This window comes from Loxodonta africana, chromosome 8 (genome assembly GCF_030014295.1).
Source record: "Loxodonta africana isolate mLoxAfr1 chromosome 8, mLoxAfr1.hap2, whole genome shotgun sequence".
NCBI classification, from domain to species: Eukaryota; Metazoa; Chordata; class Mammalia; order Proboscidea; family Elephantidae; genus Loxodonta; species Loxodonta africana.
The window spans coordinates 35,652,690-35,724,778 of record NC_087349.1 but is presented as its reverse complement, the minus strand read 5'-3'; the positions used below and the strand labels follow the sequence as shown (position 1 = coordinate 35,724,778).

At 35.6% G+C, this 72,089-nt stretch overlaps 1 protein-coding gene across 1 annotated transcript; it reads right to left on the bottom strand.

Moving 5' to 3' along the window:
- Window positions 1–15,365: 15,365 nt before the first annotated feature.
- On the bottom strand, window positions 15,366–66,100 carry PPP1R3A (protein phosphatase 1 regulatory subunit 3A). The gene is made up of 4 exons (XM_064289794.1): window positions 65,313–66,100; window positions 20,458–20,516; window positions 20,242–20,366; window positions 15,366–18,318 (listed from the first exon to the last, which is right to left on the bottom strand). The coding sequence occupies exons 1-4, from the start codon at window positions 66,098–66,100 to the stop codon at window positions 15,919–15,921; spliced, it is 3,372 nt and encodes a 1,123-aa protein (XP_064145864.1). The 3' UTR covers window positions 15,366–15,918.
- Between the last annotated feature and the right edge of the window lie 5,989 nt (window positions 66,101–72,089).

The window sequence follows — 72,089 nt, the reverse complement described above, 5'->3', positions numbered from 1 at the left end:
ATAAATGTATTTGTACTAGAACTGCAAATGTTTGACAGAAATTAGGAAGTGGCTCTTAAAGAAACTCTCAGCAGGAGACCCATAATTAGTTTTAAGATTTACTTCTTGTGGCTTCTTAGGCCAACAGGACTTTGTTTGCTGAAACATCTTAAAGTTTGTAGGGGACCTTCAGGCTTCAAACAGCAACGGTTATATGGTTTACTGTAATCCAAAGAGCAATGTGCAAATATGATGTGAAAGTCACAACAAAACTTCTCAAATAGCATTTGTATAACCTAATACGTATTCAATTTTTATTTAAGCCATTCAACTTGAAACCAGCTTTCCTTATTTGGAATATATAGTGTATTCAGACTTTTCATAATTTTTAAAATAACCTTTGTATAACTTTGTCAACTCCATAGATTTGAATATGTGTGTTTAAGAAATAACATATCCTTACTTCACTCTTTTCAGTGATATGTGATCTTGTTTTGGAGTTAAGGTAATAATAACACATATAATAAGAAGTAATTTTTTTTTTTTAGTTTATAAGAAGTAATTTTTTTTTTTTTAGTTTATTCAAACTGTGGTGGTAAAATGAACTACCATTTTAATCTTACATGTCAAATTTATATTGAAAGTTGAGTCTTCTAAAATTTTTTAACCCACTGAAGAAAGATCATAATGAAAGCATAGAACTTTATTCATATTGCCACTGACCAACTAAATAAATATTTGTTCAAGCCTATATTATATACCGATCTCTGTATAAAAGTATAAAATGTGGTCTTTTTCTTCAGAGTTTAGTTGGGAAGAAATGCCAATGGGTAAAATAATGACCTATAATATTGTATGTGCCAAATGTATGGAAATATTAAATAAAAACAGAAATTTACTTAAAGAGGGAAGATACTCATATTTGTGAGCCACCATGATGAACAAAAATTATCTGTGAAAGTATTTAAACTCAAAGCCAAGAGAAGAGAGTCCAGGACTTCCAGAGGCTGGTGATCCTTTGTTAGTCCAGCTTCCTATAAGGAAACAGAAATCACAATAAAAGTGACCTGTCCAACAACACAAAAGAAACTGAAGATAGAGTGTGCTGTTAGAATCACAAACTTGGAACTGAACTATGGCAACAGCCCCCCAATTGGTTTCCATGCTTCTAGTAATACCCCTGCCCACCCCCTCCCCACCCCCCACCCTGCCTTGTTTCCAAAACCATATTCCAAAAATGTCTTTGATCTGTTGCTGCCTTGTTTAAAGAGCTCTTCAAGGCTCTAAGAGATCTAATCTTAAGGCCACTTTCCTGCCTTTCCTCTCACTATCCCCCACCCCTGCCTCTACACAAACTAAGCACAAGCCCAGCTATTCTCCAAACACGTGCTACACGTTTTTTAAAACATCACGCCTTTGTGCACACTGTCCTTTCATCTCATAATGCCTCACCCTCTTATCTCTTCAACGGCAAGCTTATCCGTCATATGTTTCTGTTCAAAACCTACTTCTGGAGGTCTTCCTTTATGTCTTGCAGTTGGAAGTAATTTCTTCCATACTTAACTCATTATACCTGTATTGGTATGTCTACAGACCAACCGAAACATATATCTATTTCTCCTAAAAGAAAGTTGATAGAGGGCTGAATTCCCCTGTGTCTTATATGTGATCATCTGTAGTACACTGAATAACAACTTATACATAGCCACACAGAAATAGCTATGGTATTAAAGAAAAAAAAAAAAAAACCCGTTGCCATTGAGCCTGACTCATAGTGGCCCAACAGCACAAAGTATAACTGCCCCATAGGGTTTCCAAGGCTATAAATCTTTACAGAAGCAGATTGTTACATCTTTCTCCTGTGGAGCAGCTGGTGGGTTCTGAACTGCTGATCTTTTTGATTAGCAGCCAAGTGCTTTTACCACTGTGCCACCAGGGCTCCTTCTAATAATAACAAATATAATTAAAATGGTTAACATTTATTAGGCACTTATTGCGCGCCAGTCACCGATGTGAGTGATGTAGATGGAGTCAGAATTTGAAGTCAGGCAATCGTCTCCAGGGTACTTGGTTTTTAGCATTGTGGGCTCTGGAGTTGGGTGTTTTGGATTAAATTCTGTTTCTACCACTTAATAGCTGAGTGATTCTCTGTGCCTCAGTGACTTATCCGTAAAATGGGAATATAAAGAGTGTCTAACTCAAAGGATTTCTTTTACAGATATAGATAATTCATGTTAACTACTTAGAGTAGTTGCCACACTATAATAAACAAAACAGCTAACTGTATTTATTTTAGTTTGTTCTAAGTCTTTGTTGAGTTGAATTAAGTTCAACCTTCATAGGGAAAATCTTACTTTTGCACCTCCTATCAAAATCCTATTCCATCTTAAAGGACCCACCCCTACTGCAGCTCCTTTGAAATTCCCCGATGTTACCAGGATTATGCTTTCAAAGAGTTGTGCACTTCTAACTTTACACGGCAGCTAACTAACATGTGTTAGCACTCAGAAATAGTCATGGCCAGTTAAAATGAACTACAGTATGAGAAATGCTTGTTGTGGTAAGCTGTGACCTTTTACTCATGATGAAAGAAAATTGATTGTCTACCCTTTGGTGCTTTGGACATAATCTTTGCCCTGAATTACCTAAATATGTAAAAACTATTCATGTACTAGGCAGGATACTTTGAAAGACCTGAGTGGGCATAAACAAAAACTTTATACTTGGTCACACCTACAGAGAAGTCTAACTTATAAATTGGAAGAAAAAAAAAAAATCCCTAAAGGTGCCCAGGTAGCGTTAACATATCAAAGATGAAGTGTTTACTCAATATGCTAGTAAAATCCCAATTTAATTCGATCTTTTCCCATACTGGAATTGTTTTGGTATCTGAGGAGCCACACTCAATTTTCTAGGTTATATTAAAGCATGTTTTTGATGAGGTAATCCATAAAGATGTATTTTCTTATAATGCAAAGTAAATATATACTAGGCATTTTCTCTGAATAAGATGAAAGGGATTTTACAACAATTGTCTGGACTTGATAGCTTGTTGGGTCAGCCATACTCCATGATGTGGGTCAGGAGAGTGAACTACTAACCCAAAGAGATATGGCAATGAGCTATTTTGATGTAGCTGTCTTTTGGGCGTGGCTTTTGAGTCATGGTTTTTGAAACAAACATTATAGCAGTCTAAGTCAGGCATTGACTAATGTGTTTTCTTATTTTTGATGAAATAATTTTCATCTTTTTCTCTAGTCATTTAATAATTTATATAATATTAAGCATTATTTCATACTTTAATATGATCACACTTCAGTGTGATCATAGAAAGCACTCATCTGCTTGGACTCAATCCTAAAATCTTGTGAGATACTAGAATTTATTTCCATATTTTAAAGTGCCGGAGACCATCTTAAGGGAGCAGTAAGACACTCATAATGGCAAAGAGTAAGAAGAAAAGAGGGGGAGGTGGGAGACATGAAATGAATGGGTAAAAGAAAAAGGCTGGAAATTTGAAAGCTTGAGATGTCACTCAGGTTTCTGGAATTACGTGCTCTGTGCTATTCCCCTATCAGTTTCCCTGCTAGAAGTATATGAAATATGAGAAAAATAATATTTCTACTTCAAACACATGCACCCAGAATTCATGACAAAAGAGGTTTTATTCCACCCGTCATTGAGGCATGCACCTTTTTAAGCCCTGGAGAATGTTTGGATTATAATGAAACAAACACTTGGCCAAATGTCTTGAAACCTCCAATAGTGGATCATTTCGTTCTCTTCCTAATGTAAAAATTGAGTTTCATAAAAGGATGGGGGGTAATGTAATGTATATATACATCATAAATATTTGAGAAATTAATCTCATACAGCATCTCTGTTTGATCCAAATTCTCACTAATTGTAAGTTAGTCTTACTATCAGCCAAGGAGAATAATAGAGAATATATTAACCAATATCCTTTATTATTGGTAAAATAGGCAAGAATCAATAAGGCTAAAATTTAAAACAAAGCCTTTCTTTAGAGTAAACAGGACTATGAGATAACCCTAAACGTTGAAACAAAGATTGCTAGTGCAAATAATATCGCCGATCTCCCCTCCACCACCACCACCATTTTTCCCTAATATGGCAGGGCTGAATTTTTCTCCCTCTACCTACACATCTGCCAATTCCTAGGACATGACACATACAAATGCTGAGATGAGAAAAACATTTGTTAACGTAACTCAAGGCATGCTCATTATTTGAAGCCAAGTACTGGTGTAGGACTCCCCTTCTCATGAAAGGATGCTGACTAAAACCTAAGCTGCAACTTAAACAAGCTCCAGGACTGGGGAGAACACAGACATAGCTTGCCTATTAAAAACAGCACGAAAAGAACCAACTGACTTCGCAACCAACAGAATCTACAACATTTCTATTATCCCCATGGTGTGCTGTTATTAGGTGCCATTGAATCAATTTTCAACTCATAGCAACCCCATATAACAGAGCAGAATTGCCCTACAGGGCTTCCCAGGCTATAATCTTTATGGAAGGAACCCTGGTGGCACAGTAGTTAAGTGATCAGCCACCAACCAAAAGGTTGAGGGGAGAAAGATGTGGCAATCTGCTTTCTTAAAGATTACAGCCTTGGAAACCCTGTGGGGCAGTTCTGTTCTGTCCTATAGGGTTGCCATGAGTCGGAGCTGACTGGACAGCAACAGGGTTGGTTTAATCTCTATGGAAGCAGATCATCAGGTCTGTCTCCCACAGAGCCACACCGCAGGTTTGAACCGTAAAACCCTTCGGTTAGCAGCTGAGCACTTAACTGTTAACCACCAGGGTTTCTCATGGTATATTGTTGTTATTGTTTTAAGCCTTGAAGTTGATTCCAACTCATAGCAAAAAACCAAACCAAACCTGTTACCGTCAAGTCGATCCTGACTCATAGCAACCCTATAGTGACCCTGTAGAAGTCCCCAAATGCCATGATAGAATCTAATTCTGCAAGTAAGGATCAAGAAGCCAGGTGAAGAAAACCACAAAACAAGGTTGTCACAGGGAGAAATAACCCAGAGAAAGGAGAAATGAGCTTATAAATAAAACCCTAAATCACATGAAGAAATCAAATACTAAAGAAGCATAATCAAAGCAAGAATTGTAACATAAATTAACCCCAAATTAAAATGATTTTATGAAATGTTTCAAAAGACTTTAAAATAACTATATTTAATATATTCACATTGATATTGAAAAAAACTTTGTTTTTTAAATAGCAAAAAAATTGTTTTTTAAAAGAAGAAGAAATAAAAAGAATGTCTAGGTATGAAAAATGGCAGATAGATATCTTTAAATACAAATGATGGTCCTCAAAATTTGAGAGAAAAGTTCTACATTAGACAGAAGAATTAGTGAATTGAAAGAATAATTTAAGGAGTTAATTTGCAATGTAATCATCCATCTATCTATCTATCTAGTGTTTTCTTCTAGATTTATCTTTACTTAGGTATTTACAAGGTATTTTATTTATTTGGAAACCCTGGTGGCGTAGTGGTTAAGTGCTATGGCTCCCAGCCAAAGGAGCAGCAGTTTGAATCTGCCAGGAGCTCTTTGGAAACTCTGTGGGGCAGTTCTACTCTGTCCTATAGGGTCGCTATGAGTCGGAATCGACTCGACGGCACTGGGTTTGGTTTTTGGTTTTATTTATTTATTTTCTCTCTAAAAGCTTTTATAGATCATCCTTGTCTTCAGGGTTCTGAAGTTTTATGATGGTGTACCTTTGTGTATGTCTATTCCCATCCTTTTGCTAGGGTGGTCAGTGGGTCTTTCAAATCTGAAAACTCATGGTCCTCAATCTGGGGCATCTCTACTGTTTGATATTTCACTTACTTGTATCTTTGTGAACTATTTGGACGTTAGGCCTTCTGATTTGGTCATAGTAAATGTTTACCAAATCTCCAACCCCCTGCACAGCCAGGACAGCCAGGGCACAACCCACCAGTAGCCTGGAATCCAGGTCGCCCTGGGATTTGTAGGCCAGGGTACTGCCCAAAGCCACCGGAGTGAGTGAGGCATGAAGCTCCGGGTACACAGGGCCAAAATTTCTGCCTACAGGCGCCCTGGGATGCCTGCCCTGACTTAGGCAGCTGGCCATCTCTCCCATGTGGATGTTAATCTTCTTCCCAGGGACCATGGAGGCTGCAAGTGATTGAACTTGGCTCTAAAATGAGCCCAGCCACTGCTCTAAGGCAAAGAGGGATGAGGCGGGACGGCCGGGCCTTATTTTCCTTCAGTTCCCCTGCCCTCTACCCTCCCCCCCGGGGGAGGGCTGGGTAGCCTTCAGGGTCTGGGAACAGTAGAGAGCAAGCCTTGTACCCTGCGAGGTCCCACGCCACTGCCGTGAGCATTCATCACCTGGGGAAAGACTGTGTGTAGTCCCCAGCCCCGTGTCAAAGAGTCCAAAACGAAGCTTCAGCAGTCCTATCCTGACCGCCATCTTGTGCACGGGTCGGGAAACCTCTGGTTTCTCTTTTCTCTCTGATTTTCCATTTCTTTGTAATTTCATTCTACTTTCTGCAAAATGTTCTTAATTTTCCTTTTCAATCTTTCCAATTTTATGAAATAATCACAATTACATAATTGTTTTGTTCAGTGTTTATTCTTTTTAATGCCTTCTGGTTCCTTTTTGTGTCTGCAATATAGTCTTGCATCTCTTTGAGAATATCAGTTATAGTTGTTTTGAATGCTTTTCTGTGCCCTACATTGACTTTTTAGGGGGAAGCGTATCTATCTTTTATGCTAAAGACTGTCTTCAAATGTTCCGAGTGTTGGCTTTTAATATTATTTAAGAGTGGTAAGAAATATTAAGAAGTTGGTTGGAATCTACGTGTGTTTTTATGCACATATGTATGTCATGGGGAGAGGCAGGGATACTTGCTGACTGGTGACTCTCACAGTAGGGTAAGCTAACTCAGCTATTTGAATAGTGGGCATTTAAATTGCACTGTCTCTGAAGGCTTTTTTATCCCTCTTTGGGCAGGTTAATTCATTTCCTCAGAGAATAAACTTCTGGTCCTGCTGGTATTGAGAAGGCAGAGCTGACTGTCTATTTGGAGCAAGCAAGGGGATCTAGGTGTCTAAATGCATCTTATACAGCCTTTCAACTGTTCTTTCTCTTTTCAGTACTACATCGTTTTTGGAGGCACTTCGTGGGTCTAATTTTTCAAAAAATTTCTGGTGTTACATGGTGCAATTGGATTGATTCTGAGTTTTATCTGGTCTGCTAAGTATACTATCACTTATCAATATGTGTAAAAGCTTGCCAAATTTGTTACTACTGTGTCCTTCCCTGATATTTTTCTTGCTATAGCTGTATTCATTACTTTATCCTCTTAGTCTCATTTTGATGGGATTTTAGGTAGGAGAGAAATTGACAATTGTTTTGGCTGTATCATGTTTGTCTGCTAAAGAAAAATCTTCATCTATCTGAGAGGAAGCACTGATTAACTGCTAATGAACAAATAGACTTTGAATTCTCACCAACAATACAAGACGAAAGAAGATGATGGGATATCTTCAAAGTGGTAAGAAAAAATAACTGTCCACATTGAATGCCATATGCAGTAAAATATCAGTAGAAAGAACATTTTCAGATTTATGAAGACTAAGGAAATTTTCATCAAGACACCCTGTCTTAGTCATCAAGTGCTGTATAACAAACATACCACAAGTGGATGACTTTAACAAAGAGAAATGTATTCTCTCACAGTTCAGAAAGCTAGAAGTCTAATTTCAGGGTGATAGCTCCAGGGGAAGGCTTTCTCTCTCTGTTGGCTCTGGGGGAAGTTCCTTGTCATCAATCTTCCCCAGTCCAGGAGCTTCTCAGCACAAGGACCCCAGGTCCAAAAGACACATTGTTCTCCTGGCTCTTGTTTCTTAGTGGTATGAGGGCCCCATGTCACTCTGCTCACTTCTGTCTTGTGTATCTCAAAAGAGATTGGCTTAAAACACAACCTAATCTTGTAGATTGAGTCCTGCCTCATTAACGTAACTGCCTCTAATCCCGCCTCATTAACATCATAGAGGTTAGGATTTACAACACAAAGGGTGATCACATCAGGTGACAAAATGGCGGACAATCACACAACACTGAGATTCATGGACTAGCCAAATTGACGCATATTTTGAGGGGACACTATTCAATCCACGACAGACCCTCAGTAAAATGACCATTAGTAGACATACTTCAGTAAGAAAAAGAAAATCCAGACAGTTGGCATGAGGTGCAAGAAGCAAGAGTAAACACCAAACTTGGTGAAATGTCTGTAAATTTAACTATTAAGTTAAAAAAAAAAAAGCTACATTTGTGTTAAATCCATTAAAAAAAAAACTTTCAAAACCAATACCAACATGAGATCATTAAAACATGCCATGGTTCTTGTTTCTTTTGACTGATAGAAAACAAAAATGATTTTGTTAGGGAAAAATACTTTAAAAATATATACATATACACACACATATTAAAAATATATATACAATATACATATATATTTAATTAAGAATAACCACAAACAATTGAAATAGTATATATCACTTCTAAAGCAGCAGGGCAAGGAAAGAAAATTTTCAAGAGTTTCACCCTCACAAATGCTAATAAATATAATTTTCAAAGATGACAAACAGAAAGCTCAGAATAACATGGTAAAATTAAGCTAAAACCTATGAAACCCGTTTCTGTCTAGTCGATTCCAACTCATAGTAGTCAAAAAGGTGTTAAGGGCTCAGATTCACCTACTAAAATACAGATTACAGACTATGTCTTTTAAAAAATATAGCCATAAATTGCTGACAAGAGACATGATAAAGTAATGAGACAAGCTGTATTATACAAATACTAAGCATAAGAAAACCAATGCAGCAATATTAGTATGATGACATGGAATTTAAGGCAAATATTAATAAGGGTATTATTTACAATAATGAAGGTAATAATTTACTAAAAATGGTAATAATCACGAACTTACTTACAATTAAGAACATAGCCTTGAAATAGTTAAAGTAAAACTGACATAACTACAAGGAGAAATGGACATTCATAATATTAGTGGGAGATTCTATGTAATGATAGTTGAAGCACAGTAAATATTAGCTAGAATATGGTTTTAACACCAAACTAAAGAAGTTTGATCTGATAGATACATACAAAAATCCATACCCGAAAGAATATGTATACTTGGAATAATAATAAAATTGACAATGTAGGGGGCCACAAAAGAAATATATTTCAAAAAATAAGCAGCAAACCATATTGTCTACCAGTAGTCTAAATTAATTTGCAATCAGTAATAAAAGAATGTAAAGCAAAACAAAAAATTAAATGCCCTGCTAAATACCTTTTGTGTTAAAAAGGAAATACAAACAGAAGTAGAAAATAGAAATGAACAAAAATTAAAGATGTTATTTGTGTGTGTGTGTATTTCAAAACCAGTTAAAGCTCAAGTATTAGGTTTATTTATCATATTATATGAACTGTTTAAAAGAGGAACAATTAAATGAACCATACATTCATCACAAGAAACCAAAGAAAAGAAATTAGAAGAAATGGATTAAAAACAAACTAGTTGAACTAATGAGGAAGTTTGACAAACTGCATAAAAAGAACATATAAAAATCGATAGTGTTCCTATACACTTTTGGTATAATTACCAAAATATGTAACAAATAACAAGTAGAACTAAAAAGAGAGTTAGGCAGAGTAGCTGAATAAGTGAACATATAAAAATCAATAATTATGAAAATCAATAATTACCAAAAAGAAAATATAATTAGAAAAAAAGATTCTATTCACAACAGCAACACAATCCATAAGGCGTCTAGAAACAAAGTCAATAGTAGATGTGTAATGCATTCACAAAAAATTATAAATCACGATTGAAGGAATAAAAAAATCAAATTGAACAAATTAAGAAATATACTACTTTTATGGGTGTATTCAATATTTTTTAAATGTTGATTCTCAAATTAATGTACCCATTCAGTAAAATTCCAATAAATATCAAGTTTTTTATGGCACTTGTCAAGTTGATCCTTATATATATATGTATATCAACCAAAAAAAACCAAACTCGTTGCCATCAAGTTGATTCCAACTCATAGCAACCCTGTAGCTCTGATTCCAGCACTAAAGACTATTAAATAAATATGAAGGATATTTATAATCTCTAACCTTTACTTCTTATTTTTTCTTTCCAACTTTCAAAGAGTAGAAATGGATTTAAAATATTTCCACTTACTTCTGTGAAGTTAGGAAACAAATGATCTTGTTTTCTCTTTAACCTTTATTCCTTTCTTTAGTTAGGACTCAGGACTGTTGCTTAAAAGTGGGAAAAGTTTATATGCATGAAGAAAAGAGAAAATTGGATTTTCCAAAGATTTATTGATTAATTGGGAAGAGACAATGTGCTGAAACAAAGTGTCAATATCGTTTTTAGAGCACGTGTATAAAAATGATTTAACTATGATATTTTCCTAAATGTTCCTTGGCTAAAAAAATATTTTATAAACTCTAACATAAAAACCTCCTACATAAAATTACTAAAAGCAGATGATGAGTTATTTAAGTGTTTACAAAGAGAATTTTTAAGCTGTTATAATGAATTCTGAGCACCATCTTTCTGCTGTTTAATATTATGTTTTATAGACTGTGTCTTTAGGAAATTTTAAATCTGTTTCCACGCAGAACCAAGTCAACCGATACATGCTATTGATGAATTCTATGATATAGTAGGCATGTATCTCGCTGTTGTTTAAGTCTTAAGAGACTAATTGCTGATGGTTTTAAGCTGTTATATGGCGTGTTACTACATTTCCAGGACATACACTGCTTTCCTTTGAATTACGCCTCAAAAATAGGCACATCTTTGTGTTAGCATTTGAATTTCACTTCTAACCTGATAGAATGAGTCTCTTCAAGGAAAGAATCAAACTTCACTTATTACATACATCACTACACATAGTATTAGTAGATTATGTTCACTGCCATTACTGTCATTTTTGGAATGTCAAAATAATATGTATATGTGTGTATATATTATATTTATATTACATTATATATAATATACTCTACATGTATACACACACACACGTATAAACACTCTCTTCTTATGTGTTAATCAGGTAAATATTTTCTTTTCAAAAAATCCACCGACTATTTTTGCTAGTCGTATTTGCTTACCCTAAAACTGTCCATACAGCACAGGTGTGAAATTGACAGGTCAGCCATTTTTAAAGGGCATGGCAGTGGTTGGGAGGATTGAGTTTCTTACGCTTTATACCTTGTGATGTTTGTTGGTTTTAAGCTACTGAGCTGCTTTATATAAAAACATATCTTGTTCTGTTAATTTTCACATTAGCCAGTGATATCAGGTATGCATCCTTTATATTTTAATGTATAATTTGTATATTATTTCCCACAAAATAGAATAAGAAAATCTTTCATACACCAGGAAGAATTAATACAGAACACCAATTTAATTGTTAAGAAGAATGGAGAGAAATAATTGTTTCTCTTTTCCCCACATCCCAAATCCACTGCACTACTTACTCTTGTTTCTCAACGCTTTCTTTGCCTCTTTTTAGCTTCTCTTCAGGAATATCCTAGCTTTTTTTTTTTTAGTTACGTTTATTCATTTTTAAATGGGACCTCAGAGACAGAAGAGAAAGGAGACATCACTGCAGTTCAATCCTATTTCACAGGCGTTGATTGAGGATTCCTACATACCTCTCACACCAAGCTGGACCTTAAGGGGTTGATAGGAGGGAAGTGGAAACCATTGTTTCTATCCTGAATAAGCAGAAAATCCAGCTAGTATGATGAGTCAAAGGTCCAGTGCATGTAAGAAGAGTTAAATATCAGAAAAGATCTGAGTGTAGAGGGATCCCACCAGCTGACATAGTAGGAGACATCAAGAGAAGAGGACTTAAGTGGTAAATAGAAAAGCTTGCAGAATTTGGATAGAGAAGGCCAGCCAAAAGCGTCCTCTAGGCAGAGGGGAATACGTGAGCAATTATAGAGGAACAGATGAGCGTGGCGTGACTTGGTCTCTAATAGGGCATTTGAGGCAGGGAACACTGGAAAATGAGCCTGGAAGGTTCAGGCGGGGTGATAAGCTAGAAGATACACCAGTTTCATCCAAGACCAAAAAACTTAATTAGATGTTAAACTCTGCTGCCAAAATCAGATCTTGGAGACATTATAGCCAAATAAAAACAATTTGTCTGTAATCCAGTATAGATTTACCCAGGGCCCTCTTTATCATGAATATAAAGAATTAGATATATAAAGAAAAGACTTAGGGTTTTTTTTTTTCCTTAAATTTTTATATAATGTATTGTTTTACCCTTTCCAAAGTGAACGGAATATTTATGCTTTTAACAAATGCATAAATAGAAATGATGCAAAAATAGGTAGATTTTGTTATAGAGTAGTTTTTTAATAAAATTTTAACACACTACCATAATGTCTTTTCTTATACAACAGTTGAGCGTTCAAAGCTAGGTTCAAAGTCTAGTGAAAATGAAACTTGCTGTTTAAAGAGGTTTGGAGAAAGTGATAGAAACATATTGGATTAGTGACCAATATCTTTTTAACAGATAAAAAGCAAATTATGCTGCCATGATTTTATTATGAATTATTTCTGAAAATAGAAAAAATAAGCAAATGAACTTAAATAAATACAAATAACATTTTTTAGCAGTACTCTTCGTAAAGGTATACACTGATGAAGATACTGGAGAAGCATGGTGTCATATTTCTTTCATATATTGTTGCAGAATTAAAATCGATCCTGTTCTTCCACAGGAACTGGCTAAGACAGGATACAAATAATAAAAGAAATCCTTATTACATGGTTCAATTTCTATATTCACTCAGTGAAATCAGAGATCCTGATTACAGAAATCGGTAGCTGAACCAGTACTGGAAGTGCCAGCTCTGCTGTCTAGGTCTTTACTAGTTCTCATGCTACTTTTCCAATGTTTTGTTTTGTTTGATTTATTTAAATGCAAAATGTAAGCCTAAAAAAGAAGATGACACGCATGGTGATAGGAAACCATATTCATGAATGGAAACCATGAATGCTATCTGGAAAACTAAAATATGTTACTTATTGGCCAACATTGGTCTGGATATTTTTAAGTTTTCCACTTACGCAGGAGAGTATCAAAACATTATCACTCAACAGGGAAACAAACATACTGCATTTACCCAATGTCCTGTAAGATTGAGGGGTGGTGTCATCTCACAGACTTATTTCTTCTTACTTTGAGAAATCTATTGAAATAGTTCATACAAGCATGAATTTTAAAAGTAATTATTTTTCCTAGCTATAGTTGCTTGACTTGGCGATACTTATTTAGAATGCTGTTTCTAATAGAAACCCCCAAAAGATCAAAGGTAATGATTACTATATTACATTTCTTACCCAATTTAGGAACCCAATGTGCAGTGCATCTCTCTTTGCTTACGTTCTTGCTATGCCCTTTTTTGGCACTTAACCAATGCTCGGGGAGATATGGTAAGGGCAGCTGTGCTTATAAAGATTACTCTTGCCATGATGAGTCACACTCAGTTCTTCCTAAGATCGTTTTCTCTTGTGCAATATAATGATGTAGCCAAAACAGGTTGTAAAAATCTACCTTTCCACCTAGCCATAGTTTCACAAGTACTTGCGACTTTATTGCCAGCTCTTCCTAAGTAATGTTTGGAAAGTCATTAAATCACCAATCATTTCTACAAAGAAATACCTAATAGAGAATTTTGAAATCTTTTGAAATAGCTATTGTCATATTACAAATATGTGTGAGGGAATTTTGTAGATTAAAGTTACCAAAAGTCAAATAAAAGAGAAAGAAGAAATTATATGGCTTTTTTTTTTTTAAGGGGAATAATTACATGCAGGCACCTGTGTTCATAAAGCAATGTAGTATTATTCTTCTTCACATTAATAAGATATGGCATATTGACTAAAACCCTTAAAGGTAGAATGCAAAAGCCAGGCCATTAAGAACTGAAGAAATGCTAACCTTAACTCCATTGTAATTTACCTGTCAACAAAATTATCAGAATAGCAATTTTAGAGATAATATTCTAGGCACTGCCTCCAGTAATCCACTTGTATTTAATGAAAATATGCTTTCTCAAATAATCAAATATTTGCTCTAAGTTCTACTTCAGGATGTTTGTATTTGTTCAACTGAACAGTTTAAGTCAAGCACTCAATTTGAATGGGACTTGAGAGAAGCATGCAATTAGGGGATTTGGAAATAGTTGTTTACCTAAAGAAAATTACGGAAATCATTTACTACCAGGTGACAGTCAGTTTAAGTGTTTCATTCTCATTTTGTCTTCCCACAAATGCACATTTCTTAGATATGTGGGATTCTGTATATAGACAGGTTTTGCTCATTGAATTTACATTTATAGGGTTGAGGTATAAACAAACTACTTTTTCTTTCCAACTATCAATATTACATGTTCTATCAAAAAGGTTCCCATGAAAAAAGAATCATTCATGTAGGCTCTGTCTGTATGACTTCCTTCCATATTCTCTGCCAATTTAAAATTATCATACTACATACCTATGCCTAGCTTTAATCCAGAGCATTGAAGATAGTGCCTTGCCATAGAACAGAGCACAGGGTTTTATATATAGTAGTCACTCAATAAATGATTGATGAAGTCACTTGGGTATGAATCCTTGTATTATCCCTACTTGACTAAAATGATTAGTGCCATTTTTCACATACTTAGCCAAAGATAATAACAATGGCGAAAGCTTTTGCTATACTGGATATTTATTTCTCCCTCAGATTCCTGCCTACTTAAAGTTTTGAATCATCACCTACCAACCTGATAATCACATAACGAATACCACCAATGACTGTTTGTTCTCCAACTGCATCTTGAAAGAAAATTTATTGTCTTATACTGAGAAAAGTTTTGTTTGAAGACAAAAATACTTCCAGGTAGAACAAATAGTTCATTTGGAAATCTTTTTTTATTATTATCATTTAATACTTTATGCTTTATAGGCACAAATTCATTCTTAAGCAATGCTTGTGGGTCTTTTTATTTGAATTTCCAACTCTGAATAATAGTTGACATTGAAATCGTTCAGCTGTGTTACAGTCTCCCTTTACAAGAGAAAAACATTCCTTCAAGACAGGCTACCCACAAAATCATATAGAATTGAAAGATAATCTCCCAATTGCCTCAGTCTTTGTCAGATTTGACTTATGTATGCCCTGGCTTTGTAGATAAAAAGGAAGTGTAAGGTGTGTAGGTACAAAGTATTATCCATGCAAACATAATGTCCTTCTTTTATTTAAGTTTACACATTTCAGTATACATGGGTGTTGTTCTTAGAAATAAGAAATGCAAAGTGAGAGATTTGAGCTATCAAAAGGTGACAATAAATGATACAGTGGTAAATGCAAATTTCATGGTCAATACTAAAAGACCAAAAATGTCCTTCTGCCATTGTCCATTTTTTTCTAGTTTTAAAAGCTGTAGGGGGAAAAATACTCTCAGGAAAAAAAAAAAAGAAGCTTTACGGCAAAAGAAATGAATGTAAGAAATGGCACTTTAAGTAGTGAAGAGATGTGAAGCATTGCAACTTCATAACCTGCTAAGGAGCAACAGCTGTACCTAATTTCAACTTGACGTGCTTCAGATCTCATATTCATATAGGTATTTAATGATCCAAACATAATGGTCCTATATAGAATAATTACTTATATGAAGGAGCAAACTTCATACGCATTCCTTTTTAAATGATCCTTCAAGAGAAAAACTGCGCTGGCTCTTTGAACAATGAATAGCCTGTTTCACCAATCCAAATGTTTGGGACTAAATACGTTACGTTTTAAGAGAGAAAAGTAATATTGCTGAGGTTACTTCTTTTTGACAGACTCCTTTTGTCTCCCCCCTTCCCAGGATAGCCAGTACAATGAAAAAAGGTAGAATGCCAAGCCAATCATTAAATCATAGTGGTAGATGGTTACAAGAAATACCAGAAACAAAAGGAAATAAGGTATTTTTGAGTTGATGTATCTTGAAAGCAGAGATTCACTGCATTGAGCTTGACCTTCTTCGGCCGGGGGACTAGTAGAGGCAGAATTTTCACATTCCTTGTTACCTGAAGAGCATAATGATTTTTCGGAGTTTAGTAACCCTTCATTGCCATGCCTTGCTTCTTCCTTGTTCTCAAAAGGTTCACTGACTAAAATCATTGGCCCTAGAGATTTTTCCACACTGCATTCTCCTTGTTGGAAAACCTGGCCTATGCATCTTTCTCCTCTACAACTGGATGCCACTTTTCCTGAGCTTTTGGGAACTTCTTCAGCTATAGACCCAGGATGAGGGTGCTTCTCAACATCCTGGATTTCACTTGTTGGATTACAATTATTTTCTGATTTATTAGAAATAGAATGGATAGCCACAGTAGTAACTGCATTCTCTGCGGCAGTTGTCTGTTTGTCAGATGGCACTGAAGTTTTAGTATGGTGATTAGAAATGTCAGAACCATTCTGAGAAGCTCTATTAGTGTCTGAGCTAAAAGCAGAAGGAGTGAGGACATCTAAGTCTGTTTTCATTGATAATTCTTGGACTTTCCCATCATCTCTATTTTCTGAAAACATTTTTTCATCTGTTGGCAACATTTCCAAGTGTAAATCCCTTTTCAAAGCTGCTTTATGGTGCCCTGTAATGGCCTGTAAGGATTCTTCTACAGATGTTATATTTCCAGTGCTACTTTTCTCCCTGTCATGTGTCTTCCCAGGCTTGTACATAGACATGGTTTCTTCCTTCTCCATTTCATCTACATGTACATTACAAATACCTAAATGTGATTTCTTTTCAAAATCATTGTCATAGATTACAGCTCCTGTATTCTGTTGACAAAGGGTATAATGTGAGTCATCATCCCTCCCTTCATGTGGATCAAACGCTGTTTCCCTTTCCTCGATGGGCCTGTCACTTCTTGCTGTCTCTTGAGGTAGCTTAGCAATTATTGCTTTTTCTCCAGCAGACATGCTTTCTGGAGTACTTTCTGATGTTGTCTTAATTATATAAGCTGTACCTGCTTCTGCTTTCTCAGTAATACCATGATCAGCTAGCGAAGACAGTTCACAGCTTACTGTTTCTTGGCAGGTAAACAATTCTGTAGAAGTACCTTTCAAACTCCTTGTGTTATCTCTCTTTTCCCATATGTCTTCACAATCTGCTTGTTTTGTGACCTGTTCTGCTACATTTGTCTTACTCTCTCTTGCTTTTCTCTGACTTTCTAGAACATTCCAACTGAGTTTATGCCGTGTGTTCTTCTTCTGATCTTCAGGATTAACCCAATCTGATTTTTCTTCTTCAACTTGGAAAGGATAATCATTCCTCAAAGCATTTTCATTTCTTGGTGAACAGACTTGCCCCGGCATCCCTCCTAAAGTCGTGCCTCCACTGGTCATGAAATCACGCTCTGGGGTTGTTACCACAACTTCTTCCCAACTTAAATGTGTCCTTGGTGAAGGAAACGTATCTGCTGTTATTGGCCGGCTGGGAATTGTGGTCTCCTTGCTCAACAGAGCAGTTAGGTCTTTGCTACTAGCTCCTAATACTTCCACACTTATTTGAGAGTGGCCTGTCTTCCTTTCTTGGTCATGGAAGTCTGATTGAAAATTGCTGTTTTCTTTTTCATGAAGACTTAAATGTATTCTTTGCTCTTCCTTATCCTCACCACTGCCATAATCTTCCCTGGAAGATCCTTTTCGTGTTGTTTCTTCCAGATATGCAGATTCTCCTGAATGGAAATCTCTTCTTAAACATTCCCGATCTTTTATTTCAATTTTCTTAGCTTCTCCTTTATGTTTTTTCTTAAGGCTGCCTGCCATTAGTTGATCTGGGAAGGGACAGGATATTTGCACTCTGCCCCTCTCTTGGGCTGGATTAGCATTATCATCCAGTTCTTTGCTGCTGACGCATAATTGCACTAATTCATCACTGCTAGCATCTCCCAATGATGGCTTGATTTCTCCCATACCTGAGGTAATTTTCTCTGATGGTTGATAACTACACTCATTTCCTGAGGAATATTTTTCATTGTAGTAAAAATCTCTCTGTAAGGAGCTTTCTGCTGATGAACTTGGAGACAAAGGCCTTTCGAACAAGTCAGTACATATCTCATGGCGGATTTTCTTCTCCAACCCTTCAGCTTTATTTGGAAAATTGACTGGATCTGTTGAAAATGTATTCTTTTCATCTCTGGGAGGAGTACGTCTAGTTCGTATTAAGCGTTCATTTATCTTAAGGGATGAAAAAAACAAAAAATAATGACCAAGTGATCTTTTTAAATATACAAAATGAATTATATAGGTTTTATTAACTCAGCTAGTAATTATCTGGTAGATTTCCTTGACTCATTTTAATTGTAGATTTCGTACAAACTCCTCTGGAAGCCGGATGTTTTGGGGAGATCTTTGTGGGGTATGATTTGGGAATGAGATTAATAAGAAAAGGGGCCCAAATTAATCACTCTCCTTCCCAGCTTCCAAATATCACATTGTATTATTCAACTATTCTTGCTTGTCATTGCACTTTCTCCTCACTAAGGATATACACATTGATAGCTCCATGCTAATCAATTAGAGAGCAGCTTCCTGGGCGCCCCTTGCTGCATTTATACTTGCTGTAGGTGCCCCCGTTACAGTTTCTCTTATTAATATGTTTTCTGCAAAGCCTCTGCAAACTATTAATAGCAAAACGTCACTCAAAGAAAAGTGAGGGAGTTAATGTCTCTGCAAATTCTGTTTTAATGACCCTCTGCCAACTGGTACTCAAATGTATTTGAGCTCTTCAGTGATGCCAACTGTCAGGATTTAACAGTGAGATGCCTGTGTTTTTTTTTTTTTTTCTCCTCATAACTGACATTTGCATGATCTCAATAATTATATGCAAATCTTACGTCTTCCCCTTCTTCTCACATAAGGCTCATGTTACTTGTCAACTGCACAGCTGTCTTGTAAGCCAATGCCTGTGGGTTCCACAGATTTGGTTGTATTTCCATCTATTATAGAGCTTCATTGTTTTATGCATTAACGTCAGCATGGAGTAAATTAGCATCTAAATTACAGCTCCCTGTTCATTTATTGGACGTACAATCTCAGTAACTTCTAAACAAACTTTTATATTTGAGCCTGCTCATTCTAATGAGGTGTGTTGGTGAAGTATGTGATTTTTCAGGGCTCTTTCATTATATTCTGTGGTTTGAAAAAAAAAATGGCGATGCTAACTTTCAGCTGGTGAGAATTCTCACAATGGGTGACAACTTTGTAGTTTCTTAAAGTTGGAGCAAAGTAAATTGCATACTTTAGTGTGCAGCTCCCATATCACTATAGAAAAAGTGGAATGTGTGGGGAAAGAGATGAGCTCCGTTTCTTTTCTGTTTCAGCTCTCACACTGAAGAGGCAAACGTCTTTCTAATCTTAGATGATTATGAATCTAGGCATCCCAATGAGAGGAGCTCCAACCAGATACAGTAAAGGATAAATTGCATTGTGTGACTCATTTACTGCTGTTTCTTCCTTTGTGATAAAAAATGGTATCTAAAGCACACCCCAAAATGCCAAATAGATTGAATGTTCACCAAGTGTGAAATTTATGATAACAAATTTAATACTAAATTGTACAGTACAGAATTTGTTTCCTGTTTAAAAATCATGGCCCAGGCTATTTTCTTCTCACTAGTAATTTAATGCTTTGCAATGATACAAAACTATGAGAATCTCAGAAGGATGGAAGTTAAAAAAAAAAAAAAGTAAAGCAAGAACCATAGGCTTCTAGGATCAGACCGTAACAATCATCTAGTCCTAGTCCAACCCTCTCATTTTACAGAGAAGTAATTTATGCTAAGTGTACACTTGTCACAAAGATTAGAAATGCACATCAGGGTACTGCTACCTCTCCTGTAATTCCTAAAAACTATTACTCGGAGCCGCTGGTAAAGAGATAAGAAATGAATGTCATTAATTTACCACTGCAGAGACCAGAAGCAACATACTGAAATCAAAGTGCCTTGTTGATCAAGCTGGAGATGCAAGGACAGAATAGGCTGTGCTTTCACATTTACAAATTATATTAGTTGAAGCTTTTGAAAGGCAGGCATTGCAGCATCTTTGAAGCATAAATGGATTCATCTCCTCTAATACCGTGGCAACCAGAACACTTACCATCAACTCTAATTCTTTTTCATTATGTTCATCATGTTCCCTGTTTACGTCTTTTGCATTTTGATTACCAGTCTCCAAGTCTTCCTTGTCATCAGCAGAACAAACAATTGTTGGGATATAGGTATCTGAAAAGTTAATATGATTGTACATGTGTGAATTTTTTTTTAATTGTTAGCAAAAGAGACAGATTTTGTTTAAAAATTAAATAAACATTACCTATAACCTTTGAATCCTCAAAGTTATTCCCTTCTGATGTCACCGATGATTCTTCTTTACTGTTAAATTAAAAAAAAAAAATGTTATAAATATTTTCTTGGACTACATCTTTTAAATATTTTTTATACAGGGTGAAACTCAAGCCAGTAATAAGGCAAATATACATTTATCCTTTCATATTTTAAAATCTTACTTTGTATTTTTTTTAACAAAATTAATCTTCTGGAATGAAGCAATGGTAAATACTGATGGTAGAAAAATTGAAAAATAATTCACACAATGCCATATTTCTAAATGTGTGTTATTCATATTAAAACTTATATAACCAAAGTAAAAATGCGTGTAAATGCAGATTATTCCATCATTCATGAATTTAATCTTCATAAGTGAGAACATTTTTCTCTTGTTTAAATGATAAAGTTTTATGAGCTGACAGTCCATTTGTGGTTGAGGAAATTGCTTTCTAACATTTCAATTATTAATTTTTTTGTGTTCCATTTTACTCAAAATTCTTTCAGTTGAACTGATACAATATTAACTCTCTCTCCAGAAAAGGAGAAAAACACAACCTAACTAAAAACTGAAAAGGCAGCTAAATTTATACTCAGTTAAAAGACTATATGTGTATTGCCACAGGCTAGTTTTATAGCCGAGACTTCAGATCGCTCATATGTGAGCATATATGTTCTTACTTTAAAATGATTCAGGTTACACTCCCTTTTCTATCGTATTCTGCATACTGATTAAAAAAGATAAATACTATTTTCTCTCTTATATAGACTGTTTTTAGGTATATTTGTGGAGTCGTTAGAATTTAGATTCACCAGTGACACTCAGTAGGGAAAGTATTAGTGAAAAAGCCCACTTTGTGTATAGTCGTGACATGAGTCAATCTCTCAGAAATGTTTGGCCCAGTATTCACATTATCTCGTATTGTCTCAGCTGAATTTTTCTTCTAGTGACTTCTAAATGACTTTTTCTGCAACAAAAGAAATCTAGAGAGTTGGACAATGGCTAATTAATTTGTGTAGTTGAGTCTAGTTTTCATTGCATAGACAATTTTGATCCAAATCCCAGGAAGGATCAAGAAATAAAATCAAGTAAATCTTGGCAAATTTTATTTCACCAAATCATGAGAAAATTGCAAACTCTTCCATACTGATTATGAAAGAGGGTAATTTTCCATTTTGTGTATATTCACAAAGCTTAATTTTAACTTTACCAACAATATTTGGTAACTTCATTGGACCCGTAAGTGAAAATAACACCACTATATAAATGTAATTTTGTTAGAAAAATAAATTATTTACATAATTGACACTCAATGAATTTCTAACTCTTTATATTATTTAATGATGTCAATTTTTTTGGGGTCAATAACTATGCAAAGATTCATTTTGGTGGACTGTAACTGTGAGATGACACATCTTTTCTTATCCATGCACAAAATGCTATGCGTGTTTTACAAATAAAACATTAAAAAGCCTTTACTATTCCTGCTTCTTCTTTATTGCCATAACAATACTGAAGATATCATTTGTAGAGGAAAATAATAGTTACTCCAAAGTTTTTGTTTTTACCTAACCAAAATGCTAAGAATCATTTTTTTTCTAACTCAATCCTCCTAAAATACTTCAATTTTTAAATAGTACTTGATTCAAAAGGAAAGGAGCCTGCTTGCATCTCATTTTAGGAACAAAAATTAGGTACTCATCTGTGTACTATTATGTTCAGTTTCTTACAAAAACAGCTAAATACAGAAATGTTTAAAAAATTAAAAGTTTTATATTTTGGAATAAATACAAAGAAGAAGAGCTGAAAATAAATACAATTTAAATATTGGATCAGATATTTATGAGCAAAAGCTCCTACAGGAAAAGAATAAAATTGTTTCAACAAATATTAAAGAAGACACAGAAAAATTGAAAAATATACCATGTTCATAGATAGGAAGAAGACATTATAAAGTTGTTGATTTTCTCCCAAACCAATCTACAGATTCAATTCTAATCAAAATACCAAAACAGTTTTTTACAGGATTTGAAAATATATTCTAAAGAGACAAGCAAATGGATAATAACAGCCAGAATATTTCTGAAAAATAGCAGGGGGAAGCAACCTACACTACCTGATTTCAGGAGTTCTTATAAAGATTTGGAAACCGTGGTGGCGTAATGGTTAAGAATTCGGCTGCTAGTCAAAAGGCCAGCAGTTCAAATCCACCAGGCACTTCTTGGAAACTCTATGGGGCAATTCTACTCTGTCCTATAGGGTCGCTCTGAGTTGGAATCAACTCAATGGCAATGGGTTTGGTATTTGTTTTTTTATAAATATTTAGTGATTAAGACAGTGTGATATTGGTACAGGGACACACAAACTGACGAATGAAATGGGATTGAGAGCTTAGAAACAGACTCACACATCTATGGAAATTTGGTATATGACACATGTGACATATGAGACAGCCAGGAAATTAGGACCTTTTCAGTAAATTAAAAATGGTTACTCTTATGGGAAATGAAGGAATTGGCACCAAAAACCAAGCTTGTTGCCATCAAGTTGATTCTGACTTATAGCAACCCTATAGGACAGAGTAGAACTGCCCCATAGAGTTTGCAAAGAGCAGCTGGTGGATTCGAACTGCTGACCTTTTGGTTAGTAGTGAAGCTCTTAACCATTGCGCCATCAGGGCTCTGAAACTGGCATAATATATATTAAAAAACAAACTCTAAATGTATTAAGTGCTTAAATATTTTTTTAAAACCTTTAAATCCTTAATAGAAATTAAATGGGAATATCTTTCAGACTTTTGCATAGGAACATGTTTCTTAAATAAGAGTGAAAGAGGGCATTGATTATAAAAAATTGGTGGATTTAACTCTTAAAATTTAAAGCTTTTGTTCATTAAGAGACATCTTTAGAAAGTAAAAACGTAAGCTACAAACTAGAGGAAGATGCTTTCAATACACAAAATCAACACAAGTATCAAGAATATATAAAGAACTCTTATAAATCAACAAGAAAGCACAATAACTCATTCAGTGGGGACAAAAGACAGAAACAGATATTTCACAGAAGAAAAAACTCTAATGCCAATAAGCACATGCAGAGATGGTCAGCATTATTAGAGGAGAGAAAAGTGCAAAACATGACTATAAGACAATACCATTTTATACCCCTTTAATTAACAAAAATTTACAAGTCTGTCATACGGAGTTAGAGATGAGGGTATTGAGCTATACGCTTTCTTATGCATTGCTGGTGGGAGAATAAATAGGTGCAACCACTTTGGTATACAGTCTATCTTCTAAAATTGAACATTTATATTATTATTGACCACTATATCCACTCCTAGGTATATACCCAAGAGAAACCCTTGCACATAGACAGGAGACATCTATAAAAAGGTCTACAGTAGTGCTGTCATCAATTACACAAACATTTAATCAACCCAAATGTCTCTCAACAGAGAGTGTAGTAAACAAACAAAAAAAAAAAAACTATGGCATATCACACAAAGGAATATTACATGGCATTCGAATTTAATAAACCACAGAGATGCAAAAATATAGGTGAATCTTAATGATATAATATTAAGTGGACAGTACCAATATAATACTTCAGAGTATATTCTCTTGTATTAAGCTTAACTTTACTCAAATTTAAAAATATATAGCAAGGAATACATAGAAATATAATAATATTTTAAAAAAGGAAGAAAGAGAATTATTAACTTGATTTTCAAGCTTACGTTTATATCAGCTAAAGCAAGTTAGAGGGAAGAGTGGTGAAAAATGGTAAGAATTTAGCTATTGTCTTGAGTGGTAATTTTGCAGGCGCTTATTTACTTATGTATATCTAACTAAATAGTTGAATATATAAGTAAATAAAAGAAGACCATGCATGGACAAATGATGAAAATGTGATGAAGTGAGCATTATAATTAATCTGTTGTTTCTATGAACTGAAGGTCCAAAGAAATAAAATGTTATGTGTATAACCTGAGTTGGTGAATTCTAGTTTCAGATAATTAATTAAGACAATTGGGCTGATCTTTAGCCTAGATTAAAGGATGTCTACAAATAAAACCCTGTTTCAAATTCAAAATATTAGTCATATGACCAATTACAACTAAAGGGTTTATTCAAAATAACTTCAGAAAAATTGAGAGAATAGGGCGAAGAACTGACAATTGATGATGATAAGGCCCAGAGCTGTATAGTATTATAAGATAAACAAAACGTATTTTTTAATATTCTAGTCTCCCCTAGCTATGGACTAAATAGTGTCTCTCAAAAAGATACGTTAGAGCCCTAACCTCTAGTACCCGTGAATGTGACCTTGTTTGGAAATAAAGTCTTAGTAGATGTTATCAGTGAAGTTAACACGAGGTCATAGAGGAGTAGGGTGGGTCCTAATCCAGTCTGAGTGGTGTCTTTACAAAAGAGAAGAGATACAGAGACACACACAGAGGGCAGACAGCCACATGAAGATGGAGGCAGAGAGGGAGTTAGGCTGCAGCTGCAAGCCAAAGAAGGGCTGGGGCTACCAGAAGCAAGAGAGACAGGGAAGGATCTTCTATAGCCTTCAGAGCAAATGGCCCTGCTGACAACCTGAATTCAGACTTCTGGCCTCCAAAACTGCGAAACAATAATTTTTGTCATTTTAAGCCACTCAGTGGTACTTTGCTACAGGTGCCCCAGGGACCTAATACACCCCATTTTGTTCCCTGAGTCCTTTGTGAGCAGGAGAGCTTCTTATTCAATTGTATTCCTAGTGGCTAACATGGTGCCTGACACATAATAGTGGCATAATAAGTGTTATTGAATAAATACTCAACATCCTTTCAATTTCTTCCTTCTCCTCTTTACCATTTACCATCATTATCATTACATTGCTCTTCTCTTCTTCCCTCATTAAAATTTAATTTCAGAAAAGAATATAATAAATTAAAGCATGCATATTTTTGTATATCTCAGGCTTAAAGTATCACCCCTTCCAAAGTTCAAGACAATGCTTTAAATTAGAAGTCAAAGAATTAAACAAAATCTAAAAACTACTATGGTATAAATTTGGAAATTAAGACTTGTATTTTGTGGAGCAATAGTTCATTTCTACCACACATTAAATCAGATAATATAGTCACAGTTTTTAATAAGAAGGGTCATCCATTCTCTTAATGGATTTTTTGAACTCCTACTATCTTAGTTACCTAGTGCTGCTATAACAGAAATACCACAAGTGAATGGCTTTAACAAAGAGAAATTTATTCTCTCACAGTCTCGTAGGCTACAAGTCCAAATTCAGGGCATCAGCTCCAGAGGAAGGCTTTCTGTCTCTGTCGGCTCTGAAGGAAGGTCCTTTTCATCAATCTCTCCCTGATCAAGGAATTTCTCAGGGCAGGGTCTCCTGGTCCAAAAGACTCACTGTTCTTCTGACTCATGTTTCTTGGTGGTATGAGGTCCCCACATCTCTCTGCTGGCTTTTCTCTTTTATATCTCAAAAGAGATTGGCTTAAGAAGCAACGTAATCTTGTAGATTGAGTTTTGCCTCATTAACATAACTGCCACTAATCCTACCGCATTAACATCCTAGAGGTAGGATTTACAACACGTAGGAAAATAATGTCAGATGACAAAATGGTGGACAATCACACAATGTTAGGAATCATGGCCTACCGAAGTTGACAGATGTTTTTGGGGAACACAATTCAATCCATAACACCTTCTATGTGTCATGTATTGTAATAAGCACTGGGAAAACAAAAGTAATAATAAACTTCTTTAAGGAAGTTACAGAGTAATGAAATAAAAAGCCAAAACCCTTGCCGACGAGTCGATTCCGACTCATAGCGAACCTATAGGACAGAGTAGATCTGCCCCATAGAGTTTCCAAGGAGCACTTGGTGGATTCTAAACGCCAACTTTTGGTGAGCAGCCGTAGCTCTTAACCACTATGCCACCAGGGTTTCCAACGATGAAACAGACATGTTAATAGGCAATTGTTATAATAAGCAATAACCCCCCCAGTACATTGTATAATAAATAATAACATATGAAAAATATTCCCTTTAGATAAGAAGAGAGGACAAGAATGAGGAGGATAGTCTGCAGAAGAATTAGGTAATTTTTCACAAAGGAAGTGACATTCTAAGTTAGGTCTTCAGGATAAATAGGAGTTGGCAAATTAGAGAAGAAAGGTAAGGTCATTGTAGGCAGAGGTCACAGTAGCAGTCAAATGTAAGGGTCAGAAAGCACAAAAAAGAGATGCACATCCAAGAATAATGAGCTGTTCAGAGGGCTTGGATAGTGCTTTGGGAAGAGCATGTCAGAAGGTGATACTGGAAGTTAGCCAGGTTGTAAATGACTTAGCATGCCAGAGAAAGTAGGGCTGAATTATTTAGGCACTTTTTAACCAGTGGGGATGGGGGTGTTCTTTAAATGGGAGAGAAACATACTCGGATTGACTTGTAGGGACCTAACTCTGGGGGCAGTGTAAAAGAGAAACTGGACAGGATGAACAATGGAGAAGGAAGACTAGGCATGAAGATTATACAATAATTCAGGCACAAAATGATGAAAGATAAAGGTGATGGAAATGAGGAAAGAGAAGAGGAACTAAATTTGAATTATAACTTTTGATGTAGCATCAATAGAATTTGTTGATGGATTCACTATAGATTTTTAAAAAATGCTTCCTCCTGCCAGACCTTGATTGCATCATGAGAACCAAAAATCTACAGCCTCGTCCCTTCCAAAACCAGAGCCAGGGAGAGTTAAGTCTAGTGATTAACTGGGGGATTAACCAGGGGATCCTGCTTTCTTACTGGAGATATTATTAAAAAAAAAAGATCAATTGCTAGAAAATGATACCATGCTTGGTAAAGTAGAGGGTAAGAGAAAATGAGAGAAACCCTCAGTGAGATGAATTGACACAAGAGATACAACAAAGAGCTCAAACATAGCCTAGATCGTAAATATGATGCAGAACTAGGCAATGTTTCACTCTGTTGTACGTGGGGTCGCCATGGCTAGGAGCTGGTTTGACAGCAATTAACAGCAACAACAACAATAGATTAATAATTAAAAAAATAATTCATGTTTCTAAGGCAAGCTGTTAACCACACAAAAATTGAGTTCTACGGACTCTGTACCTAAAAGTCCCACATGACTTTCAGAAAATTTATTTTACTTTTCATCTCAAATTCCTAGAGTTCATAGATTCTCAACTCTATAAAGGACCTAACACTTGTATAGTTCCATCCTGTCGTTTCACAAATAAAGAAACTGGAAGTCAGAAAGGTTAAACTGTATGACAGAAGCCATAGCTGACTAGCAGCAAAGCTAGAGCTGAATCAGTTTCTTGGTCACTATGTCTGTATTCATTTTGTAGAGAATTAATTCATAGTGAAAAAGAGCAGAATGACCCGATTGCAAATCTCAGTCTTTCCAGTTATTTACCACTTATTACGCCGCCTACATAGGGAAACCCTGCTGGCATAGTGGTTAAGTGCTACTGCTGCTAACCAAAAGCTCGGCAGTTCCAATCCACCAGGAACTCCTTGGAAACTCTAGAGGGCAGTTCTACTCTGTCCTCTAGGGTCACTATGAGTTGGAATCAACTTGACGGCAGTGGGTTTGGTGTGGGCTTATTAGCCACATGCCCTTAGACAAGATACTTAAACTCTCTATAACTCATTTTTCTCTAAACTATTGCATATTTCTTACCCAGGGCAATTTATTTCATATAGTGTCCAACAGATGGACATGTTCAATAAATGTTATTATTAATATTACTAGTGAAATGAAGTAAATACCATTGCTGATCATTGATCCTATACTACCATACCGCTCAATTAAAATGTTGCTCATTTTATTTGGAGTTATCTATATTTTTGAATGTTCACCATACTATTTCATATCTGTAATTCACAAGCTACCAAGAGGACAACACTCCAAAGAAAAATCTTTATATTTTCAGTGAAAGTGACCCTTTATTTTAAAGTATTCTCTGCAAATACAGTGTTCATAGTTATACTAATTCACATCTTCTTTTATTACCTAATTGATTTATTCAGTGGCAGAATTTAGGCACCATGTTAATATTACTGCAGTTTCTGGGTATGCTACACTTCTGCTTTGTGAGTTTCAGTTAATTTTAACACGGTCAAAGTGTAGTAGTTCTCACTATATGCAATAACACGGTATTTCCTAAAATTCTATAATGCCATGGTGCTAAAACCCATAATATGTCTCTTAAAATATAGGTGAAACCTCTCAGACCTGTTCCAGAAAATCTAGGTCTGGTGTGATGGAATTACCCAACCATTTACAGTGAATGGCAGGATAAGGTTTTAGGCAGCAAAAACATAATTCTATACCAAGAGGAATCAAATAATTGGCATTAAAAAAAAGATCATTTCCAAAATGAGTCATGAATGTTGTATTTGTATCTCCTTAATGCTCTGCTTGAAAGTGCTCATCACTGCCCAAACAGAACCATATTTGGAATCCTGGGTGTCACCTGTCTGTCATAAACAGAAAGTAGATGTTAAACTAATCAAGAAGTTCGGTCCAGTCCTCTTTGTTCAAAGTTCGTGAACTCATTCAATTTCCTCCACTTTCCTCCCCCTCAAGAAAGAAAGGAAAATAAATGAATGGAGAGCTTTCAAATCAGAAATAATATAAACATCATTTTAGATATTTTTAAAAAGGCACTTAAGAATAGTGTATTAGCATTGACGTTGATAAGTGGATACTTAAAGAAATCCTGAAAAAGTGTTTTCGGAGTAAATAATTACACATTGTGTACTATTTCTTTTCACAATGTTATGGTGATGTTTCCCTAGGACTCTAACATTTCATACCCACTTATAAATTGGAGGAAGGAGGGAAGCAAAAATTTGTACTTAATGAGAGATAAATTTCATAATACATTAGCCAGCCACTGGGGCATAATTCCTATTCCTTTGGTGTTGCAATATTCGTAGTCTTCTTTTCATCAGGAACACCGTATTTTTACACATACATGGGGTGAATTTTTTTTCCAACCTTGCACCCCCCCTTTCCTCCCTGCTGACCTATTTTTGTAAGCCTGCTGTGCTGCACCCCCTACGTGTGGGGGTGCTTACCTGGGCACGTTATTTGCGAAAAAAATAGGGTAAAGCCAAAAACAGAATAAAAATATTTTGATAGAAAGAGAGACAACTAGAGAGATAAATATCTGACTGTAAAGAATGCTAAGAAAAAAAATTAAGACAATATATAAAAGGAATGTAGGACGAAAGGATGCATTAAGTTCAGTTCTTTGATGATACTGCCAGAAATGAAAACAGTTCTCTGTTATTAACAGGGATTGAAAACAGCAAGAAATAACCTCAAGGAAAAAACATCGGAATTTTAAAAATGGCTTTATATTCCTCTTGGATGCTGAATCTGGATACTAATAACTAGATAGTAAGGGGCATTGTTTTTTATGGGCATCAAATTCCTTATCTTTAAGGTGAAAGCTCTGGATTAGATTAGCGATGGCAAATACAGTATGTTCACACTGGCCTCCCTCTCCAACACCCAGGGCAAGCACTGATAACAGATCAAGGGACTTCCTTGCTGAGACCTCATTGAATCTCAACACCATTTTCTAAACAGCCAGGGAGCTACTACCTGCCGACTCCTTTATTGCTCAAAATAAATCCAATTTACCCTTCTAGGATTTGATATTAGATAATAGCCCTTCCAATCTTCAAGCTCCGTACTTATATAACTAATAGGAGTGCGCCATAAATAAAATTTAGAAATGTTTAGTTTAGCAATGTCTTAAGTTTTTTAAAAAAGAAATGTAAATGTTAGTTGAGTCACTTAAAGTAACTATTAATAATGCAATACAGCCAAAGATGAATTCCCAATTATGGTCAGAATTATCAATTTAAATCTAATACCTACAGAAATCCTATCTGCAACAATTTGTAAACTATTCTTTTCTAATTTCTAATAACAAATTGTGGGATGATTTATTTTCACATCATTTTACTTATGCCCAAATGAAACTTCTCATGGAACATTAGCAATACCTTAAATTGGTTAGGATAAAGAAATATATTGGGTAAAACAATATGCAAGCTAATTTACTACTTTTGAAATGCAATCATAAATGAAGGCAAAGTACAAGATTCTGAGTAAATTGTAGTGACTTGCTCAAGCACTCAAGTAACTAAAAACATACCAATATGTTACTCACCAGATGGTTGTGTTGAGTCATTTACCTGTTTTATTAAAAAGCTGAATTGCTCCATTCCTAAAAATCTACTCAGTTTCTATTCCTAAATTAGAACATTGTCCATTGCATCAATGCTTGATCTTGAGAATGTACTGAAAACAATGATACTTTACCTTTGGTAAATTTCTTTTCCAATGTGTCTTCATTTTCTAACTCTGTTTCCTACCAAGGGTTGCAGCTCTAAATCTACTTTTTCATGTCAAAGTGGTAGGTGCTATTTTTTTCTTGCTCACCCCCAAGGAATCAGGGAGAAAAAGGACTATTTAGATTTAATTCTGTGATTGAATCTGAAGACCATGTGCAATTCTCTAGAGATGTGTACTTTCTAAAGAGGCACTAAATTGTTAAGATCTGGTGCATAATTAAGTAGAATCTTGGAGGTCCAAGTGTGAACCAAGAAAAATTGTAGGTTGCTTTGGGATGAAAGTAATTACAAGCAGAATCCATGAATTTTAAGTGGAAGAAGACTTATAGGTAAATCTGCCCAAGGGACTCCTCTGCCACAACCTGCCAATTATATTCTACCTAGAAAGACATGTAAATGTTTTTAAGTGATGGATACTGGAAAAACTAAGGAATGTACATCAGAGAGATATCAGAAAGAAATTCTTAGATTTATTGGCCTAAAGTTCTTCCTTTCCCCGAGATCTTCGAGAAAGGAATTGTCAACGGTGGAGCAGGTTGGTGACAAGAAACTTCTGAATGTCCAGGTGAGAGTCTGCTATCTCAGAGACTGACATTTCTTTTCTCCACCATTCCCCTCAAAAGCGATTGCTAAGAGCTTTGTATTGTCTCCATCTTTCAGAAATTAGGAGAGCACTGCCTTGTGTATTTTTTCCAGAGGATACTAAATTCCGGGCATTATTTTCTTCACTGTTATATTGATTTGTTTGTGGTTGTGTAAGAAGTCATTATCGCAGAGTCATGACTACTGAGCCAGTTAATTGCAGTTAAAGCAACCCTGGTTGAACATGTTTTCTATGTGAAATCTACATGGAACAATCTCCTAAATTATTTGGTTTATTAAATACTGAACTTCGACAATCCAAGCTCTATAACATTTATGTTACATATTGTTGTTGTCCAACTGTTTTAAGAAAAGGTTTTTTAAAATGTAAATTGACATTTTCAGTGTATGTTTAGAAGTGTTAGGAGACTGAAGTCAATAAAAAGGGGTGGTGAGACTTCCAGACTTCAAAAGCAAGTAATTCAGAAATGAACACCTCTCAGCAAAGGGATCCCCTGTAGAACTGAGGGTGGCAGGTATGAGGCTAGAGCCCCAAATTGCAGCCCCTCACCTAAGCACATGTACAGCCAAGATGGTGGTGGCTTTACGAGGTGGTTTGTTTTTGTTATTTTTTATTTGGGAAACAAAGGCCAAACTTCTCCAACTTCATAGCTCAGCTTCTGCCCCATTTTTGGCATTTGGCAAAAGGACCGGATTAAGGCATGTGCAAGCCCTAAATACTGACAATCTGTAACGTCCCCTCCTCTGCTTATTCACACATTCAAGCAGGATATGTAAGTTATATATATATATATACACGTGTGTGTATATATATACACATATATATGTGTGTATGTCTTAGCTATCCATGATGTAACTTTTTTAAATGTAACTATAATATTAGCAATTGAATGCAAAAGTTGCATATGCCGTTTTAGCAGAATGAGATGAACTCTATCATAAAATTTGTAGTGGGTGAATGAGTTAGACTTGACAGCCCACTCTCACCTCTTGTTTATTAGAAAGAAATAGTGTACTCCCAAAGGATCCACCAAGAAAAGGAGTTTCAATTACATGGAAAGACTGGAGGAGACAAATGTCAAGGAAAGTGAAGTAGTAGGGGCTTCATAGTCTAAAAAACCTTGTGCATGTGTGCCCTCATGACCCTGCGTGAACTTTATTTCCAGCTGGCACATTCTCATGCACTGGAGCTGGTATCAGTTTCATTTAGTGTCCTGCCAGTTCCCTTCCACTGCAGTCTTCACTTTTCCTTGTAACCTGTTTTCTTGGCAACCATTGGTCTTCGTTTTGGACAACTGGTACCCCTGTTTTGATGTCCTATCCTTACCTTGTTTATTGGGTAATCCATCCCTGCTTGGTAAAGAACTTCAACTATGTGTCAATATTCCACCCGTTATCTGGAGAGCTAAGGAGCCCTGGTGGTACAGTGGTTAAGCACTCAGCTGCTAACCAAAAGGTCAGCAGTTGGAACCAACAGCTACTCGATGGGAGGATGGGAGAAAGATGTGGCAGTCTGCTTCCACAAAGATTTACAGTCTTAGAAACTGTGGGGCAGTTCTACTCTATCCTATAGGGCCACTATGAGTCTGAATTGACTTGATGGCAATGAGTTTGGTGTTTTTTTGTTTTTTTTTTTTTTGGCATCTGGATAGTAAGTCAGGTGTATAACTCAGCAACAGTACCAGAAGAGAAATTGTTCAGTATATCATGGGAGATCACAGATTTTATGGGTTTTGTTTGTTTAAATCGCCAGGTATCTGGCATATTTCTTTCTTTTTTTCTCTAATTTTTTTTTTATTGTACTTTAGATGAAGGTTTATAGAACCAACTAGTTTCTCTTTAACCAGTTAACACACATATTGTCTTATGACATTGGCTAACAATCCCATGACATGTCAACACTCTCCCTGCTCAACCTTGGGTTCTTTATTACCAGCTTTCCTGTCCCCTCCTGCCTTTTAGTCCTTGCCCCTGGGCTGGTGTGCCCCTTTAATCTCATTTTGTTTTATGGGCCTGTCTAATCTTTGGCTGAAAGGTGAACCTCAGGAGTGACTTTATTACTGAGCTAAAAGAGTGTCCAGCGCCATATTCTTGGGGTTTCTCCAATCTCTGTCAGGCCAGTGAGTCTGGTCTTTTTTTGTGTGTGAGTTAGAATTTTGCTCTACATTCTTCTCCAGCTCTGTCCGGGTCCCTCTATTGTGATCCCTGTCAGAGCAGTCAGTGGTAGTAGCCAGGCACCATCTAGTTGTACTGGACTCAGACTGATGGAAGCTGTGTTAGTTGCAGTCCATTTGTCCTTTTTACTAATCTTTCCCTGTGTCCTTAATTTCCTTCATTCTCCCTTGCTCCTGAAGGGGTAAGACCAGTGGAGTATCTTAGATGGCCGCTCACAGGCTTTTAAGACCCCAGACACTACTTATAAAGTAGAATGTAGAATATTTTCTTTATAAACTATGTTACTGACACATTTCTTGATTGCTATCCAATTAAACATATGTCTAGTGTTCCCCCTCTCTATATATTTTTTATATTATCAGCTACTACTTTTCCATTTTAATAAGTGTTTAGGAACCTCTAAGATATGAAGTCCACTGGAATTCATTTCCATCTCTAAGCAATCCAGTTTCACAAACATATTTTCAAACTAGTTATTCTACTTGTGCTAATGATAGCATAAATAGATACATCAGGAAAAATAGAATATGGTAAATTGGTTTGGATGGCTTGTGTTAAAATCCAAATAAGAACCCCATTATCAAGCTGAATTTGTGTTTAACTGCCTTTGAAAAGTTTTCTAGGCAGACTAGGTAAGCTTAAAGCATAGTTTCTAAATTTGATGCTTTTGTGAACTTACGTCACGCATTAAAATCATCCTAATGCACCTTTTTGTCAACTCTTCACAATAGTATTACAAAAGGAAGGGAGGAGAGGATACATTTAAAAAGCTAATGAAAAAGAACTCAATGGAAGCCTATTAGGCTACCTGTTGATGAACATGTAAGAGAGTCATTAATATGCAGATCATCGACATGATAGGCCATAATGACTCCTCCAGGGATATATCCTTCTATTGTGTCAGAGACTAGTTAGGGATTCATTAACATGAAGACTTGTGACTTCTTAATATGCAAATTATTAATGCAATGCACTGAGGCATACCTCACAAATGTCCACAGCTTGTGTCGCATGTTTTCTTTCCCAGTCCCACACTCACACTTTCTGTGAACTGTTTTCTTTCTACCGTCCTCGCCCTCGTTGCACATTTCTTCACAAAGAAATCTACCACTTCACTTGCAAATACCTCCTCCCACTCAGGCCGTGTTCTTTTGATTCAAGGCAGGTTTACACACAAAACTATTTGAACCATTTTGACTACATCAGTGAAAATTTAGTATAAAATCTGATTTAATATTTTTCTCCAATGTAAAAATGCTTTTTGGCTAAATGCAGACCAAAGCGAAAAAAACACTTAATTTTTAAAAATGAGACTGAAACATGAATAATATAACAAATAGTTGAATAATTTGGCCCAAAGATGGGTGATGAAAGGGTACTGAAGTACAGAAAAGGAAAGCAGAGGAAGACAAAAGAGAGAGGAGCCCAGAAAAAAGAGTACAATTTACCCAAGTAAGAGGAGTAAGTATTCATACCAGTGTAACTTACTAAATGAGGAAATGGATATAAACCAACCAGATCCTGGTATACAGCAAGCAGTCAATAAGCATCAGCTATTATTATTATGTTGGCATTTTGGATTAATGTAAAAAAAATGAAGTTAATACCTTCATCCCCTATTGAAACAGTAAGGAAAATATTATGGAGTGAAAATTGCCAGTCTGTGAGTTAACATAGTAAGAAGGGGCTCAAACTTCTATTCTTGCAACAGAATTCATGGAAGGAAAATATCTTTTGAAGTTTATCCACATATTGCATTGTGGATAAATGTGCTATAGTATAACTTTTCACCAGGAACTTCATATGTTGCCAATATGCATTTTCATGCCAATTCATCATTACTCCAGCCTAGTCTAAACTACAAGTTTACACTAATATTTCCCTACTAAATTTCAGGAGAGATAGGCCTAATTTCTTAGCTTATAAACTCTAAATACACCCTAAACTCTGCAATGGGTCCACAGACGTTTTTGTTATAAATAGATACTTGTCACGCCATATTCACATTTCCATATAAAATCAGTAATTTAATTTTATAAAATGAATTTAAGACCTTTGCTGCCTTGAAGTGTTCCTATATGTAGTGCATTTGATTAGAACTGTTTATATAGGAGGCAACATTGTTTGTTTGACATAAATAATTCTCATTAGTATAATTATCACGAGCATTCTGGCTAATATTAATTTTAACACTAAATACTAGAAAACAGCCAACACTTATTTGTCCTACCCAGGCTCTAGACTGGAGTAGGTATAAGCAGATTCAGAGATGATGTAGATACGAAGAAGTCTGCCTGGTTTAAGAAAATCAAACAAGAGACACTATCTCATCTTCTTCTAATCCTACCACTGGACAGGAGGGAGTAGGATGGGAAGGAGTTCAAAAGCGTCAAGATGGCTCTCCCAGCTGAAGACTTTTGGGTCCTGAATAAAACACTTTTTTTTTTTTTTTTACACCAAGAAGCCCTAAAAAGATGAAATGAGAGGGGTTCACAGTCAGAAATTAGTACCAGAGCAAGTATCACACTTCAGCAAGTAGGAGTTGAGAACCAGCCGGGAACTAAATGGCAAGGAGCAGGTGACTGAGAAAGTTGGGCCATGTACTAGGCTTGCTACACGAGTCAGGTGGAAGAGCTGAGCTCTGCTGAGATGAAGAGATCTCTGCCATACTTTTAACAAGGCCACACAAAAGTTTACAAGCAGCACTCTCAGGAACACCCCTACCACTAGATTTAAAAGGACTCAGTCCTTCTATTGCACATGATACTAATTCAGAATAATGTTGGACAAAATTCTTTGTGTATTCATTCAACAAATCTTTAATATGTGCTAGGCGTTGTAAAAAAAAAAATTTTTTTTTTTTTAGGCATTGTACTAGAAATTAAAGCACTAGTATAAACTGAGATTGAGCAAACTCAGCCTTCATAAAGTTTACAATCTAATGAAGGATAAACACAAATAAACAGGCAATTTAAAAACATAATTGTAAGTTTCATTTTGGGGGAAGAACAGAGTACTACAAAAGAAAATAATAACAGCACTGATCCAAACTCAGGGAAGGGAGGTGACCAGGGAAGGCTTTCTGGAGGAGAAAACCTTTCATCTGAGACCTGAAGGCTGACTATGATGAAGATGAAGATGACTAGGATGAAGATGAAGAAACAGAAGAGCTTTCCAGGTAGACTGAGTAGTAGGAGAGAGATACGCATGTCTAACGAAAAGAACTAAAAGATGAGTATGGGTGGATCTCAGATTGCAACTGTGTATATAGATCTGGGCTTGTCAAGAGGAAAAGATTGCAGGACAGATCATAGTAAAAAATTTGCATTCCTGAATTATAAAACATACACATATATTTTTTTTAAAGGAGTATTTTCTGAAAGTTTACCTTATTCTAAAACTGAGATTAAACTTATGATGCTATTTAATAGACTCTTTTCCCTTCTTAAAAAAAAAAAATTTTTTTTTCTTTTTTTCCCTTCGCCAGAGCAACACAGGAGCAAAACACTTTTTAACAAATATTTTATAAAGCTTATCCTTTACATCTCAGTGTACCATAGCTCTCAATGTTGCTCTCAGTGCTTCACAGTTTGTCCTACCACATTTGCAAAACATGTTACTTCATTTGGATTTACTAACTTTTCTTTGTTTAAATAGCATGAGTCTACCTCTTGGTGGATACTGAGACTAATTAAATGATTTTTTAATGTTTCTAAACCTGTAACTGAGAACCCCTTTGTTTATGTCCTTTTTAACAGCGGTCGTTCTCAACCCTTGAGAATATCAGAATCATTTGGGAAGCTTTTTAATAATACCAATGCCTAGAACTTTCCCCAGACCAATTAAATTAGAATCTTTGTAGTGGGGCCTGGGTAAGGGCACTTTATTTTTTACATTTCCTGTGTGCAGTCAGGTTTGAGAAACAATCTATTACTCTACACTCGCTTTTGGTATACTAAGGAATGGTCTGTTTGAAATTAAGTTCTTCAGTGAAAATAATCTGTTTTTAAGATTTTCTCTGTGTGTGTGTGCATGTACGTAATCAAACAGATTAGCATTAATGTAAATTTTATATGGTTTGTATTTCTGCTATTTTTAGGTCTATAAAGCAATTAATTTTCATTCATTGGAATTACCTATCCATACTTCAGTGAATTTAAATTTGCTATTGTTTTTAACTAAAAGGAAATCTAGATGCTGTTTAGGATAAGAGATTTCTGTCATTTCCATGTTAATAACTATACTGCTCACTAAAGAAATTGATGGTATTTATGAAGACTTAGACCTGGGCTGGCAAAATGTTTTCCAGTCGTTGTACGATGCAGCAAATTGCCCAAACAATTACTGTAAATGCAAGCATCATAAAGTGTATTGCCAAGGACTCTAGTAGGTTGGATCTCATAAAAGAAACAATTAGAGTCTCAAGGTGAAAATAATAGAGATAAAATGACAGTTACTGAAAAAAGTAGAATGTTCAATTTAATGGTTTAAATGCAAGTTGTGGATAATGCTGATAGTTTAATGTATTTGGAGCTTATCATATATAAGAGATATTTCATATAAAAATACAATAATCATTTATGTTCTGGTCTTTCTTTTTTTCCAGATTTGGTACATAAGTGAAGGCATTTGCAAGATTACACTTGCTGTCTTTCAGAATCATCATTTTTCAGTGGTTTGCTTGATTTATATGTATATGGTACTGATTTTATGAAAAATATTTTCTTCTCACAAGTATCAATTTATATGAATTTACCCAATATGTATAGTACTTGTACATTCAGGATAATCAAAACATCTTGAAAATAAAAATAATGATGGAAACAATGACTGTTTTTTTTTAAGATGGCTCAAATGTGGGATTTCTTCTTTGATTAGATTAGCAGTAACACAACTTCACCTTCACTAAAACAATTTGCAGCTGAGTACTTCAGTGGAAATGACAGACCTAGAGGATACCATATGGGAATCGGGACAGCCAGGGGTAGCCAGAGGATAAGAGTTTATTTTAAGCACAAATCAGCAGTACCACATTTTCCTCTGAACCCTTCCTGCACTCTTTCTTACTCACTGTTTGCAAGATGATGTTTATAAAACCATAAGCAGTTTTTCAAGTCAATGGAGACTATTTCAAATAACATCATTAATGGAAAATAGATGTTGGGGGAAAATTGAGGTAATTATATTCAACATTTACTATTACATTCGATTTCCTTATAGTTACCACTCTAGATCATGTTTTTCTCTCCACTCTAATATAGCTTGCATACTCTTTCTAGATTTATATAATTAAAATATAACTTTGTCCTTGAGCACAGAGACTAAAGTTCAACATTCCCAGCCTAGGAAGACTAAGCATCCCTTTTTAACTCTCATTTTCAAATTTGACTCCCACAGTTTTTTTGCATTCCAGGCAGTCTGATTGACTAATGAAGATTTCAACATATTTTTTTGCTGTCATCTCCACAAATATATTTTTACTCTACCTAAATACTCTTCTGCCTTTCTCCACCTACCCAAGTTTTAACATTTTAAGGTCAAATTCAATTCCTCTGTGGTACTAACCCTAATCAAGGTGGCAGCACAATCATTTCTCTAATGCCTATTGCCCTCTATATCCTATGAACTCCTCTGAGTATGTGCCATTCCTTCTGGCTCTTACTGTGATGATAGCTAATTTTCACATACACAAATATTATCTCTTAACCAGGTTTATGCTTGAAAATAGAAGCCACCTAGGAGAGTTTTATATATACTAAGAACTTTGTAAATTATTTATGAATAATTAGTTTATTAAGCATAAGCTCTATACTTCAGAGCCATGAGGAACTTTGTAAATTATTTATGAATAATTAGTTTATTAAGCATAAGCTCTATACTTCAGAGCCATGAGGAACTATTGTTGTTGTTAGGTCCCCTTGAGTCGGTTCCAACTTCATAGCCGCTTCCCGCACAACAGAACAAAACACTGCCCGGTCCTGCGCTATCCTCACAATTGTTATTATGCTTGAGCCCATTGTTGCAGCCACTGTGTCAACACATCTCATTGAGGGTCTTCCTCTTTTTCGCTGACCCTCTACTAAGCACGATGTCCTTCTGCAGGGACTGATCCCTTCTGTTAACATGTCCAAAGTACGTGAGACGAAGTCTCATCACCTTCGTTTCTAAGGAATATTCTGGTTTTACTTATCCCAAGACAGATTTGCTCATCCTTTTGGCAGTCCCTGGTATATTCAATATTCTTTTCAAACTCCACAATTCAAAGGTATCAATTCTTCTTTGGTCTTCCTTATTCATTGTCCAGCTTTTGCATGCTGGAGGCCATTGAAAGCACACTGGCTTAGGCCAGGCGCACCTTAGTCCTCAAGGTGGTATTTCTGATTTTCAACACTTTAAAGACATCTTTTGCAGCCAATTTGCCCAGTACAATGCATCTTTTGATTACTTGACTGCTGCTTCCATAGGTGTTGATTGTGGATCCAAATAAAATGAAATCCTTTTGACAACCTCAATCTTTTCTCCGTTTATCATGATGTTGCTTATTGGTCTAATTGTGAGGATTTTTGTTTCCTTTATATTGAGGTGTAGTCCATACTAAAGGCTGTGGTCTTTGATCTTCATCACTAAGTGCTTCAAGTCCCCTTCACTTCAAGCAAGCAAGGTTGTGTCATTTGCATAATGCAGGTTGTTAATGAGTCTTCCTCTAATCCTGATGCCCCATTCTTCTTCACCTAGTCCAGCTTCTTGGATTATTTGCTCAGCATACAGATTAAATAAGTATGGTGAAAGGATACAAGCCTGATGCACACCTTTCCTAACTTTATGCAGTATCCCCTTGTTCTGCTCGAACGACTGCCCCTTGATCCATGTACAGATTCCTCATGAAAACTATAAAATATTCTGGAATTCCCATTCTCTTCAATGTTATCCTTAAGTTGTTATGATCCACAAAGTCAAATGCCTTAGCATAGTCAACAAAACACATGTAAACATCTTTCTGGTATTATCTGCTTTCAGCCAGGATCCATCCGACATCAGCAATGATATCCCTGGTTCCATGTCCTCTTCTGAATCTGGCTTGAATTTCTGGCAGTTCCCTGTCAATATACTGATGCAGGTGCTTCTGAATGATCTTCAGTAAAATTTTGCTTGCAAGTGATATTAATGACATTGTTTAATAATTTCCTCATTCGGTTGGATCACCTTACTTAGGAATTGGCATAAATATAGATCTCTTCAAGACAGTTGGCCAGGTAGCTGTCTTCCAAATTTCTTGGCATAGATGAGTAAGCACTTCCAGTGCTGCATCTGTTTGTTGAAACATCTCAGTTGGTATTCCCTCATTTCCTGGAGTCTCGTTTTTCACCAACGCCTTCAGTGCAGCTTGGACTTCTTCCTTCAGTTCAGTACCATTGGTTCCTGATCATATGTTACCTCCTTAAATGGTTGAACGTCAACCAATTCTTTTTGGTATAATGGCTCTGTGTATTCCTTCTGTCTTCTTTTGATGCTTTTTGCATCACTTATTATTTTCCCCATAGAAAACTTCAGTATCACAACTCGAGGCTTGAATTCTTTCAGTTTGAGAAATGCTGAGCACCTGCTTCCCTTTTGGTTTTCTATCTCCAGGTCTTTGTAAATGTCATCATAATACTTTACTTCATCTTCTCAATCCACCCTTTGAAATCTTCGTTCATCACCTTTACTTCATCATTTCTTCCATTAGCTTTAGCTACTCAGCATTCAAGAGCAACTTTCAGAGTCTTTTCTGACATCTATTTAGGTCTTTTCTCTCCTATCTTTTTAATGACCTCTTGCTTTCTTCATGTATGATGTCCTTGATGTCATCCCACAACTTGTCTGATCTTCAGTCATTAGTGTTCAATGCGTTAAATCTATTTTTGAGATGGTCTTTAAATTCAGGTGGGATATACTCAGGGCTGTACTTTGGTTGTTGTGGACTTCTTCTAATTTTCTCCAGTTTCAACTTGAACTTGCATATGAGTAATTGGTGGTCTGCTCTTCAGTTGGCCCCTGGCCTTGTTCTGACAGATGGCATTGAGCTTTTTCATCCTCTCTTTTCACAGATGTAGTCGATTTGATTCCTGTGTATTCCATCTGGTGAGATCCATGTGTGTAGTCACCATTTATGTTGGTGAAAAAAGGTATTTGCAAGAAGTAGTTGGTCTTACAAAATTCAATCATGCAATCTCCAGCATCATTTCTATCACAAATGCCATATTTTCCAACTACAGATTCTTCTTCTTTGTTTCCAACTTTCAGATTTCAATCACCAGTAATTATCAGTGCATCCTCATTGCACGTCTGATCAATTTCAGACTGCAGAAGTTGGTAAAACTCTTCAATTTCTTCATCTTTAACTTTAGTGGTTGGTGTGTAAATTTGAATAATAGTCGTATTAACTGGTCTTCCTTGTAGGCGTATGAGTATTATCACTGACAGCATTGTACTTCAGGACAGGTCTTGAAATGTTCTTTTTGACAGTAAATGCAATGCCATTCCTCTTCAAGTTGTCATTCCCAGTTTATTAGACTGTATGATTATCTGATTCAAAATGACCAATACCAGTCCATTTCAGCTCACTAATACCTAGGATATCGATCTTTATTCCTTCCATGTCGTTTTCCTAGATTCATACTTCGTACATTCCAGGTACCGATTATTAATGGATGTTTGCAGCTGTTTCTTCTCATTTTGAGTGGTGCCACATCAGCAAATGAAGGTCCCTAGAGTTTGATTCCATCTCCATCATTAAGGTCAACTCTACTTTAGAAGGCAGCTCTTTCCCAGCTGTATTTTGAGTTCCTTCCAACCTGAGGGGCTCATCTTCTGGCACTATATCGGGCAATGTTCTGCTTCTATTCATAAGATTTTCACTTACTAATTCTTTTCAGAAGTAGAACGCCTAGTCCTTCCTAGTCTGTCTTAATCTCAAAGCTCAGTTTAAACCTGTCCACTATGGGTGACCCTGCTGGTATTTGAATACTGGTGGCATAGCTTCCAGCGTCAGAGCAACACACAAGCCCCTGCAGTACAACGGACAGACATGTGGAGGATAGGGAGCTAGAGACCTCAAATCATAAACCCAAATTCTCTTCTTAAATATTTTCTGGACTTATCACATAACAGGAGCACTGGTGGTACAGTGGTGAAAGCGCTGGGCTGCTAACCGAATGGTCGGCGGTTTGAACCTGTCAGCTGCTCTGTGAAAAAAAAATATGGTAGTCTACTTCTGTAAAGATTACAGACTTGAAAACCCTATGAGGCAGTTTTACTCTGTCTTATAGTGTCACTATGATTCAGAATCAGCTCCCTGGCAATGGGTTCTTTGTTTTGTATTGTTTTTTCCATAATCATATAAATTACATTAGCCCAAATTCCTTTTTCTGTGAAATGGGACTGGCTGCACCTAGCATGATGTACGTGGGTAATCTAATGAGAGATGGTGTTGTATCACTTAAAAAATAATATGAATATTTAAAGCGTATATTATTTTCTTTAAATTTATATGATTAGACATTTATAAATTGATAAAAAGAACAAGTCAACTTATAGCATAATATCATAAAGTTAAGGTTGTAAATTAGGTTATACCTGGGTTTATAGCCAAGTTCTAACAAATACAAGAGCTCCTCAGACTCATAATTAGGAGAATGGAAGGAAATTTGTCCAAAGGTACCGTAAGTGGTCAAGGAAATCCCCATGAATTGAAGAAACAAGGAGAAAAAAACAGAGACCCTTACAGTCATGCAAATATAATTTTGAAAAGGTTTTCCTCAGTAGTTACAGTTCCTCCCAGACAAGTATATTTGATTGTACCCCAAAGAATAACACTTCACATAGCTCAGTCAACAGCATCCACTAGCAAATTTTTAATTCATCCTCACAAGAAATGTTTTCAGTGGGAGCCCATCTACACTGCGTATTGCAATATAATGGAAAAACAACAAAATGTCCATTGGAACGCTTCTTCCTAGAAAGTGAGAAATAATTATTTGCAAATGTCAAGCATTGTCTTCCTCTAGCATACGTTTATTCTTTGGGTGGAAACTTCAGGTTTTCTACAATAAAGTTCTTTAGGGTATTAGGAAAATTATAGCAAAACTCTTAATGAAAACTATGAGAGGTTAATTAAGAGTTTGATATTAATCAGATGTATTTCTTAATACCCTGAATCCAAATACATCCTATAATAAAAGTCTTAATTTATTATTATAGGTGGGATATATTTTTGCAATATAAAATATATAATCATATAGATTTATCATAATTCTGTAAAATGTATTTGTTTTCTACTTCTTACTATCATAAAAATTACCACTTAAAAAGTGTTAAAAGCATTATTATTTTGGATTGCACTGTGTCCCTCAAAAATATGTCTTGTAAATACTAACCTTTATGCCTGTGGTTATAATCACATTTGAGAATGGGTTGTCTTTTTTATGTTAATGCGGCAGGATTAGCATAGGGTGTATCTTGAGTCAACACTTTTTGAGATATAAAAGAGATTGAATGCAAGCTAACAAGCATAGATGGGGGAAAAGATATGCCAAGGCACATGAAGATTGCCCAGGAACAGAAGCTCAGAACAGACAAAGACCTTCCTCCAGAGCCAGCAATGAAAGAAAGCCTTCCCCTAGAGCCTGAACATGCTACAGCTGCTAACGAAATGGTTGGCAGTTCAAATTCTCCAGGCACTCCTTGGAAACTCTATAGGGCAGTTCTACCCTGTCCTATAGGGTCACTATGAGTCAGAATTGACTTGACACCAACAAGTTGTTTTTTTTTTTTTTGAACTGGAAAAAATTAAATTCTATTTGTTAAAGCCACCCACTTTTGGTACATCTGTTTGATAACTAAAACTCTGATGATAATACCAACCTGATGCCATCAAGTAAATTCTGACTCATAACAATACTATAGAACAGAGTAGAACTGCCTCATAGGGTTTCCAGAGAGCAGCTGGTCATTTCGAATTGCTGACCTTTCGGTTAGCAGCCAAGCTCTTAGCCACTGTGCCACCAGGGTTCCCTGATGATAATAGTACTAGCTATATTTAAGTTTACTATTATTTTCATAAAATGCTTTAAATTTCTTTTATATTCTGCAAAATTGGCAAACACCTACAAACTAGAAAGTTACCAGTGTTTAAACTTGTCAAAAATAAAACCTTTGTTTTTTTTTACAGGAAACCATGAAACTGGACGCCTCTGGTATAGCATTTTTCTAAAAATTCATATATAGGAATTCTTCATATGCTTTCTGTAACTTTTCTATAAATCTAAAATTACTTCAAAATCAAAATTAAAAAAATAAACACTAGTCAGTAATGTATTATAGATACATCACACCAACTTTTGTAGATTTTAAAGAAAAGAATCTAGATGCATTGCATTAAACCCGAAAAACCAAACCCACTGCTGCTGAGTGAATTCTGACTTATAGAGACTCTATAGGACAGAGTGGAACTGGCCCATAGGGTTTCCAAGGAGAGGCTGGTGAATTTGAACTGCCAACCTTTTGGTTAGCAGCTGAGTGCTTAACCACTTCACCACCAGGGGTCTTATCCATTGTATTATTCCCCTTAGCAGGGCTCCTATGCATTGTATTACTCCCTTTTACTTATTTATTTTGGCTTAATGTAGAGTAAGACCAAAACTTTTTGCAAGAAAGGGATGACTTCATAGAGTGCTTAGCTATATGAGAGGAATCTAGTAGAGACAGAAGATTTTGACAGGCAAAAAGCCCAGTAAGGGGAAGTCATTAAGATAAGGACCAGACAGGACAACAGCCAGACCAAGAGCGCGTAGGTGTCAGACTCAGTGAAGACATCACACACATTAGCAGCAGCACTAACACCTGCACTGGCACTGACTCTTGCTCTGGCAGGAAGAGAGGATAAATAAATCAATTCTTTCCTGAACATAGAATATCTGCATTTGATCTTTTATTATTCAGTCTTCTGGATTTTCCTGGTTCTGTTCCACTGGTCTGCATGGTGGTAAGAAGGAAGTCAAGGGCTTATCAATAAATCTTTCTTTTCTTTGAGATGTTAGGGTTATTCAACATTACTGATAAGTAATATTGTAGTGACTTGATGAATCATCTCTTAGGGAGACATAAGAAAGAAGACTGACTGAACTACCTGATGGGGAATTCAAATCTCTAATATTCAGAGTTATCCAAGAGTTGAAGCAAGAAGCAGACAAAATCAAGGTAAAGGCCAAAAAAATCATGGAAAAGACAGACAAAACAATGGAATAATTCAAGAAAATAATACCGGAACAAGATGTCAAAATAAATTCACAACTAGAAATCATACAGAAACAACAATTAGAAATCCAAAAGATAAACAGCAAGATTTCAGAAATGGACAGTGTCATAGAAGGTCTGAGGAGGAGGTTTGAAACAATGGAAGACAAAATTGGAGACAAATACTTGGATACCATTTTGATGGAAAAATCAGAAAAAAAGAATGAATAAAACTTGAGAAAGATGTGGGATACAATGAAAAGCAAAAATTTGCAAGTGATTGAAGTTCCAGAATGGGGGGAGAAAACAGAAAACACAGGGAGGGTCATTGAAGAATTGCTGACAGAAAACTTTCCTGATATCATGAAAGATGAAAAGCTGACTATCCAAGAAGCTTAAAGATGTCCCATATAGGGTAGAATTCAAAAGAAAATCACCTGAGAGCAGCTTGAGAAAAACGAAAAGTCACATACAGAGGGGAAACAATAAGATTAAGCTCTGATTACTCAACAGAAACCAAAGGAATAAGATACATAAAACCTTGAAAGAAAAAAATTGCCAACCAAGAATAATATACCATGCAAAACTCTTGTTCAAATATGATGGTGAATTTAGGACATTTCCAGATAAACAGAAATTAAGGGAATACGTAAAAACCAAATCACACTTACAAGAATTATTAAAGGAAGTCCTTTGGTTTGAGAACAAACAACATTAGATGACAACCTAATGTAATGTAACCTAGATAATGAACTCTCAAGGATTAATCAAAACTAAAAGACTTACAACAGGAAACCAGGGAGGTTAATCTGTAAATAACTACAACATCAGAAAAATAAAAGAGGGAATAAATGGTGTAGGTATAGAATTTTCAAATGGAGAGGAAAGCAAGGCAATATCAAGTAATAAAATACTGGTTCAAACTTAGAAAGATGAGGATAAATTTCAAGGTAACCACAAAGAAAGTTAACAAACTACTCATCAAAATAAAGTAGCAAAACATAAAGTCTCAGTAACAAAAAAATAAAAATAAAATAAAAAACCAAAAGGAATTCGGCACAAGAGAGTAAGAAGAACAAAGAAAACATCAGCATCACACAAAAAAAAAGCACTACAAAATGACAGCAATAAACTCACACCTACCAATAATCACACTGAATGTAAATGGCCTATATGCACCCTTAAAGAGACAGAAAGTGACAGAATGGATGAAAAAAAACAGGATCTATCAATGCACTGTCTACCAGAGACACACCTTAGAAACAAGATGTAAACTTATTAAAAATCAAAGGATAGAAAAAATATATTAAGCAAACAGCTACCAAAAAAGAGTAGGAGTGGCAATACTAATCTCAGGGAAAATAGTCTTTAAAACAAAGTCCACCATAAAAGACAAAGAAGAGCATTATATAGTGATTAAAGGGATGATCCATCATGAAGACGTAAGAATAACAAATATCTACTTTCCAATGACAGGGCTCCAAAATACATAAAAGAAACTCTAACAGCACTGCAAAGAGAAATTGACAGTTCCACAAAAATAGTAGGAGACTTCAGCACACCACTGTCAGTAGAGGACAGAACATCTAGAAAGATACTCAACAAAGATGCAAAGATCTAAAGGCCACAACCAGCCAACTTGACCTCATAAACATATGTAGAACATTCCACACAACAACTGCAAAGTACATATTCTTTTCCAACACACATGGAAGGTTCTCCAGAATAGACCACATCTTAGGCCACAAAGCAACCCTCAACAAAATCCAAAACATTCAGATAATATGAAGTATCTTCTCTGATCACAATGCCTTCAAAGTAGAAATTAACAAGAGGAAGAGCAAGGAAAAAATATCAATTACGTGGAAACTGAATAACACCTGCTTAAAAAACACTGAGTGATAGAAGAAATAAAAGATGGAATCAAAAAACTCCTAGAATCAAATGAGAATAAAAACACATCATACAAAAACCTTTGGGGCGCAGCAAAGGCTGTGCTCAGAGGTCAATTTATAGTAGTAGGTGCACACATCAAAAAAGAAGAAAGGACAAAATCAAAACATTAGCTACACAACTTGAGCAAATAGAAAGAGAAAAACAAAAGAAGCCCACAGCCACCAGAAGAAAGGAAATAATGAAGACCAGAGCAGAAATAAATGAAATAGAGAATAGAAAAACAATAGAAAGAGTCAACAAAACCAAAAGTCGATTCTTTGAAAGAATCAACAAACCACTGGCCAAATTGACAAAAGGAAAACAGGAGAGGGCACAAATAACACAAATAAGAAATGAAATGGGGGACATTACAACAGAACCAACTGAAATAAAAAGGATTATAACAGAGTACTATGAAAAACCATACTCCAAAAATTTAAATTTCCTAGAGGAAATGGACAAATTTCTAGAACACACTACATACCCACTACCCACTGCTGTCGAGTCGATTCTGACTCATAGTGACCCTATAGGACAGAGTAGAACTACCTACCCAACCTAATGCAAAATGAGGTTGAAAATCTGAACAGACCCACAACAAGAGAAGAGATTGAAAAGGTAATTTAAAAAAATCCCAATTGAAAAAAAAAAAAATCCTGGCCCAGATGGCTTCACTGGAGAATTCTACCAAACATTCAGAGACTTACACCAGTACCACTCAATCTATTTCAGAGCATAGAAAAGGAAGCAATATTTCCAAGTTCATTCTATGAAGCCAGCATAACCCTGATACCAAAGCCATGCAAAAACAACACACATAAAAGAAAATTACAGACCAATATCTCTCATGAATATAGATGCAAAAATTCTCAACAAATTCTAGGTAATAGAATTCAACATCATATCAAAAAAATAATACACCATGACCAAGTGGGATTCATACCAGGTATGCAAGAATGCTTCAGCATTAGAAAATCAATCAATGTAATCCACCACATAAATAAAATAAAAGAATCACATGATCATCTCAATCAACACAGAAAAAGCATTTGACAAAATCCAGCATTCATCCCTTCTTAAAAACTCTCAATAAAATAGGCATAGACAGGAAACTCCTCAACATTATAAAAAGCATCTATACAAAACCAACAGCCAACATCATTCTTAACGGAGAAAGGCTGAAAACACTCCCCTTGAGAACAGGAACAAGCCAAGGATGCCCTTTATCACCACTCCTATTTAACATTGTGCTGGATGTCCCAGACAGAGCAAAAAGGCAAGAAAAAGAGATAAAGAGCATCCAAATCGGTAACAAAGAAGTAAAACTGTCCCTATTTGCAGATGATATTATACTGTACATAGAAAACCCAAAAGACTCCACAAGAAAACTACTGGAACTAATAAAAAGATTCAGCAGAGCAGCAGGATACAAGGTAAACATACAAAAATCATTTGAACTCCTATAAACCAATAAAGAGAATGATGAAAAGGAAATTAGGAAAACAAAACCATTCATAATAAAAACTAAGAAAACCAAACCCATTGCCGTCACATCTGTTCCAATTCATAGCGACCCTACAGGACAGAGTAGAACTGTCCCATAGGGTTTCCAAAGAGCACCTGGTGGATTTGAACTTAGCCATTTATAAAAGCCCCTAAAATAATAAAATACTTAGGAATAAATCTAAGCAGAGATGTGAAAGGACTATACAAAGAAATCTACAAAACACTATTGCAAGAAACCAAAACAGATCTATATAAATGGAAAAATATACCATGCTCATGGATAGGTAGAACCAACATTGTGAACATGTGAATTCTACCGGAAGCAATCTACAAATACAATGCAATTCCAATCCAAATGCCAACAGGGTTCTTTAAAGAGATGGAAAAACTAATCATTAACTTTATATGGAAAGGGAAGAGGCCCTGGATAAGTAAAGCACTATTGAAGAAGAAGAATAAAGTAGGAGGACTCACACTACCTGATCTCTGAACCTACTATACAGCTAAGATAGTCAAAACACCCTGGTACTGGTACAACGAGAGATACATTGACCAATGGAACAGAATTGAGAATCCAGGTGTAAATCCTTACCTAATCTTCGACAAGGGGTCAAACTCCATCAAATGGGGAAAAGACAAATTTTTAACAAATGGTGCTGGCAAAACTGGATGTCCATCTGCAAAAAAAATGAAGCAGGACCCATACCTCACACCAGACACAAAAACTAATTCAAAATGGATCAAAGACCTAAATATAAAACTAAAAACTATAAAGATCATAGAAGAAAAAATAGGATCAAAATTAGAGGCCCTAATATGTGGCATTAACAGGATACAAACCATAACTAACAACACACAAACTCCAGAAGATAAGATAGATAACTGGGATCTTCTAAAAATTAAACACTTAATGCTCATCAAGAGAGTAAAAAGAGAATCTACAGACTGGGAAAAAAAAATTGGCTATGACAAATCCGACAAAGTTCTAATCTCTAAAATCTATAGGAAAATCCTGTACATACAACAAAAAGACAAATAATCCAACTAAAAAATGGGCAAAGGAAATGAGCAGACACTTCATCCAAGAAGACATTCAAGTGGCTAACAGACACATGAGGAAATGCTCTCAATCACCAGCCATCACAGAAATGCAAATGAAAACCACAATGAGATACCATCTCACCCTGGCATTACTGGCATGAATAAAAAACAGAAAATAAATGTTGGAGAGGCTGTGGGGAGATTGGAACTCTTAGGCACTGCTTGTGGGAATGCAAAATTGTACAACTGTTTTGGAAAACAATATGGCGCTTCCTTAGAAAGCTAGAAATAGAAATACCATATGATTCTGCAATCCCACTCCTAAGAATATATCCTAGGAAAATAAGAGAGCCATTACTTAAATAGACATATGCACACCCATGTTCACTGCAGCATTGTTCACAATAGCAAAAAGATGGAAACAACCTAGATGCCCATCAACAGATGAATGGATAAACAATGGTACATACACACAATGGAGTACTCAACAAAAAAGAACGATGAATCTGCGAAGCATCTCAAACGAATGAATCTGGAGGGCATTATGCTGAGTGAGATAAGTCAACCACAAAAGGACAAATATTGTACATGACCACTACTACAAAAACTCTTGGAAAGGTTTACACACAAAAAGAAAGAATCTTTGATGGTTATAAGGGAAGGGAGGGGTGGAAATGAAAAACACTAAATAGACAAGAATTAAGTGGTAACTTTAGTGAAGGGTAGGACAGTACACAATAAAAAGAAAAGATAAAAAAAGAAGACTGGTTAGTTAGAGTAATCCTATAATAGACTAGACTAAGCACGTTGCACTTGAATCGATTCCAACTCATAGTGATCCCACAGGACAGAGTACAAATGTCCCATATGGTTTCCAACAAGCGGCTGGTGGTTTTGAACTGCTGACCTTCTGGAAATTAGCTGAGCTCTTAACCACTGTGCCACCAGGGCTCCTATAGTAGACTATATCAATTTAATTCTCAAGTTGATCTTTCATTGGCATCTTGGTAACTGAAGGTAACCATCTCAATTTAGACTGTCTACAAGATGTTATAATGGTTAATATGTTCGATTGTATATTAAGTTTTGTGTCCATCTGGACAAGAAATATGTGGTTATTGCAGGGACAAACTGTTATTTTACCTGATGTTTTATAACATGTAGATTTGGTCTTTGTATGTTCTATTCTTAATTTTTTAAATAATTTTTATTTTTTATCCAATGGACATTCATATCAGTATGGTCATAGAATAGAATAAAATATAGTGGTATAATTGATAGAAGTTGGCAAAAAAGAAATAAATCATGGTGTTCGTGTTTCTTATATGATAAGAGTAATGACTAAATAGTAGAAAAAAGAAAGGGGGACTGGATTGGAGAGAAAAAGTAACTTTGATTTAGGACATAAGGAATTTAATTTGCCACCTGGATATATAAAGGACATGTCCAGGAGGTACCTCATTTTTAAAGATTGTGAAAACAATAAAGCTGTCATCATTAAAACTATAACAAGCATAATTCATTATTTAATTATTCAGAAAGTACTTTTGGCTTTTACATGCCTAAGGGTTATCAGTGAGAAAGCCAGTTGCCTGTAATAGATATTTTTTCAGAGCTTTTTATGTGCAAAATCCTGTTAGTCACTGTAGGGAATAATCATTAGATTGATAAACCATTCCTCACCTCAAGAAACTTGCAATCCATTTGGGAAGAAGAGGACGCACAAGAGTTTTTTAATTTTTTAAATGCAAAAAAAAAAAAAAAACACTATGTTTGAATAGGTGCCAGATAAACATACCAAAAACCCAAACAAAACCAATCGCCATTGAGTTGATTCCAACTCATAGTGTGACCCTATATGGCAGAGTAGAACTGCCCCATAGAGTTTCCAAGGAGCACCTGGTGGATTCGAACTGCCGATCTTTTGGTTAGCAGCCATAGCACTTAACCACTACACCACCAGGATTTCCAATGGTAGGCACTGAATACTGAGCTGAGAGAAAGGGAATATCTGAATAGAATGAAGAAGTCGGGAAAGCTCCAGTCAAGAAGAAAATTGAGCTGGTCCTTAGTGGAAGGTAGGAATACGATGATCAGAGACGAGGAAAAACAGTTTTCAAATTGGATAAATGGCATCAACAGAAACAGTGAAGACAGGTGGGAAAGCTAGAGTCTGCATAATTAAAAGTTTTGAAAAAATGTCTTTGACTCTGCCCATGTTTACATGCAAATCAGAATCTTTTAACAGGATTGTTAAATCCTCTAATATTGCAGTACCACTGCTGCTCTTTAATAGCCCCAGAAGCAAGACAAACCCAAGTATAGTCCTTGCATTGTATTCAAAAACTCTGAGGAGCTGTTTCAACATTCAAAATTCAGCCCATTGCTGGTCCACTGCTGTCAGCTGCCCATGCACAACTGAATGAAACACTACCCAATCCTGCATTATCCTGTGATCTAAGTTGGTGGATCAGACCTGTTGTGTTCCATAGAATTTACATTGGCTGATTTTTTGGAAGTAGATTGCCAAGCCTTTATTCTTAGTCTGTCTTAGTCTATAAACTCCTCTGAACCCTGTTCAGCTATATTACTGACATTAATAGAGTTATCAGTTCAAGTAGGTTAGTTAGCAAGGCAGCATTAGTATTGATGAGAGGGTGGGGAGAGGGTTTAAAATCAAATGGAATAGGCTCTGATCCCACTTCTGCTGTGGGGTACCTTGAAAAGTCACTTAGCATTTCTGAATCTCAGTTTCTTCATCTATAACAACTGCCCTGAGAATTAAAGGGATGCATTCCTGGACTTTAACCAAGTTATTTCAAATATTCTTTTCCAGCTTTTGTTATGGCCAGCAAAATGTAATCACATGATTTTTTGTATTACTTTTTAATGCTGTCAGTGTAGTAAATGACACAGAACCTTCTTTGAAAATAGCCTAAATGTCAACTGAAATGCTTCACTATAACAAAAGTTTTGGGTTTTTTCACAAACGAATAAAACTGCATAGTAAAATGTAAACATTACATGTAGGAGTGAAATTGCTGGGTCATGTGGTAGTTCTATTTTTTTGTTTTTTGAGGAACCACCACACGGTTTTCCACAATTGCTATACCATTTTGCACTCCCACCAGCAATGGATAAAGGTTCCAATTTCCCTGCATCCTCGCCAATATTCTTTTTTTTTTTTTTTCCTTTAAATCTTAGTGGGAATGAAACGGTATCTCATTGTGGTTTTGATCAAGGATTCCTTAGAGGAACGTTGATCAAAAGGGGGAAAATGTAGAGCAGAATTTCAAATTCTTATGGACTCCAGGTTTTCTGGAGCCGTGAAGGCTGGAAAACCCCTGAAACTATTACCCTTTAAATCTTAAACTGAAAGTATTCCCTGAAGTCTTCTTAAAACCAAACAATAACTTAGCTTAACTTGTAAAAAACGTCTGCCTTGAGCATTATGCTCTTTTGAGAACTACCTATATTGGATAAAATTGACAGCAGAAAGTTGAAAGATCAGATAGGAACCTTACGGGGCAGTGAGTTTACATTAATGGAAGAGGAACAACTCAGAGAAGGAGAGAGAGAACGGTTGCATAACTCAAAGAATGTAATTGTCATAGATTGAGTTGTGTCCCCCAAATGTATGTGTATCAAATTTGGCTAGGCCATGATTCCCAGTATTGGGTGCTTGTCCACCATTTTGTCATCTGATGTGATTTTCCTATGTGTTGTAAATCCTATCTCTACGATATTGACAAGATGGGATTAGTGGCAGTTATGTCAATGAGGCAGGACTCATTCTACGAAATTGGATTGCATCTTGAGCCAATCTCTTTTGAGATATATAAATGAGAGAAGCGAGCAGAGAGACAAGAGGACCTCATACCACCAAGAAAGCAATGCTGGAAGCAGAGTGCATCCTTTGGACCTGGGATTCCTGCATGGAGAAGCTCCTAGACCAGAGGAAGATCAATGACAAGGACCTTCCTCCAGAGCCGACAGAGAAAGTCTTCCCCTGGAGCTGATGTCCTGAATTTGGACTTGTAGCCTACTAAACTGTGAGAGAGTAAATTTCTCTTTGTTAAAGCCATCCACTTGTGGTATTTCTGTTATAGCAGCACCAGATAACTAAGACAGTAATCAATGTCACTGAATTGTACATGCAAAAACTGTGGAATTGGTATATGTTTTGCTGTGTATATTCTCAATAACAGCTAAACAAGTAATTTTTTTAATGTAAAAATTCCAAGTGATAAAATACAAAGTGAAGGTCATAGAGAATAGTCCCTGGGTAAGGGCTGCCTAGAAATGCCAACATTGTCACCATTCTGACTAGATGTAGAACGCAGTATGGCAAAAGTCCTCTTCCTTCTAGAAATGAAAACATCTTATAAACAGTAAGTTTTTTTTTGCTAAATGTTAATTATTTTGCCTATAAATAAATTGCATCAGATGTAATCATTGCAAACAGCAGCACTTTTGTATAAGAAAAGTTGTTTTATTTTGTACTCTAGGAATAGGTACTTCACGGGAAAATGCTGCCTGAAATACTGGTAATTTAAAGGAAACACTACAAAGCAATGAGAGGTGAAAAGCCAGTCCCATTATATGGATAGATCAACAATAGGAGTAGAAGTCCATAAGCTAACTGAGTTTTATGAGACTTGTATTCAAATGCCTTGAATCTTCATAACTGTCATTGTCTAAAAACTTGGCTGACCAAATTTAGTTTTGAGTGAAATATTACTAATGCAGAAAATATGAAATGGTATCCAAAATATGAAATACATTAACAATCTATTTACTATATTTACTATCTGTATACATACACACACACAAAAGAGGTCCAATTTAAGCAAAAAACTAATGATACGTATGTGTGTGGTTTTTTTCCCACAAAAAGGTACATTAAAAATAATTTCTATTTAATAAATGTGCAGTATTTCCTATACTACTTTTCATGTTCAATTTTCTAAATAAATTATCAACTGGCTTGGCTGTATCAGTCCTCTGCATATATTTACTGGTTAGAACAAAGAGCCTTAGAGAAAATTGTACAGACAAATACACACTAAACATAGTCAAGAAATTCAACATATATTCAAATGAATTCTTCTTGTACACAGTATTAACTTTCTCTACAAAAAAGGTACACTAACAGCCAATTTAAACTTCAATTCGTCTACATCACATATGATTTTCATCAAAATTTAATTTATTCTGTCCTCTCAATGTCTAGTGTATACAGGTACATTATTCAAGGAAATATTGTTTAAAAATTACGTACCAAGACTATAGTGTAACTATGGTTCTCAATTATTTGTCTGACTCAGGTTTTGAAAAATTCTAATACAACTGTCTTTTTAGGTAGGAGTAAGGATTAAACTAAATGATCTGAAGTGCTTTTAACTTCCTAAGTTTTTAAAATGAAGTCTCCTTCCCTTCTTTGGCTCTGATAGAAAGGGCAATCATTATAATAAAACCTCCAATTTCAATAATACCTACGATACTCAAAGCTAAAGAGGGAGGGATTGGGAGAGCTGCTTTGCTAGCCTGCTATTAACCTACTGGGCTGCCCCTGATACATCAGCGCTGACAGTGCTTTGCCCTTGGAACAACTATATTATTTACCCTTTAAGAGGACTCAGTTGATGATGTGTTTTTCTTCTTCTCTGACCTTTGCATTACAACACTACAAGCTAGCTTACTAGTTAGGACCTCAAGGGGAAAATCTAAAATTATTGGGGTTATTTGACATGGAAAATAGAAATCACTGGCAGAAATAATATAATTCTGCTTAACTTAAAAGATAAGGATAGGGACTCTAACATTTAATTCAACTGAGAATCAGAGTAAAGGAACGCTAGATTAAAGACACAGAACTTCCTGATAGAGCAAATTACTGAAGAACCCATCTCCCCAAGAGATGATTACAAAGAAGATATACAACAATTTGGCTTGGGTAGTTTTTGGAATAATTTTGCCTGAAACAAAGTATGGAATTACACAGTCTCTTCTACAATAATGTAGATCCATGAAAATCGTTCCAAAATCATCAAGCGCTGTGTTACATTGGGAAACAATGATGATAACTTTATAAACTCAACACGATAATGTTATCCACTGATAGAAGATTATATGTGAAGATAATATTCATTTTTCTGTTGTACTTGAACGTGATTTTTAAAATCTAAATAAAGTTTTTTCTTTTTTTATATAATTATTTTATGGGGAAATACTTAAAATATTTGTTATAACAATATATAAATATATTATAATGTCAAATATTATAATATATATCATTAATATATTATAAAATTATCTACAAACACTAATCTTCAAAAGAAGATATTAGTAAAATAATTAGTTTGTCCAGCTTCATTTCATATATGGCTCATGAGGCTGAATTTTACCTAAGCAATCCTATGTGATTTGTAATCATGTGAAGACATCCACAGTAATTTTTTAAGAATGAAAATCACTTTGGGATTCTCTTAGCTATTTAGAGTCAATAGGTTAGGTTTTCAGTTTTACTCTGTCCTATAGGGTCACTATGAGTCGGAATCGACTCGACGGCACTGGGGTTGCAGGTTAGGTTTGCATCATGGCTCAATTTCTGTGAAACAAGTCAGAATGGCATCAGTATTAAATGGGCTAGGGGTTCAGTTTGACTTAATCAGGAATTGTGTCTCATCATTCAGGATGCTTTATCAATCTAAATTGGTTCAGGAGGTATTTTGATCTTTTTTACTACTGAAAATTTCAAAAGGGGTAAGAAAATTTCAAATCCACAGCCGTACATAGGGCAATCATTATTTTCTTACACGTGCTGGAATTCCATTTATAGCTGTGACTTGAACAGCTCTGGATGTAAAACACAGACAGGCCATTTTCAGAATAACTTGAGGAGACGGGAGTATTGAAATTTCCTGAGACATATTTGTTTAATGTACAATTGGTCTCTGTCACTAAACAATGCAGTGTAACAATCCAATTTAGCAATTTATTTCTATTTGTCATAAAATCTTTAAACAGCAGGATGGCATGATTAAGACTTCAAAACCAGTTATCATTTGTATAAAAGATAATAATACTACTGTGCCAGCTAAACCAGATAGAACTAGTACAGAAGCAGAATAAAAACCCAAAAAGATTTGAGAGGTATATCCTAAGGAGCTTTTCCTTTTTTATACAGTGGTGTGGAACAGAATGCTTTAAATACAGGAATGGCCAAAATGGAATGGTTTATTTTTTTTAGAGGAAAAGAGTTACATAAGCTTTAATTCCATTTTCTCTTTATAGATACATGCGACCGATACAGTGAATTCTTGCAAACAATTTAGTTATTTAGGCCAAAAGAACCAAAATGTGTCCAATTTGAAATCAACAGATATTTAGGACCTTCAGCAACTCTTTTCTTCTTCCCTTAGTATTTGTCCAGTGCCATTAATTAATAAGAAGTCAAGTTGCCATACTATTTCCATGAAATATTTCCATGAAATCATCCTGATTTTTCTTCTCCTTTGAATGAGAGGCTGATGAAATGTGAAACAGTAAGATAGCTACATATATGGATAGATAGAGCTGCGGAGACAAAGGCAGCCAAAAGTTCTACTTAAAATACCAAGTACCTTAGAAGACAATTACTCAGGCACAAAGAGTGGGTGAAAATAGTAAACGTGACCCTCAAAATAACAGTATCATTGCACATATTCACAGAGTAAAGACCATATTTTTTAAATGTTTTTTCTTACAACTCAAATGCATTTTATTATAAGGTAAAACAAATTAATGGCTTCAAGTTCCAACCATTAACACTGAAGGCTAGTTAATCAACTCTCAATTTTCTTAGTTTCCACATAAAATTTTATCTTAAGAAGAAACACATTGTAGTTTAGCTTTAAAGAAATACATAATCTTCAATTTATGACCAGGTGATGTTCCAAAAGATTCTTGGAATCCAGGAGTTGTTGGAATTCAGAAATCATTTTTGCCCATAGAAGTAATGCCATAAAAGTTAGGTTCTCTCATTAGTGTCCAAAACCTTATTATACTCATAACATAAGTAATTTGAAATTATTTGTATTAGCCTGAGTCCTGGCATTAGGAATAATAATGAGGAAAAAAAGCATTGCTCCATTATTCTTGAGCACAGAACTAGCCATAAACAAGATTTTAAAACATGGGATTTGCCACCTTTGCCACCTATAGGGTCACTATGAGTCGGAATCGACTTGACGGCAATGGGTTTGAGGGGTTTCGTTTTTGCTTTTGGTTTTGCCAACTATACTGTCATTTTGAGTATTTATAAAGTGTCAGCAACTAAGATAGCTGACTCTGGCAAATAAATATTGTCCTTATTGTACGACCGAATAAAATAGATAAAAAATGTAATTTATAAATTCACACAGTTGTTCTTAGCTGCTGCCGAGTCACCCTCAACTCATGGCAACTCCATGCCAAGGAAAATCCCAAGACTGCCTTATTTTAAAGTCCTTGTTGTTTCCATTACCTCACAGTTTTTTTTAAATTCCCCCTTCCCAACCACCCCGCCCCACACACACACTGAAGCACTCTAGGCCCCCAAGTCCCCATGGTTCTATGGAGCCTTTACCATGGTTCTGTACTCAAATCTGCTTTGTACACTACAGCGCTCTCTGCTCTAAAATTATCTATTGTCTCAGTTCAAAGTCAAATCCCCTTCGTGCAACTGACCTCAACTGAGTGTAAGATAGAGATAATCCCTTTGTATATTTGTCCGAAGGTTCTCGGGTGGCACAAATGGATTGCTCCCCACTACTAACCAAAAGAAGAGTGACAGTTCGAACCCATCTAGCAGCACTGAGGAAGAAAGTCTTGAAGTTCTGCTTCCATAAAGATTGCAGGCAAGAATATTCTGTGGAGCAGTTCTACTTTGTAACACGTAAGTTGGAATCCACTAGACAGCAATGGGATATGCACACATACCATATATATATATATAAAAAAAAAGGTATACACATATATGTATGTATATATACGTATATATGTTCTTATTATATTATATATATATTTATATATATACAAATTATATATAACCCAGTGCCGTCGAGTCGATTCAGGCAAGGTTACAAAGTGAGGTATCAGAGTTTAAAAGCATAGAGGGTCTTCAAAGTCTAAGAGGGCAATGGAATCAGGCCCACCTCAGATGACTTCCCCTGAGGTCACTTCCGCTAAGTTTTTCCTGCTGAGGTGTTGGGGTAAAAACATGGAACAGGAACAAGAGTCACAGTTAGCAGAGTTGGAAGATGGTCAAAAGCTAAGTTGTCCCACTTCACAATGGTGCTATCATTTTTTTTTTTTTTTTTTGGCCTGGAACTTATCTGGCTCAGAGTCCTTGGACCTGCTCCACTTCTACAGACAGCGTGTGGATGTCTGCAGGGAAGTTAGGCTCATTGAGATTCCAGAGGACCCATCTGGAGCATGGCATCCATAGTGACTCCTTTTAGCTAGAGCTTGAGAGAAACCCTGAGTGATGATATCCCTCTTGTTCCTCTTCTCTCAGCAAAGGTTCAAAACTACCCTGAGGAAAGTCATACTCATAAGGGTATGGATTCCCACTAAACCAGGCAGCCACGAAGCCCTGGTGTATCTCCAAGGAAACTCTAAGCTGCTTGGCTTCTTGCTGTCAACCAGCTGGCAGCTTCTAAACAGTCCTCTTGACAGGTCATATGCAGCTGTGTTTTATGTTTCCATACGGCCTTGCCAGAGGTCTCTCCTCTTAAACCGACCTGGCTTCCACAGTTAGTGTGGACTCAAAACGAGTTAGTTATGGAATACGTTAGGTCCCAGCAGCCTCATGGGGCTATTTACACCTATTTGGACTTTTTCCAGGACCCCAGAGTATACTGTAAATGTAAATTAAGGAAGTCTTACAAACCAATGGCTCTGACTGAAGCATGCAATATGGCTGCATATTTTGTCCCATTTTCCAATGCTTTTCTTGGCCTCATTTCAATGATTTTACCACCCTGAAAGATAAACTTCCGGTATTCTTAAAATCATGCTTTATAAAGGATTTCTCTCTGTTCCATTCCTGAATGTGCCTGATTCTCTCTCTCAGGTAGAAAAATTGAAGACTAATCCATTTCCTCCTTCGGCATTACGATCTTTCAGGAATTTATTTGCATTTACCTGGCCAAGTTATAAATACCATCACACACTTATACGATGTTGTTTCTTAAAATAATAAATTGGTTTCACTCAATAAAATATAAACCCAGATGAAGTCTACCTGTGTACCCAATGGTTCAGAACATACATTTAGCAGCTGGCGGGAAGGGAAAAAGAAAAAAAGGTGCTGAAAAAGACATTCCCCTGGCCAGCATTCAAGGTCAGTTATACATCACATATTCTAGAAAACCTAAAGTGTAATGTAAACTGTTTTATTTCATTTTTTATCCATGTCTTCCATTATATGCCCAAAGAATCTGAGACGGTTTGTTGTTTTCTCTCTCTCCTGTCCTGCCTGCCTGTCACTGTAAGACCTCTTCCCTTGGGGCCTCTTTTTCATAGGATCTTGTTTCCAGCCATGTTTCTCAGTTCAATACCAGTGCCTAACACAGCACCTGACACACACTCTCAATAAACATTTGTTGAACAAACTTTGGAATCTGAACAATGAAACCTATGAAGTACGGAAAAATAATGCAAGTCCAAGAATCAGAAAATTAATTAGCTACACAAGATTTGGTAATGATGAAGATAATTACGATAGCTGACTTGATGATTATGTTATCTACGCTCAACACTACTAGAAGCTTTAAAAACAATCTCATTTTACTTTAATCATAACATCTGGCATCGTTACCCCTATTTTACAGATGCATAAAATGAGGCTTTGGGAAGTAAAGTAACAAGTCCATGGCCACATAGGTGATAAGGATATATTTTACTACTGAGTTTAACAGGCACGTTTGTTCAACACCAGAGTTAAGGCCTTATTTCTTCCTTTCCTCTCTGGGCCTCTATTTCTCATCTATTAAAGGTAGAAATTTTAGTGGTCACTGAGATCTCTTCCAGTTTTGAGATGTTCCAGCTATAAGGTGAGACACCTCTCATTAAAACATATAGTCTGATTAGTTTTGCTTGTTGACTAAAATCCCTTAGGAGACAAAGAGAAATTCAAGATCCCTAAAAGGAAAGGGGAAAGGGATTTGGGGACTGGTTGAGCAATTCTAGGGTTTTTCTGACCCATCTAAATCTAGGGTTGGCCTTGTCATTTTACAGCAGTTAACATTTACTGAGAACTTACTATGTGCTAGACACTAGGTAAAAAGTTTATATGCATTATCTCATGTAAATCTCATAGCATGAGGCAGTGCTGTTATGATTCCCAATAAACAGATGAGAAAACCAACCAAGCTTAAGTGGCTCAAGATCACATAGCTAGCTAGCATGTGGGGAGCTTGGACACAAACCCAGTTTTGTCTAACTCTGAAGCCCATAATTTTAATGTTAAGGTTATATTGCTTCTAAATGCTATTTTTAGCTCATTTGTTCATATATGTGTAATGTAATTTATATCGGTGTCATTTATTTTTAAATAAAACCCACAGAGTGTAGATCCAAAGACTGTTTAGTTTGTTTGTTAGCACGTACCCCGGTGCCACATATGTGATGACACTTAACAAGTATCTCATGATGCATGCCTTTCAGAGCAATTGAATGCCTTTGGGTCACTCTCAGTCACATGCCCAAGAGTTACAAACTGCTCCCTCTAGATATTTATTTCTGTCCAAAGAGCATAGACTAACAAGTATCAACAGAAAATAGAGAACCCACACCAATGTGGAGATTTGCAAACTCTGACCTTAAAAAAAAATCTCTATAGACAAGGTATAGTGCCTAGATGGGTGATTGACATAACAGAAATCCTGCCTCGCTAAATGTGTTGCCACAGTTTGTTCTGTACTTATTATGAGGGATTATTGACACATTAGGGAGATACAATCTCAGACACCACCATAGTAAATGAACTTTGGTATTAGGAGAAATTGAAGTTAGATGTTATAGCCTACACTAGGACAGCCTAATTTTATTTTAACTGTGACTTATGCTATACACTATTATTAATCTACTTGGATGTATGAAGAAAAAAAAATAACACACATTTCTCTTTGGTATTTCTCTTCTGGAAGAAATAGCTCCAAATTAAGCTACGTAAGGATTGGGTAAATACTTGAGAAAAATTCATTTAGATTCTGTGACTATTGGGGAGGGGGATATTTTACAAACTATAATTTTTTTGATAAAATAAGTATGAATTTATTTTTATTTTAGCCAAGTACACGTTTTATAAAATAACATTAACAAGGTGTGCTATTTTTCCCTAACCAAATTCTTCACAATGAAATCCAACTGCAATATTCATTTAGAAATTTGATAATGCTCTCTTGTGTGAGTTTTAGGAATATTTGAAACCCTATTGCATATAAATTATATCATGGAAAAGCTGTATAAATATTCTATTATGGCACATGCTGTTCTAAGGATCTGTCAGGATTTCCTTTATACACTCCATTTTGAGTGGTATATAAATCAGATGTAAAAATTCATGTTGGACTGAAACTCAGCACAGAAAGTCTCCTCCAGAGGCAAATGCTTTTTTCAAAATGTGGTTTGAATTATGTTGGTCATTTTTAAGTTATAGAAGTGCAGAAAATGTATTTGTGGTTTTCAAGGAGAGAGATTTTTTCCATTTTTATAACTCATTAGGAAACTTTACAGGCCTTTAGACCATTTTGTGGTTTAGTTCTTCTCAGGTTTTTCCCCAAAGCAATATTATAACTTGAATGGTGTCCGCTATGAATTTGATGATTACTGTTCTGAATACAAATGTGTGTGTGGATATAGATAGTAATACATATCTCATACTAGGAGAAGTTTCAATAATATCATGACTGGGCTAGAAGATTAGGCCTATAAATTGTCCATTCTCTGTTGTTGATATCAAACCAAGTTTCTTTTATAAAAGGAATTCCCTATCTATACCATAGTTTACAGTGTATTGCTTGTAATTTTAAAGTATCTTTAACTTGCAGAAAAATCCGATTAAACTCAACTTCTTTTATGAGCTTTTTGACAGGAAGTCTGTCTTCCCTAAGCTCTGCTTTTCTATAACATATAGAGAAGTCGTGACATGTTTAATAGATATTCACTGATGATTATCTCCTCTGAAAAGTATTTAATCTGTGTATGTGTATGTGAATAAATTAGTTGTGTTAAATAATGTTGAATTTATTTTGTCAGGATAGCTAATATGTAGCTTAAAATTTTCATAAGCATATAGATTATTACTTTAACATACATGGAGATTAGGATTATATTACCTTTCTTAATAGCATCAATTAAAATCTGAAAAGGCTTGATTTGGATTTAGAAATTCGCCATAATTCACAAAGCTAATTAAGGCAATATTTGAAATGACTTAAAAGGATAATGAAAATAGAAATATTTTATAAGATTGAATTGCTTTCACCTATATTGCATTTTGATGAGCCCGGGTGGTACAGTGGTTAAGTGCTCAGCTGCTAACCAAAAGATCAGCAGTTCGAACCCATCAGCCACTCTGTGGGAGAAAGGTAGGGCCCTCTGCTTCCGTAAAGATTTATAGCCTTGGAAACCCTATGGGGCGGCTCTACTCTGTCTATAGGTTCGCTATGAGTTGGAATCCACTCAATGCCAGCGGGTTTGGTTTGGTATATTTTATTCACTAATGTGTCGGAATAAGAAATTTGGAAGGTATTATTTGTTGTCATGTAATAGATCAAGGCATTAAAGCATAAACCTGCTAAAAACTTTTCCAGTGTCATTGAATTATACGTAGAATCTGGCTGTCTTGATTCCCTTTTTACCGTATGCCACTATTTTTGGTATAGTTACTAGAATTTTTGGATTTAAGGACAGTTAGGATGGACCAGCCAAAGAATAATCAAACATTTGCCTGTGGCTGGTGGAGCAATGGGGAATTTCCTATTGGGACATTCTGAAGTACAGAAAAGCTCTATTACCTCCAGGGTGGTTTATCTGCTAACCTAGTGTCATGGAAATTAGCCCACTGAACCTCAGCTCCAGGTTTCTTTATTTTTCATATTAACAGGAGATCAAGGTTACTAATGAGGGGTTACATCTCAAATCCCTAATCTACATAACTGAGTACCTTTATTTCTATTTGGGTCATTTTTTTTTTTTTTTACTTTGTTCCATTTACTTTTACTAAACATACCAATTTATTTTCAATAATGTTAAATTTGATTATAAATTATAAAGTTTTATGTGGATTTCACACATTACATACAAAAGACTTATGTTTTTCTATTGGTTTTTCAGTAAAGTCCTAGCTCTTACGATTTAACTTAGCAGGTATCACACAAAACATCCCTGTGTGACTTAATCGGTCATTAGGAAGTTTATTGAGGGAGGTCAACAAATTTCTGAGCACTTGGAACCTATTGAGACACAGTTTCTATATTAATCAGAAATATTTCAAAGTAGAACATAGACATCTAAAAACCACTGAAAATAAACATATTTCCACTGTCCAAAAACTGCTTTTACATGTGAAGCATCTAGATTTCATGATTTGAGCTTAAGCAATTTATAAGTCATTAGACAAATAATATACACATGTACTCCCTCCCATCTCTTACATTATACCTGTATTTTTTTCTCATGTTTGAAGGAGGTATAATACAGTGCTATTATTTGGATAGCATTGACCTTGTTAAATCTTAGCACCATTGTTTTTTACATAGCAAGCAGAATATTTTAAAATAGATTGGCTATTTCTTAGAACATTTCAAACAAAGAATGACATTAAAAAAGCTTTCATATTATGAATAGTAAAAAATGGAAGATATATTCTCACCTTGATTTTACCTTTAAGCAGCCTTTCATGTGTCTACTAGATACTTCTTCCTTAGGTTTTACAGGTTCCAGCTCTTGTTCTTTCTTTTGACAAACCAATGTATAATTTACACCATTGTTATTTGACCAAAATGTACCAACAGAAGTTTCATAACGTATACAAAACTCAACTCTACTGCCATCTTTTTGATAAGGAGGAACCAACAAAATCTTAAAGGAAAACTGGTCAGTTTCACCATCACATGAATTAGGGACATATTCTGCTAAGATGTCATAGTATGTCTGCCAGTCATCTAAGGACATTCTCACATAAACTAACTTCTGAAAAGAAATATTCAGAACTCGAATAATTCCCTTCATACTTGTAGACCCAGGAAGACACTCAGTTGATTCCAGTACTGCTTTCTGTACTTGAAGTTTTTGCATAAGATCTTCTTTTGAAGAAGGCAAATCAAATAGTGGAGATAAAACATATTCTTCTGTATGAAAAATGTCCTTATTTAAGTCCAAATTGGTTGAACTACTTGGTAATTCCCAGCAATCAAATTCTTTAACAGACACAAGACTGAATCCAAAGTTATCAGCAAATGAAACTCTTCTCGTACCTGAAGATGGGGTGTCCATGCACATGTCTTCAGAAGAATCAGAACCTCGTCTACTTGGTTGAGGGGAGAAACCAGGTTTGAAAGTAGCTTTAACTTCTTCATCTTCAGAAAGAGAATCGGATAAATTAGGAACTTCTAAAAAGTTATCTTTGCTAATTTGACTAGTTGCTTCAGAAGGCTCCATTGGGCTCTCTGGTATCAAATAAGAGAGAACTGTACAACTAGTAGAGGCTGATATTTGAGATACTGTGGTTTAAAATAAGTATAATGTTACAGTTGACATTGCAAAAAGGAGTCAGCTCTATAAATAGGTCCGATGGTGTGTAAACTATGCTAGCTTGCCTCCGAAGGCCTTTAATATGATAGCATCCATGTTACTCTCGCCAGCATGTTTCAGATTTAACCCCTAGTTTTTAAAGCTGCATTTGTATGTGAATTAAATTCTAATGAGACATTTTAAAATCACTTTTGCTGTGTTAAAAATTCTGTACTTTAAAATAAACATATTATTTCATCAGTTGATATTAAAAATAAAACTTGGAACGTTTAACAGAAAATAAAAGTAGTATCACAATTCTTAGTATGTAGTTTAAACTACATTAACTGATTGGAATGGGCAAAAGAAGAGGGAGGAGGATAAGAACATTTATAGAGGTGAAAATACCCAGAGCCTAGGATGGCTACGATTTATCAGGGACTTATAATGTGAAATGTGAACTATTAAAGAGTTATGTAGAAGTGCTGGGAATTTAGAAGGAAGATACACAATTTAAATGGGGAAGGTATCGCTGGAATAAACCAGAGAAGGGTAGGCAGGGCTGAGTTGGGGTGGGGTACATTTTCCAGGTGGAAGAACTAGCATAAGCCAAAGTCTAAACAAAAGAATTAGTCAGATCTGTTATTTTAAACATAGTAGGTTTCTTTTCATTAAACCATGGGAAAATACACATCAGTAATGTCTTATTGGCTTGAAAATATTTTCAGACAAAGGTGAGCCTGGCCCATCAGTAAAATATTTATGTAGAATAAACTGTTCATCTTCAGAAAAATCACCATTTTATACCCTCACAGCAGAAGTTGGTAACATAGCATTTGGAGTTTGGTGTGAGTTTTAAAGTGTTAGTAGTCTGTTTGTACTCTCATATATAAAAAAAAAAAAATTTTTTTTTTTTTTATTTTGTGCAAATGTAAAACCCACTTTGGGGATAGCAACTTGGCAAAAACTTATTAAAATTAAATGCATGTATGCTTTGACCCAGACGTGCCCCAAATAGAAATTTGCCCATCAGTATTGGTTAAGTATTCAAACATATATGTAGAAATATGTTTATAACAAAATTGTTTATTTACAAAGTCTGGATAAAAAGTGATTTAAGTATCCATCAAGGGACTGGATGAATAATGTTCCACCCATACAACAGAATGTTTTACAGTTGTTAAAAGGATGAAGTAGCATAATGTATGCTAATATGGAAAGATACCCAAGATAAAAAGTTAATAAAGAAAAAAGTGTGCGTAGATATGTGCACAGAAAATTCCTGGAAGGATACAAAAGAAACTGTTGTTGGTGGAGAGCTGCAATTGGGGAAGTTGAGACTTGAGCTTGATTTTCTTCTGAAATATCTTTAGAATTAAGTAAATTAAATTGAATTAAAAAATATAAAGTGTCAGAAGCAAGTAATTTAAAAAGAGAGAAAACCCAATAGCGTAATTTCTTTCACGTGACAACTTTATAAATATGCTGTAACTTATTGGATAATTTGAATTGCAAAAAGTAGTGGATTGAAAAATTATTTTTCAAAATTGTAAATGAGTAGTATCTCGAAGGATAGGGAAATAAAATTATGTGGGCAGTACTTCACCCACATAGCTAGAATGGGTGGTGACCACTTGAATTGTTCAAGAGTGGGAAATGGCTGTGAGAATGACTATCCCTTGAAAACTTAATGACCACAAGTAGCCTTAGTCCAAGGTACTTGAAGTATAAATTTAGTCAAGGAAATGAGTAACAAAATACTTCATACACACACATGCACACCTGTTGCCGTCGAGTCAATTCCGAACCAGTGAAATAATCCATAAAAAAACAAAAAACCAAACCCAGTGCCATTGAGTCGATTCCGACTCATAGCGACCCTATAGGACAGAGTAGAACTGCCTCATAGAGTTTCCAAGGAGCGCCTGGTGGATTTGAACTGCCGACTCTTTGGTTAGCAGCCGTAGCACTTAACCACTATGCCACCAGGGTTTCCAAAATAATCCATACAGTCGTGTAAATAATAGAATAATGCAAAAATTTAAAGATCTAATAACATACTAAAATAATTTAACCACCCAGTGGTTATAAGCAGGGGCACAGGTAAAGACTCCTGTGTTCATATCCTGGCTCTGCTACTGACTAGTTGGGTAAACTTTGGAATGTTGCTCAAATTTTCTAAACTTCATAGTTTTTAACTGTTAATAAGCAAAGTTAACAATTAAATGACATGCTTGTTAAATACCATACAAAACCAATAGGAATGGTAATCATTATTTTTTATTCCTGGATTGTGGGAGGATGATTTCTAAGAGCCATGGGTGGGTAGGTATGTAGGTGGATGGATGGCTAGATAGATAAGAAAAAAAACACAACCTGTTTTTAGATAGATAAAAATAGGTAGATAGGTAAACAGATACACTATAGAAAATTTACATATATATTATAATATGATTTTCAACTTTTTTGTCTTTTTAAAAGATATAAAATAGCTCTCCATTAGAAAATGTTCCTGTTATCTGATCTAAACTTTTCCCTTCTTAATTTGTCTCTTTAAACAGAGCACTACTCCCTTGATTCCTAGTAATCACTGCCTTTCTTTTGGAGTTTATAACCTTCACATAATTGTAGACAGTTGACAGGTTCCCCCTTAGTCACCACTTAACTAAAGCAAAGTGATTTCATCTTTTTAATCTGTTCTCACATGTCAATCCTCCAGCACTCTTTATCATTTTGTTATTCCTCTATGAACTCCTTCTAGCTTGCCTATATTTGCCTTTAATGAAGCGCCTGTAGATGAACACAATATCACAGATCAGGTCTCTCTGGGGCACACATAAGAAGCACTATCGGCCTTAGCATTGTGGCTTGGTGTTTGTATTCATTTGAAATTCACATTGCCTCACTTCTTTTCCGTATCATAGATCAGATCAACATCCTGTTTTTTTCATATCCACTACCATTTTAATTTTAACACCACTTTTAACCTATCGTTCTTTTCCTCTTTTCCTCAGCTACTTAGACTGTTTTAGCAGCAGTAGAGCTTTTTAGAAACTAAAGCATTCTATTTTCTCTGTATTAACCAAAGATTCTCAAAGGTGTCTTTTATATAAGAGATTGTATGTGTCAAGATCACAGTAAATAGGAAACAGATAACTCAAAATAGGATAATTCCAGAAGGGCTTGGAGCCCTGGAGGCGAAGTAGTTAAGAGCTCAACTGCTAACTGAAAGGTCGGTGGTTGAAACCCACCAGCTGCTCCATGGGATAAAGATTTGGCAGTCTGCTTTCAGCCTGCCAAGAAAACAACCTTCCAAGATTACAGCCTTGGAAACCCTATGGGGCAGTTCTACTCTATCCTATAGTGTCACTATGAGTCAGAAAGGACTCGACTGGCAAAAGGTTTTGGTTTTTACTTACAAAGTGTGAATGCAAAGAAAACTCCAGGCTGGTGGTAACCTGCGGGCAGTCCTATCTGAGTTGTTACTACCCCTCTTTTCTCTCATGAGACGAACAAAGGGAGTGATTACCAGAACTGGGAAGCAAAGAGCATTCAGAGTTTGCTGGCTCAAGAGGATCAGTGACATTTAGTCAAGGGACACAGCCAGCTGAGGACGACCTTTTCAGGAGTGATCCAGGGTGTTAGTACCCTGAATTCACTCCTCTCTTTCTCTGATGTCCTACCAGGGCTACCCATTAGTCAAACTCAACTGGGAGCCAGCAGCCACAAAAACTATTATAGTTCCTTTAAGTCAGGCTCCTGGAGAAGAAAGCAAGGAGGAGAATGTTGAAAAAGGTGGAGGGTGGATCTAGAGGAGGAAACAGAAGATAACAGAGATTAAAGGTTTAGTACTAACTTATCTTTATGTACCTACACACTGTATTTAAGCATGTATAATTTAAAATATATGTGTGTGTTCCTCTCCCCTTCCTTCCTTTATCCTTTCTTCCTTCCATCCACCCATTCATCCATTCATCCATCCACCATCCATCTATATATCTATCCATCCATCCACCTATCTATCTGTCCCTTCCTTCTCAGTGTTAACTGAGCTCTTATTTCCTATCTTTACTGGCACAGATTCAGCCAAAAAAAAAAAAATAATAATAATATCTAAGGTCTGTGAGCTCTGATCAATTGGAAGTCACAAGTAAGATTGGGTTTATCCACACAGGAATAGGAAAGAAAATTTTTTTGAGATCAGTTACAATTTCGCATTTGTTTCCCTTGTTATCTTAGGTCTTTGCAGCCTAAACTCAAGAAACACTTTGTCAAAAACAACCTGGGGAAAAAAACCAAAAATTCAAAAAAATAAAAAAGACAATGTGGAGCAGAGGTTCTTAATTAGGGATACATATGAAAATCAGTGGGAGAGAGATTCAAACTACACAGGCTCAGGTTCACTATTAGGTCTAATGAATAAGGGCTTCAAGGTTGAAGACTGTCCACTAATGATTCTAAAATGCGGCCCTGGTTAAGACTGATATATACTAGTCTGTCGGCCAGAGACTTGGGGACTAGATTCTAGTTATAAAAAACAATTGTAGTGATCATTCCTCATGTAGAAAGTGCTTTTTTTTTTTTTGATACGGAGGCTATAAAACACTTTTTACAAAAAATGACATATAAAAATTTAGTAGAGTTCCATGGGTGATGCAAATGGTTAAGCACTTGGCTGTTAACAGAAAAGTTGGCAGTTTGAACCCACCCAGAGTTGTCTCAGTAGAAAGGCCTGGCAATCAACTTCCAAAGGTCACAGCCACGAAAACCCTATGGGAAGCATTTCTGCTCAGCATACAAGGGGTTGCCATGAGTCAGAATGAACTTGATGGCAGCTGGTTTAGTTTTGGTTTATAGAGTAAGAGAACTTTAATGATCCTTAGCAAGCATTTAGTCTAGCTCCTTTATTTTATACATAACAGACCTGAAATTCAGAATAACAAAGGACCCAATAATTTACTGACAGCTGGGACTTGAACTCAGCTCTCTCTCATTTTTTGAATATTAGTCTTAATATTATACCACAAACATGCCCACTTCAAGTTTTAGAATTTATAATTAACTAATCATTTTTTAAAATTGTTATTAAAATTCATTTGTCCTAGATTTACATTATTTTCTAATAAATTAATTTTTATAAACTTTCTTTTTTCCATTTGATGAAAGATCTCCAAGGGTGTCCAGATAATTTTTCTTTGTTGCAGGGTCTCTTAACCTTTTTTCACCTGTATCTTCCTTGATAAATACATCTTACACCATCCCCTCTCTACCTCAGACACTCTGCTACATTTCTATTTGGAAATCATGATTTAAGTTATAAAAATGAAATATGTTATTTCTTTAGAGCTAATATTGATGCTGAATAGATTGACAGTTAAAGGACTCTACTTCAAACATAGTTTGAAACACTCATTTTTTTCACCAAGATGCCAAAAATTGAAAGAAAAAAAAAAGACTCCTCTGAGAATACTCCCATCTACCAATAGGGCATACACAGATAAATCAGCAGAGAATAGAAACTTTGCCAAACAAAGACAAAATCTTAAAGGAATGTATTATCTATTTTGTGTAGAATTGAATGATTCAGAATAGGTAGTTTTATCACCAATAGCATCCAGATTCTTTACCATAATTTTCAAGAGAAAAAAAAACACAACTAGTATGATGCTCAAGTACCAAGTGCTTGCTTTAATATGGATTTTATAATGAGCTTCAAATTCCATTGACCAAAATAAAGCCATAGAAAGTAGAGCTGTAGAAATAAAGAGCTCTAAATGTGCTTAGTAAGCAAGAAAGCATCAAAAGTAACCCCCTTATTTTACACAGAAGGAAACTGAGAGCTGAGTTCTCAACTGGATTCTTATCTTGTGTTGTATGTGATTCCATCATTAACTCCAGAAGGAATATACAAACTTCT

Bases quoted from the DNA above. Each gene is read 5' to 3' on its own strand.
- PPP1R3A (XM_064289794.1), bottom strand. From the start codon at position 66,100: ATGGAGCCTTCTGAAGCAACTAGTCAAATTAGCAAAGATAACTTTTTA. The intron at 20,367-20,457 runs GTAATGTTTATT...TTAACTTTTCAG, and splicing joins TGAGGATTCAAAGGTTATAG to ATACCTATATCCCAACAATT. The intron at 18,319-20,241 runs GTAAGTGTTCTG...TCATCCCTTAAG, and splicing joins AAAAAGAATTAGAGTTGATG to ATAAATGAACGCTTAATACG.